The sequence below is a fragment of the Lonchura striata genome, chromosome 6 (genome assembly GCF_050655825.1).
Source record: "Lonchura striata isolate lonStrDom1 chromosome 6, ASM5065582v1, whole genome shotgun sequence".
Lineage (NCBI taxonomy): Eukaryota > Metazoa > Chordata > Aves > Passeriformes > Estrildidae > Lonchura > Lonchura striata.
In genome coordinates, this window is record NC_140708.1 from 34,902,792 (window position 1) to 34,974,880 (window position 72,089).

General features: G+C 38.1%; 1 protein-coding gene across 2 annotated transcripts; it reads right to left on the reverse strand.

The window, feature by feature from the left end:
* Nucleotides 1-23,536: 23,536 nt before the first annotated feature.
* Nucleotides 23,537-55,591, reverse strand: RAB11FIP2 (RAB11 family interacting protein 2). 2 transcript variants are annotated; one of them, XM_077784715.2, is made up of 5 exons: nucleotides 55,043-55,591; nucleotides 43,801-44,243; nucleotides 42,647-43,106; nucleotides 31,732-31,777; nucleotides 23,537-28,092 (listed from the first exon to the last, which is right to left on the reverse strand). In XM_077784715.2, exons 1-5 carry the CDS (start codon nucleotides 55,393-55,395, stop codon nucleotides 27,865-27,867), a joined length of 1,530 nt encoding a protein of 509 aa, XP_077640841.1. In that variant the 5' UTR covers nucleotides 55,396-55,591; the 3' UTR covers nucleotides 23,537-27,864. The 2 variants fall into 2 exon arrangements, with proteins under 2 accessions (XP_077640841.1, XP_085439027.1); XM_085582901.1 differs by lacking the exon at nucleotides 23,537-28,092 and adding an exon at nucleotides 30,201-30,272.
* Nucleotides 55,592-72,089: the final 16,498 nt, after the last annotated feature.

Sequence of the window (72,089 nt, forward strand, 5' to 3'; positions counted from 1 at the left end):
TGACAAGGCTTCAGATTTTGTGCTCATCAAACTAATTAAAGAGAAACACATCCAAAGCCTAGTGAATTATTTTACTTTTTAAAAATGCTGCCCATTCATCTTGTTTAAAGATTTACCTGGCTCAGTGGGTTTGATTAATGAAAAGGACAATGGGGCTCTTGTCAGTGTAACCTGCAGTCACTTGGTTCAGGGTCAGCAGGTTGAGGGAGAGGCCTCCATGTCTATATTTAGTCTCTCTGTACTTTAAAAATCCAAAGAATTGAAACGTTACTGATTTTATCATTATGCCACAGTTTGGAGGAAAAGACTGCCTGTATCTCAAAATTCATTCAACTCTTTTTGTTTGTTTCAGTTAAATAGCACACAGAAGATTGTTTGGTTGTGGATAGGTACTATGACAACACCAAAACCAAGTGTAAAAGTGGGGTATGGGCTTCAAATGAACTTAAAAGATAAATTATTTTAAATTGCTACTGGGAAAAATTTACATTAATATATGTTTGTATAAACTCTGAAGGGACAAAGGAAAAACAAACCAAAAAGGAGGAGGTATGGTACATATTTAAGTGCCAGTGAGATTATAAAATAATCATAAATGCCTTGATCCTGTGAACATTTTGGCATACAACAAGCAATAGTATCACAAATACTCCTATTAATAGACAGGGGCTTTGATTCTGCCATAAATTGGAAACCAGATAAAAAGCCACATCCTTATACCTCCAGAAACAGCAATAAAGAAGATTTCTGCTGAAAAGAGTGGTTCCTTTTGTTTCAAGAGAAGGATGCAGCCCCCACCTGCCCTGCTGGCCTCTGGCTGTGCGTCCCTGTCCCCCTGTCTGCTGATGTGCTGGGAAGGGCTGAGCGTTTGTCCCTCTGCTCCCCACCTGCTGCTGGCAGCTGCTGCCTCCCTGTGCCACAGGCACAGCAGGGAAGGACCCAGCAGGGATTATAATCTGCCCTCTAGTGATTCATACAGCTCACATTTGGCAACATTTAATGTTATTTATGCATTACATAATTACACAATCATTACATAATGGTTTCATTATGCAACAGTGACTGTGCTCCTGCTTTACACCTTTCCAAGAGGTTCTTGAAGGCAATCAATGGACTGAGCATCCAGCAGATTGCTGATAATGATGGCTTGTGATCATTAATAACTCCTTCTGCTGATAGGTTTATGGGCATATCAAACACAAATCATGCCTATCGTCCTGGGACAGCTCCTGTTGCACAAAGCCATCTGCAAGCACAGGCCAAGGCTGTGCAAAACAACATCCAGTTGCTTCACTTCAGTGCCTGGGGCCAGTGTTTTCAGTCCTGCTATTGAGCAATAGTGCCCAGATCCTCTCCTGAGAGGCTGAGTGGGATTTTTCTGACCAATTTAATGAAGCAGGGCTCAAGCACACCTTGGCATCTTTGGCCACAGAGATGTTTGTGGTTTGGAGGAAAGAGCATGGTCCCCAAGATTTAGTCTTGCAAGTGCTCTTTGACAAGAAAAAGGCCTTGTTACATATTACTGTACCTTGATTTTGAGAAAGTCTTTGAGGTTCTTTGTCAGGAATTAATTGCTCCATGCCAGAAAAACCCAACAGTGCATCCTGGCAGAGATCTACTGCCCCATGAGCAGCTCTGCCTCAGGAGTCATGGAGAGCTTCCACTGTGATCCTGCCAATTCAGCTGGGCAGAAACAGCAGGAAAGGCTCAGAGGGCCTCGGTCCTGAGTTCTGCCTGTGATGTACACAGGTCCCTGAGTAAAAATAAGAAACAAATCCTCCAGGAACACAACCAACAGGAACATTTTCCACTCCCACCTGCACCCAGAGGAGCTGTGTGTGCTTTGGCCCTGGGCTCCATCTCCGACTGCAGTCTCTCCCAGTACAGCTTTGCAAACCCACCCTCATTCAAAAGTCACTTTATTCTTGCAAATAAAATCCTTCTGGGCTGGCTTGATCATTTTATCATCCCTATCATCTGAGAAATGCATTTGGATGAAGGGACATTTATTGAACTGTCTTTTATCACACAAGTATTTCTACCAAAGAAAGATTTCCGAGATTCAACTCTGTGTATTTAAAATGCAAAATTCAAAGAAGTTTTATTGCCAGACTTTCACTTCTCAGTAATTATGTCTTAATTGTTCTGCAAGTTTGCATTACAATTGGTCATACGTTCCATGAATTAGCATTAAAAATCCACCTTCCTTCTGCTTAATAAATCAAGAAGTTGCATTTTAAATGCTGCTTTTTAAATGCAGCCATGCTCTAGCATTCTCCCTAGGTTTTTAAATAGGTAAATATTACACTGGGCTGTTTGCAAGGGAAAAAAAGAAAAAAATATTAAAGAGAGATGCAATTGTTGGGGGAAAGAAAAGTGTCATCTTTTCCACATAGCAAGTCAGATAGCAAATATAGTCAGCTAAGTAAAAGGAGATCAGACACTGAACTCAATTTTTATTGTATTATATTTGAAATACCACTTCATTCCCATGAGAGAATTTTATGCAATCTTTCACACTGTACTTCTGCCAGAGCCATTTGCAACCATCCTGCCTATGGCTTTTCAAGACCTAAATTTCCAGCATAGGGAGGTAAACTTTTCCAGTATGTCATTAGTCAGAGTGCATCCACCCACTGAATCCTGAACATTTCCTGCAGCAGCTTTGAGGTAAAGATTTCCTGATACCTGCAAGCCCTGCAAGAATAATATTGTTTACAAATTACAAATTCTGGTGCCTGATGTTCCAGGCAATGCAAAGTATTTGATGTTCCTTCTCAACATAGTTCCATGTTTCCAGGTGTTAGGCTTTTCATTATTTAAAAGCAGGTAGAAAAGCAAGATAATAAATATTCACAAAATGTCAGATATTCTCCAAAGGGCTGTTTGAGTTAACACAGGCCAAAAAGCTCTCCCTTTTATTAGGTTTGAAAATGATAGTTATTTGCAGGAAATTATGTCACCACTTAAAATGTTTTACCAGAAGAAACTGTTTCTCACCATATCTTTAAACAACCAAGAAAGAGATTCCAGAGAGTTTCCACTTCTCCACAGTCTCCTGAAAGCTCTTGTTTGTGTTGCAAAGCAATGCAGGTATAATAAGGAGTAATATTTTCATTCTGGGTCAAGAAAACCAAGGCCATCAACACTGTTTTTGCTCAGGACCTTCTCCAGATGGTGTGTTCCAAAGCTGCTTGCTGATTACCCGTATCACTGCTGGCCCTCTTCGGGAAGTCCTTGCAACCCTTCATCTGCATCCTGAGCTCTTTGGAGTGCACGAGGAAACCCAGGGTCAGCTGGAGGCCAGCTCAGTTCCAAAACACAGCCAAGGTGGGGAGACAGTGCCTGTGACAGGTGACTCGAGATGAAACAAAGAGCAAGGATCAGGAAGCAGAAATCACATTTAAAGTGTTCCTGCTCTTGTTAAGATGTGGGTGTAAACCAGAATCGATCTCCCTAGTTTGGATGCAGAATGGGCTCCAGCTCCTGCTAGAATTTTGGGTCTGTGACAAACACTTGCAGAGTGTATTTGTTTGAAGTCTGCAGATCAAAGTCAGTGCTGTCACCTATACCTTCACAAAATTCCCAAGCTACTGAAGAACCCACATGGCTGGTACAAGAAGAAAAAGAATTCTCTGAAACAGCTGAAAACTATGTCTACTTCAGGATTTCACACTGGCATAAATAGATGTAACTTACTGTATGTCTTTACAACACCAGCAAGGACTGCTCACCTCTTGGTGAAGGATTCTTGCTCTTTGTACATGTGCATTTTAAAATAGGATGAACAAATAAATGACACCAAAATGTACTGCTATCCATGTTTCTGACCTCTCAGGATAGGGTCAGGAATCAGCTACACTGCATAGACATTAGCTAATTAAGAGGTGGAAATGGACTTTCATTCTGTGTGGTATATTATAATGTAGGATTTCTGAGCAGAGGCAGTCTAACAGAACCTCTTTATCTGTTATTATAAAATACTCTGAATTAGCAAATAAATTCTGCAGCAGAGAATATTTGTCTGTTGAAGTATGCCATCAAAATTGTTGGTGACACGCTGGTTGTGGTAGAGCTGATGGTTTGCCTTTCTGACTTTTGCAGGTTCCTGCAACACAGTCGTTCTGAAGGCCCCAGATGTTCAGTCTAACAACTCACAGGCCTTATTTGTGTTGCAAGCCCCTCACTCTTCAGGACGGCTGTGCTTATTCCTGTAACGACAAAGTAGGTATTTCTTTCAATAACATTCACTTGCCATTAGAAAAATACCCTAATTATGAATTCAGAAGTGACAGATTGTGAGATCCAGTTTGCAAAGATGATGTCACTGGTGGGGAATTGGTGGGTAACCTCCAATTACCTCCTTGAATAAAGACATCAGTGTTGTATCTCAAGAAATAATGGCTAATGATATGTCTTCCAAAAGGAAATAGTGTTATTAATTACCTTACTGTGAACACACCACTTATTGACAGCTTTGAAGGCCATTCATCCAATTAAGTATAATGACTAAAAGCTTCATTTGGCCTTCATGGTTATACAGATGGGCTAAGAACAGAGAGCAAGATTCTGATTTCATTTATAACCTTCATAAATATTCAGAGAAAGTCACAAACACCCATGGAGCTCCCCTGGTTTCTATTGCTGTGATTAGAGTCAGACTGTGGCAGGTAATGATGGCATAGAAAGCGCTGTAAATTGATACCTCTAATACCTTGAAGACTTATTGTTGTGCAATAATACAATCTGTCATCTCTTCTGATTGTTACTAAGCACTTTGCTTCCAAGTACTTTCCTATCAACATTTAGAGGGTTTTGCTTTCCCCAGCTATCGTCCTGGCCTGCTTGCATTTCAGTGACAGATGATTTAGGTGCAAACACTTCCCTGTATAAGTCACTTCTTACTGACTGTGATTTCCACATTTTTTCCCCTCCCTCAGATAAATCTAACAATAATTCTAAAAAATCCTTCATTCACATTATACTTTCCCTCAGTTCTACAGATCTGCTTCAGACTGTGTTCACACGCTGTTGTTAAGAGTAACGCAACTGGAGCCAACAGAATTTCTTTGGAGAACAGAATCTGGCCTCATGTATAAAGGATCATTTTCACGGACCCATCTAGGCCTCTCTGAAGTCCTCATTAACGTGGCACTTTGCTGATTAATTATTTTAATGGGTGGCAGGACAAATCCTTGTGCACAGCAGAGCTCAGGTAACGTGTCTAGGACAGCAGCATGGCTGTTCACATTGCTTCTGCCACCACTGGCTTTTATCTTGGAGCAGCAACAGGTTGCTAATGACACGTGGTTATCATTTTCACATTTTGGAACATCAAAAATGCTGCCAGACTAAGGTGGCAACAGTTTGCAAGCACTCAGGTAGAACATCAAAGACCTTACTAAAGGTTTAATACACACCAGCACCAGCACCAGCAACAGTTTTAGATCTACCTGTACCACGGGTCTAATCGCTCAGAAATCTGATACTGATGCTCACATGACATCCAAGAATTGCTTTTTTTGTTAAGTGGAGAGCAACATTACAGCCAAATGGCAAAGTGTCTGCAAGTGCTTTGTTTCTATGCAACACTGAGGAGCCAAGAAAGTCACAACCTTGTAACAGCTGACATTGAAGAAAAACTTAATGCTGCCAACAGGTCTCGAGAGAATGCAGAATTATATGTAAATATATCAAGTAAATGTTTTTAAGCTATAGGTCTTCACCTTGTGCAAACAAGTTGCAACATCAGTATTTATCAAAAGGGTGCCTGATGCAAAGAAGTCAAATTAATTGTTTATGCAGAGAAGCATTCAGTCTGCATTGCAATGAGTATCAACACAGAAATGTTTCTAGAAACCACCTCCTTCACAGGAACAACTGTGAATGAAGTAAACACAGTGGCAGCAATTTTAAACATGATTTTAATACCTTCTGCCACTTTGTATCAGCTGTGTTCATATGTATTGGGAATACTTAGAGCTGACATGAAAGAATACCTACTACTAAGCAGGTCAGAAATGTGACCACTTTGTAGATAAGCCTCACACAAGAAGGTACCAAATTGTGGAAAAACACACCCTTGCCTGAGTAGGTCTGGAAACCCATCAACTCAGGGACAAAATTCTTGTTTTGAGCTTGAAGCCAGTAGATATTAATCTATTTCTGCTGTGTTAACTTATTTCTATTACTAATGTCTCATCCTACTAATGCTACCTGCAAGATGGGCAAAGGATCCCAAGCATTGGCCCACTTTGCTGTTTCTGGCTATTCTTCAGGAGCTGAATCTGGCTCCAAAATTTCCAAGGCAGGGCAACCATTTCTGCTAGTAAGAAAATGGGATGTGGGGATGGAGAATCAAAATACAAATAAACCACAAAGGAAGCAGATGGAGCCAAGTGAGAGTCTGGATGCTGGAACCTTGCAGTGCTGCAGGGTTGGTTCCACAGCAGGGCTTTGCAACCTGGCCAGCCTGGATGGAGATTCACACTCAGCTGTGGTGCCAGAATTCAGGGCTTATTTGTCTGCGACATCTTCGTTTATGAAAGCAGGAGAGAAGGTTTCAGTCTGCCATGAAACCTTCTCTGAGATTTGAAACTAATAAAGGCACAGGCCTGTCAAGTGACTTCACTGCCACCACACCTTGTGCCAAACATCAGCAAAGTACAACAGTGGTGGGGCATCTTCCAGCCCTGTGTGCAGCTCCACGATGGATCTCAGACACCAAAACCAGGCAGGGACAAGTGGGACATTGCCTTACCTCTGCTGGCTGACACTGCAAGCTGAAAACCAAATCTGATCAGCCTGGCTGGTTCCTGGGGCAACCAGAAATGTCCTGACCTCTCCAAGGGTTATCCTGCTGCCCCAGCTCTTCCCACTCAGGGACATCAGAGGAAACTGAGGAAAGCACCAATGACATCATTTTATCAACAATTTGCCACCTTCAGCATTTCCTTCTCTGATTCTCTGTTTAACCCAGAGTAAAACAAAACACCATTCCTCATCTTAAATATGGCAAAGCTCACAACTGAACTGCCATAAGTTGGGAGATGCCAATTTTAATCATCCTAGAGGAAAACTTGAAAAGGACAAGGTCACTGTGCTCTGTTACTTGTGCCCTAAACAAAGCTGTCTCTTGATCCTGAAATTGCTTACATGTCAGTAGCTACACATAATGAGGAAAAAAGACCCATAAAATCACCAGGGAAAATGCTTTAAATGGGTCATAAAAAGAAAATAAAAACTTGTTCACAAAATGTAAACATAAAATAATTTACAACAAGGTCTCTAATTATGGCAGCTATCATGATGAGTAAAAGAAAATTACGAATTAAAATGTAATTTTTCTATAGTATCTTAATACAAGGCCTCATTTTACAAACCTTCTTAATATTGAAATAGTAGTGCCAATTTCATGTTTTCTTTTTTTTTTATTAAAAGTAATCATAAATACAAGCTTTTTTCAAGAGTAGAATTTAAAGTTAGCAAATACATGATAAAATTTAGGGCTCAAAGAGAAGAGTGTAATAACTGTTTACCTTCCACAGTCCACAATATTAAGGCAAGCTTTATGTAGGCTTTCAATTTCTCAAACCAACTCACTATCAAAGTGCCTTTGTAGCAAAAAGGGATGGATTTGAAGAAAATATTTTAAGTGCCAATGTGCATGAAGAAGAAATCATTGATAACAGCAGTGTTGCAAACCAAAAATTACTCAACTCAGTCTCTGTGCACAAAGACACCCATCTAAAAATAAAGTTAGAAGCAAAGCATAGGAGAATCACATTTCATGTTATACCAGCATATTTATCATCCGTGGCAGGTGTTAAAGCGTGGCTGAGACAATAGTGTTGAAAATATATTCCAATAAATTATCCCTACTGCATCACTGAGGCAGAAATTAAAATGAAAAAAGAGAGGCAAAATTAAAAAATTTGTCAGAAACACATTAAAAATAAAATAAAATCAGTGTTCTGTTTAATGTTTTTGCCCTGAGAAAATCTCCCAGTGGAGTCAATGAGACTTTATCTTGAAGGGAGTACTGAGCTGGCCTTAACACATTAAAAGATAAATCATATATAGCTGATGCAAGTCTGGGTGGGGGGGAAATGTTATGGGAAATGTTTATCTTTTCCAAATCTTTCTTGAGGGCAGTGTTAAAAAAAGTTGTTGTGATTGAAGCGTAATGTCATCACTTGCCAGAGGAAATACAGGATGTTAAGAGGCTGATTAACCTGCCTTCACAGCACAAGCATGTGGTTCTAAATTTCATATCCACTTTTTGTCTTCTGAAGTTCTCCAAGTGCAAACACACGGGAAAACTCAAAAGGTGCAGCCACTGCAGGTAGAGGGTGAGGTGGGACCTGTGGGACACATTAAAACCAGACTCAGCTGAACTTTTTGCAAAGACAAGAAGGGTCAGCTCCAGGAATTTCATTTAGATCCATGCTTAGCTAAAGGTAACTGAGAGCAAATTATGGCCCCTTCAGTCAGACTTCAGAGCAATATTGCTTTTGTCAGCATTGCTTGGGCTTGCACTGAACTTCTTGATGTGAACAACAGAAGCTGATCTAAAACATTCACATTTATAATCTGCTCTCTATGAACTCTGTGTATAATTTTTTTATGCTCCAGGATAGACCTACTGCTAAATAATTCTTTTTCTGCTTTGTAACTAACACTTTGGTTTACAAAACAAAGCTCTCACCCTTGGTTGTCAGTCTTCTCTTTCAGGCTGGGGCAGCACTCCTGGAATGCAGCAGAGCACGACTGGGTGCTGCACCTTTGCTCCATGCAGGGAAGATTTTCCCAGGAGCAGCACTCAAAGGTTTGAGGAGAGCCCAACTGCTCCAGCACAAAGCACCAGAGGCAAATACATGCTTGCCAGCTCATGTCTCTTAAAACTGTAAGAACAGGCTGTTCCAGACATATATCATGAGATTCCCAACCTTGCTGACACCTCAATGCCTGTTGAAACATCAATGAACAGCATCATTACTCTTAAATTCATTAATAAGGTCACTTACTCTTGGGTGACTCTGAAAAGGTGTGAGCTTCCCCACCTCCATTAGAGAGAGTCCATGACTTCTCCCAGTGCCAGAAGAAAAGAGCATTATGGCACAATTATACCAAATTTTTGAAGAATAAATGTTAAGAATAGAAGTTTATAAAGTCAAATGCTCCAAAGCTGAGAAATAACAGAATTAGTGTTGCTTTATTATTCACATTTGATTTTTTCCACAGGATGTACTGTGGAATTAAGAGCTGAAGTTACACTACTTATCCATTTCTCTCAGCTGGCAGGAGGAGATGAGCTTTTAAGACTTCTTAGAGACATTTACAGGCTCTGAGCTGTTTCAGTGTTTCATACCTCTTAACTCACTATGTTACAACATCCACGAGTTGAATTGGTGCCTTTGCCTCAGCAGTGGATGTGGAAACTCAAAGCCCACAATCTGGATGGATGGATGGATGGATGGATGGATGGATGGATGGATGGATGGATGGATGGATAAACAGGTTTTGCAGGGAAAGGAAAAATGTGTGACACATATTTGAAGACTATCACACTGGGAGAGCCAGGCTCTTGAGCCAGGTGACACACACTGCAGAGCACATTTGAATTTTATTTTACTTCTCCCAGTCCCCATGGCTATAACCTCTCCAAGACAGCTGGCAGTGTCCCTACAGGTTTCTCTGCCCTTTGCACCTGCAGATTCTTATCACTCCCATTTTTAAACACCTGCTTGGGCACACCAGTGGGTCCTAATTAAGCCTTTTAAAGTTCTCCATTGCAGAGTCCCTGAGATCTGTCATGGAGAGGATAACTTACAAACAAACCTGATCCTCTTCATAGAGACCATCCAGAACAGCAGGGCCAGAGGATGATTTGCTAATTATGTCCCCAGCCTGAAAGATGGTGGCTTTGACTCAGTTTTCCTTCTTCATTACAGTTTTCTGCATAATTTGTGGCAAATCCCCAAAGCCATCACCTGCCAAAGGATGCAAGTGCAAGAAGCAAGAGAAGAATAAAATGCAGGCTCTGGGGCACAGAAATGTGACTCCTCAGGTCACACATGCACCCACGTTTTCAACAGTGAGAAATCCTTGATGTTTTTAGCCCAGCACCACCATCACCCTCTGGGGGCTCAGTGCCCAGCTCTAATGCTATGCCAAAAAGGAGTGGCATTGCCTTTAACACAGAATATTCAATCTCTTGCAGCTTGAAGGCATCAAAGATGATCATCACTGCAGGAGAGAACTGAGACCCTGCCTTTATCAGCTCTGCACTTTGTGTGCTTTCAGAAGTGCTGGAAAAGCTTTAGCTACAAAGTGGAGTGTCCTTGTGCTCGGGACTACAACAGCCAGGGGAAAAAGCCTCTTCCTGGGAAACAGATGGTTTGGACCCCAGTACAATCAAGCAGAGCAGGACAGAAAACCTGTATTTCTTACAGCTTGGCCAAGACCTCTAATCAGTAATGTGGTTTTTATCCTTCCCACATTCCCCTTTCCCTTCATTAAAATTAAATTTTTAAAAGGCCATTATAACTTCCATTTTAAAAAGGAACTAGAGAATCATCTTAATTAGAGAAAGAAGTCTAGCTGCATTATTAATGTTTGTGTTTATGTAATTATACACAGAATATTAATACACACACACATTATTTTGCCAAATCAATCAAAATACCAGCTTTAACATCTCATCCTGTCTTTAGATCCATTTGCACCAATAAACAGTCTGCAGTGTATTGCAAAAGCACTTTTTCACATACGCCAGTGGATGTACGAAAACTCAATAACCATAAAGTGTGCGGTGCCAATTAAATATTTTTAAAGTGAATCTAGAGAAACAGAAGTGGTGTAATTTTCGAGCTACAGGGCACATTTCTGTTACTTGATTATCAAACCCTTTATTCCATTTGCTGTAACAAAGGTTCCAAAATTGGAGTGCACCCATGGGAGCACCATTTACAAGATTAATTCAGAGATGTATCAACAGTTCAAGTCCACGAGGTACAGGAGAACATTGTAGGACATTCACAGTTCATAAACCCTAATGTAACAACTGCCAAGCCCTATAATATCTTGCTTTCAGAAGAACAATCCACCCCTTTATACATCAAACAGCAATTTTCCTAACTGCAGTAATTTTATATGCAATGATAAATTTGTGTGGAAATTAGCCCGATAGTTTCTCAGGAAATGTAATGCAAAGAAACTCCCTAAACTTACTGCACCTTTTTCAATATGCATGTATTATTTAAATACTTAACTATAATTGCATTTCTTTGGAAAAACTGGGTACCTGTGCTCTTGACACCAGCACAGGTCTTTTTCTCCCAGGATTAGTCTCAGTGTGGTTTGCAGGATTTACCATGACTACTTATAATCACTGGTTGAAAAATTGACAGGCAAAGTATTTTTCCAAGAAAAGTACTTTGTAGGGCTTAAGAAATAGATATCTTGGTAATCGAATTCAGAAAGGGAATGCTCATACCTGTAAAGAAAGGTCATTGTTGGCTGAAGTGTGACAGACCTAGTCTGTGTTAATTTATACTGACTTGATGAAAATCCATGACTTCCCTGAATTTTGGACTGACTCCTGACAATTGCAGACCCCAGCCAAATATAACAAGTTTTACTATGGTGACTTTCAGGTTGACCCATTTGGGATAACAAGCTTCACAAAAAGGGAGAGTGTAAAACTTAGGAATTATTGCTGACTTAAACAGCTCCAAGGAATAGGACCGGTAGCAATTTGAACTCTGATTTGCATCAGACTTTGTGATAGCTTGCAGCATCAAAATAAATCCTCAATTTTTTAATTACTGTAACTCTAAGTGCCCTAAGTCTTCCTTAGGAGAAAAAAATAGTCCATGAAACTCAAGTGAGACAGTCCATTTCAGAAAGAGCCAATTTTTACTGGACTTTAAGGAATGCTCCAAAAGCTGAATTAGATCTCTTAAATTTCATATTCCTTTTTTGTATAAATTGGGATGAGTAACAGAAGTAATTTAAAAATGCTAGATTTTTAAGAAGTCTTTCAAAAATGGTAATGTTTACTAAATTAATAATATTTTTAAAATTTAAAATTAGGAAATAGTCACACAAGTTTTCTTTAAACTTTGAAAAAAGTTAAGCTAAGTTATTTGAAGTCCTGGTTAAATATCTGTATCAGTTAGTCAAAGTCTAATCCACATTTTGACAACACTATCCTTTTCTAGTGTATAAAAATGCCTTCTTTTTACCTCAGTTCATTTTACTAGTTCTGATTAGTAATTAGCTTAGCTCGTCCACAGCTAAGAAAAAAATCAAACAGGAATTGCAAAATGGAAGAGATATTATTTTCTTCTTTCTGTCTGTGTATAACAATACAGTGTAAGAGGGAGAGATTTATCATCTCTAAAATTATGACAGATAAGGATGAATGTAAGTAAATGGATTCAATTTTCTAATTAAATACAATATTCACTTTGTTTAATAATTGAATTTAGATGAATTTATATTGTTTTCTTAAATATCTAGTCTACCCAGGATAATTGATTTCAGTAGCATTAAGATTAATTCCTAGATTTTATATCCACTGGAATTATAATTTATACATAAATGAGGATATAAACACAATCCAGCCCATAATAAATACAAATAGAAACAAATCTATACAAGAGCCTAAATAATAAATACAAGATAAAATGTGGCCTATATATAAGCAAGTTATTGCAGCCTTAAAGGTGTTCTGCTTGTTTATCAATATTATTTAAATTACATTTTATTATTTTGGTTTAAATCTACTCAACATGGCTTGCACTTTGCAGGCTGCACTGCAAGCCTCTACCAGCACATCTCCTCTCCTACCAGCAGCTCGGGCTGGAGGAGCCTTGGTGCTCCCAGTGTGCTGAACTCCCCATTTTGCTTCTGTTCCTGTTGCAGAATTTTCCATTTTTTCCTCCTTACCTCGTTATCTATCATTAACAATGCCATTCACACTTTGTTACAAGCATTTGTTCATCAAATTTGGGGATTGGTTCAAAAGAGTTCACTAATGATATTCCCATATAAATTTTACATGTCTATGATTTTTCTAGTCCAAGGAATGCATTGCTTATCTCACACTACACCCAGAGCTTTAGGGAATACCAGAATATGACTGTCCAGTTTGTCTCCTGAATTTCCTCATTCACTTGTGCTCAAATAGATTTTAGTTCAGTCAGCCCAGCTCCCTTTGCATCCTCTGACTCTTGGGTAAACACCAATTAAATGCTAACCTCACAACATTTTCATTATTTCCCAAACTCCAGATTATTACAACTTTTATCTCTCTAGTATCAGTAGTTCAATCAATAAATTGAATATTCCATGTTGCATTCTACAACTAAATCTATTTATAGGCCCCAGGTGACTTTTAATTTTTTTCTCCTTTATTGTTAATGAGAATGTTACTTGACAGTATACTTAAATAAAGTTTTATCCTTTTTACAAGTTTCTCTTTCCAACCTGAACCTTGAAGAACAAAGAATCATACAGGATTGTATTATTTTTCATAAACTTATAGTTGTCTTTATTGCTACAGTAATAATTTTGCTGCTTACACTGCTTGACTATTTTTCATCAGAATAAAACCAGAAAACTCAATATTACCTGTTTTTAGAGTCCATATTAGCTTTTATTAAAGTTTACTCTTAGATTTCTGGAAGTAGTCACTTTTAACCTCAGCACAGAGACAATACCTACTTTTACACATCTCTGGGAAGTTCTACAAAGTTTGATTAGAGTTCATTACTGAGTTCATTATTACCAGCTGACTAGAAGACGATCTAATTCCATTCCCATTCCTGACAAACAGAACCCTGTTAACAAAAATAGGTCATTATAAAAGTATAATGGATTGCAATGGGGTTTTTTTGTTGTTGTTTGTTTGTTTTTACATCTTTAAAGTTGTTACCCTGTGCAATTCTGCATTTTGAGATTAAAAAAACCAAACATGAGAGATGGTTATGTTCCTGTGAAGAAATGATTTAATTAGCATAGATTTCCTGGAAAGGTGATGTTGCCTGAGGGTATGGGAAGCTGGACTAGAAGATCCAGTCTGAGGTCCCTTCCAGCCTGAATTATTCTATGGTAGACATCCCATCCTAGTGAGTCACCAGATATTTTTAAAACCGACTGGGAATTTCTTTCCCTCGAGTGCTTTGGTCATGAAGAAATTATTCAGCTCTCTTTGTTAGACTTGCTAACGGCCTTCTTGCACAAACTGTCTCTGCTACAGTGGACATGAGGAAGAGAGATGCTTAAATTCAACTTTTTCTCCTCTCCAGGACTGTGTCCTTGTCTTCCCAGGGGCAGCTCTCCCTAATGCCTCTCCAGACTGACTCCACACGAGGCACAGGGAGCAGAGGGAAGGGCTTTGGATGTGGCAGATCCTGAAGGGGAAGGAAAAGCTGCTGATACAGGAACAGCTTAAAGCAGAGTCCCCCTGCAAGCTGTGGAAGTCAGAGGAGATGTCTCGGGGGCTAAACAACATTCAAAGACAAGAGAAGATCCCAGAAGGTGTCAGGGTTTGATCCCAGAAGGAGTCAGGGTTTGAATTTACTTCCTGTGTCAGTGATTCAAAGGAATTTATGCAATATTGATAAATACACCTTCCTTGCATAAGAAAAGGTAAGTGTTTGGTGCAGTAGAACTCTTGCAGAATGAACTGGACAGCAAATTCCCAGGCACTCAGCTGATTACACAGATGCACAAGACTTTCCTTCCAGGTGCCTCAGCCCTGCTTGATAGGAAGCATCACTGTCAAAAGCACTTGAACAACTCCTGTAGCAAATTTGTCAGTTTTGAATCTCAGTTTCTGGCTTTTTTGAAAGAGATATGCTTTGAAAAAGCAAAACATCAGGTTTTTTATCACATCCTTAAGATATTTACAATAACTTACTATTTGTTCAAATGGCAAAAATCCTTTATAATTACATATATTTTCTGAACAACTTCAGAGCTACACTAGTTTTATGAATCATTTGTTAGAAAAGACTGAGGTTTTTAAGAGGATCCAGCTGTAACTTGCCCTGAGCACTGTATAAATTCTTCAGTAAGTACTTGTGTCTGAGTGATTGAAAAAAATACCCAGTAGTTTTGTTTATCAATGCAAAAACTTGTTTAAACATATTCAGAACTGTGTTTCTGCTTTTATTGAACATAATCTCTCTGTTTCTCTTATTAAGGATGCTTTCATACAAATGATCCTAATTATGAAACCATACACCTCAGATTCACAGAGAACTGGAGAAATGTAATGGTGGTAAGTTTTGATGTTTTCTGAAGTAGGAAGACTACAACATCTCTAGAGTGTTTTGCTTGGGGATAAGTTCTTTAAAAGCATAGCACATTATGTTCTTTCACACCCCGCCCCCCCTGGCAAAAAAAAAAAAAAAAAAAAAAGACTTTTTTTGGCAAAATAATAACCATCCTAACTTCCATACAAATCATCCAAGTAAACTGAGTCTGATCTCTTCATTCCCAGCCTTTCTGGGATCACCATTTGGCACCACTGTGTGCTTGTGGTTTCCAGTTATTGGAAGGAAAAAATAAATTAAAAATGAGGGAAAGTTAAGATCTTCTTTGAAGATCTTCTAAAGAAACACCTAGCTGTGATGGTGCTTGGTTTAACTATTAAGAACACAAGCAGTAAAATCTGCTCTGCTTTAGTGGGTCACTTGATGTGCCTCAACTGATTTATTTCTGGATTCAGAGGTGTAGTCCCAATGTTCTGCCTGTGCAAACCAATAAAATGCAACAAGGTGCCAAATGTCTCCCAAGTCCCCTGCTACCTTCACTGAAATGCACTCACTAAACATTCCAGGGGTAAGTTTTCCTTTGCAGTCACTAAGGAAAGCTGTTATTCCAGATTGCATTGTGCTCTCTCCAGATAAGGGAGAAACAAAAGAGAAACCCCCTGAAACTCTTCTGACATTTTTACCCAGGTAACCTCCCACGTCCCACTGGAGGCTCAAGGCTGTAACTCAACACATGATTTTGCATAATTGGACCCATCTTAAATTGCTGTCTCCTCGTGTTGCTAACCCTGGGTCTGACCTTGGCTTTAATTTTTAACAGTTTACTTTGCTGAGGCTTCTCCTTCTCAGCTTCAGTGATTCTCAAAACAACGACAGCAGCTAATAACTACAAAGTGGGCAAACAACAGAACAATCATCAAACTTTTTTGTTCTCAGATACCATTTTAGACACCAGTGATATTAGGAAGAGAGACGGATTTAAATGTGCTTTGACATGGGAGATGATACAGGGGAAGATAAATGTTTTAAATCAAACTCTGTTTAAGATAAGCACAGCATACAAAGTAGCTACTTGACTCTTGATTTAAAAGAGCAGTTATTCTGATACATACTTAAATATACAGAACTGTCTCTGGAAAATAATTCCAATGAGCTATTATATGAGTAATGAAAACACAACTCACTTGGGCTGAATGCCATTTTATTTATTATTATTCTTCAGCTAATTTTTACCACTTGCCAAAGTTCATGCTCTGTACTGTTTTGAAGCCAAATACAAGTACAGGTGCACCAACATGCGAAAGTCTTATCAAACAGCTGATGGAAAAGCTTATATTCACAACTGAAGCTGTGGCAAATCAACATCTTTGCCTGCTTAGCTCTGTGCCAGAAGAGGAAAAAGACTCAGAAAGCAACAGGCTGATGCTATTGCCAACTCACAGAAACCCTGGGCTACAAACACATTGTATTTTGTGCAACTTTAATATCAGACAAGCCAAAATATTTCATTCCCAAGGACCGGGATTTATGTTTTTCCCTAAATTTTCCTCTTTGTCAGCAAAGCCAATTGCTACTTTGAAAACAGGTGGGATAAGGGTCTTCTCCCCTGGATCTAATATAGCTATTAAAACGGGCAAACTGGGAATAAATCTTAATGTTGGGATTTAGTAGCTCTTTTAAGCTCTTTTTGACCTGGTATAATGCCAAGGTTTGAAAAAAATAATTATATTTATTAAGGATTCCACAATTTTATACTTAGTAAGGGTCAGGAAACAAAACAAAACAAAACAAAACAAAATTACAAAAAAAAAAGAAAATAAAGTTTTGCATAGAACTGAGCCTCCTGAGTTTTGCTGCTCAGGAGCAGTGGTCTGATAAAAAGAGATTCATGTTTTTCAGCAGATATGCTGCCAGCTTTTCTCACAGGAAGCAACAGGCATTGCAACCTCCAGGGGCACATCAAAATAAACACATTTTATACCTGTGGGAAGCAGGGCGGTTCACTGTTCCAATAGTCTAAATAATTAATATCCAGTAGTTGAGGGAGTAGGCAGATTAGGTTTTAGGAAGAAATTGTTCCGTGAGGGTGGTGGTGGCACAGGCTGCCCAGAGCTGTGGCTGCCCCATCCCTGGAGGTGGCCAAGGCCAGGTTGGTCCAGTGGAAGGTTGGAAGATGATGATCTTGGAGATCCCTTCCAACCCCAACCATTCTGTATTTCTGTAATACAAGCTGATATCATGCACAAATAACAATAATCCAAGTGTAGTGCTGAGATCCTCTCCTGTGCAAAGTGCAAGGGCTACAAATTACATAAAGGGTTTTAGACACTGACTGTGATGTCCAAGTATCAGTCCTAGGCCAGTAATGAAAAAAAGATGAAGTCCTGCATATTTTAGAACATGATGATCTTATCCCTCAGTAATTCTCAATGTGCTTTAATGAGAAAACATTGCCTTCTAAAATACTTCAGAGAAAACATCACTTTATACCTGGGACTGATGTGAGTGGTTATTCCAGCTGGCCAGCATCATGTTAGTAACTCTTCCCAAGCTAAAATGTCAGCTACTTTGCATGAGGATTTATTGAATGGATTTATTTGTATGGAAGGACAGTCCCAGGACATAACAAGTACTCCTGGCAGAAGACCACCATTGCACTGAAAGATTTTAATAAAAATAGTAGTAATAACAACTCTGCTAACCTGCCATCTCCCCTTTGTAACTGTATTACTCTTTGTGTATATGTCAGTCTTTGAACAACTCCATTAGACTTTAGTCAGACTAAAATCCACAATTTTTCTTTCCAAGACAAGTCAAAGGTAGAATCAAATAAAGAAGATTTTTTTTTGTTTGTTTTAATCTGCTATTGTCCAAAGGCTTGTACTTGAAACAATTTACTGTGGAAGATGATTTGTGTGATTTTTTCCCAGGCACTAGGAAAATCTGAGAAACCTGTTACTGTTTGTGTTCACAGCATCCATCGCTCTCCTGAAGGGCGATGCTTTACTGCAGCCAGCCACTTATTGCCTCCTGGAAGGAAGCAGTTATTGCTTCTCATCCCCTGCCCCTGGAAAACTCAACAAGCTCATTCTCCACCTTTTATATTCTGAGAGAGCTGCTGTTCCCTTCTACAGCTGCCTTATATATTAGCATCACCAATCTTCATCACAGCGACTACCCAAACCCCTCCTCTCCCCATAAAATTAACATTTCTCTTTCCAGCTCCCAATTGCTACAGACCACCATTGCTGAATGGTTTTCTCCAGCTATTTCTAAACATCTTAAAGTCTTGTGACTTTGAGAGATGCCATGATTGTGAGAAAGGCTTAGGTTTCTCACAGAACTCTCTTTTTTCCAATGCCAGCTTTTTAAAACATGCATTCAACCACAAAGCACAGCCTTCTACTCAGTTACAGCAGCTGTTTTTTGCAAGTCTACATGTTTCTGTGAAGGATTCAGGGAAATCCTCCTTATTCAGGTCCCCTCTTTATTCACATGAACTGCCTAAAGCTAATGAATCAGAGCTGAATGTTCTCATAGCTCTAAGTCAGATGAAGAAGACACTGTGCAAATTTAACAGAACATGCCTTCAGATGTGGCAACTTTTCAAACAAGTCAGTGATGTCCCACACGACATGACCAGCAAATATTACATTTCACTTTGAATGCTCTCTGGCTAACACACTCCTGTACGGTAAACCCAGCCAGGAATTGCAAAGATTTGTGGGCTTGCAGACAAAGAACATCCTGAGCAACCCATTCTGACTGATATTTTAAATTCATCTGTTGATTTGCTTCCTTTCTCCTAGCACCAAAGTGACTTTCTGGTCTTAGGGGGACACATACCTTATTCAAGAAATCTGTTCTCACCTTGCCACTTATTTCACTGTGGTTTGCTCTGTTTAGAATGTGGCTTTGAGCCATCTTCCAAAGTTCAGGATAGTTTTCCAGTGAGCTCCTCAGAAACTCGCTTTGATGCCGGTTTTGGCAGTCAGCTCTTGTCACATATTTCATTTGTTACTTTAGACGTAAGTCCCCGTCCAAACCAGCCCAAGAGCAAAGAAGAGGAACAGCCTCCAAATACGGTCAGAGCTCAGGCAGTTTCTGGAGTAGTTTAACACATGGGCGTGCGTAAGAATGAAGAGAACTGGAACAAGTTTTAAATAATGCTCTAAATAGACTGTGGTGAAATGTTCGGCACTTAAAACTAAACTGAAAGTCCTGAAACAGATAAAAGAATAACCATGAGCCTGTCAGCAAATAGAACTGTGCTGATCAACTCCAGCAAGAAAATTCTGCTTAAACCCTCTGAAATCATAGCCAATGAAACAAAGGTTAAGCAAAAGACCCTTATTGAATATTTGGTTTATAAAGAGCTAATAAAGTTTATACCATTAAGCACAACAGAGGAGCTTTTTCCCAAAGCAATTATACTGGACAGTTATAATAAAAATACTTACCAGAAAAACTACTCTTCAGTATCCACCAACTGAATCTCAACTCAGATCACAAAATTCTTTTGCTTTTAATTAGGATTAGTTCATTTCTCCCCACTATTGATGGATGTTCCTTTCATCAGTCTCTCAACTTCAAATTCACACTATTTCACAGTACTCTGTGCGTGGATTATGAGGCCAATTACAAGAGGGTCTCAAACAGCAGTCACATTAATCAAGTGAAATGTTACATGCATTGTAGCCAAATATAATCTCCTCACTAAGAAAAAAAAACATAAAAGTTTTTAAATCTGAAAGTATCAGAAAATAGGAAGTTTTCTATCTGATCTTGGGAACATAAACAAGCCTGGTATTCACATGCCATCTACTTCACAAACACCAAAAAACCAAAACCACATCTCATACAGCATTCACATTTTGTAACTTGTAACCAGAACCTGCTGCAGACAGAATCCTACTCTCTTGTCCTTGAGTTATTAAGGAAAAAAAAGCAAATTTGATGTTATCCTCTTGGATAAAGGAGTGCCTAAAGCTACATACCCAAATTGAGCTGCCACTGCAGTTCAACACAAAGGTTTGTACAATTTTTTAGTAAAACCTTACTTTTCCCAGAGCTCACTTTTAACTTTTCCAAAACACAAAAGAGTCTATCAGGTACTTTGGCTTTGTGTGCTGTGGAAAAGAATAATTTGAAGTCTCACAATATATCCTTACAATTTAAAATAGGTAACTGTGGTAGCTTTTGAATCATAACTATAAAATATTGGAGCACATATCTATAAAGGAATTATAACTATAAATTGCATGAACACTTCAAATTGTTTCTTGTTATAGAAGTTTAATTATTTAGCTTAAAATAGCATGTAAAAACTCCTTAAAAATAGCATATTTAAAATGCTTATGCAAATGCAATTGCTATGCACAAGGCAAGACTTTTCTTTATAAAAAACCCTGACATTTTGTATTTTGTGCTTCAGTGTTCCTTAAAAATAAGAACTAAGTAATCTACAATTAGCAAAATATAAGCATATTTAAGCTATGAATTAGAAGTTAATGAAATAAGCTGCTTTAATGGGAAAACATTTTATTAGGAAATGGAAAATACTCATAGCTGGAGAGTCAGCAGTTGCTTTTAAAGGATGCAATTAAGCTGCCATTATTTTGGCAAAGCTCTGGTCTCAAAGAGGCAGATTTTCCTAATGCATTGTAGAAGTCCTTGGCAAATTACACAGTATTCATTAAATTTAAATGGAGACCCTTGATGGCTCCTGTAAAGATGTCCCAGGGAGTCAATTTTCAAGGAATTCATAATGTGAGCAGCAAGTTATCGGAGAAGGAGACATTCAGCACCTCGGAAGGGCCCAGATGAATGATTTAGAGGAGGTGATATGACACATTTTGGCCACTCCACAAGACCCTGAGCCAGACACCCACTTCAAGTAACAGCAGAGGAAACCTGGCCAGCCACGTGCTGCATACCCCAAATTTCCTCAGACACTTCCCAGCTTTCCTAGGAATGTGGTTTGCTCAATCCCTGAATTTAATACCAAGTGTCAGCAGGGCTGAAAAAGCAGAAGTGACAGTGCTGCTTCTGCCCAACACCTGTCCCACACCTAAAACCTTGAGAATTCATCCCTCTGATAAACTCCCACTTTTTGGGGGTTTTCACCTTGCCAATAATCTTTTTAGTAAGGGATGCTGTTACCTCTTCCTATTATCAACATAACCTGCCTCATGCTAGGCAAATAGATCCCTTAAAATGACACTCCTAGCCCTACTAACCTTGTCTTGTTGGGTTTTTTGGATCCCAGCAATGGCATCTCCCCAGTGTTGCTCCTACTCATTCCCTGCATGTCACACAGCAGGTACTGTTTTGGCTGAAACAAATAAAATACATCCCACAAAGTTTCTCCCCTTTTTAGTATTCAGCTTTATTTAAACGTTGCATGGCCCTAAAACCTTTTTAAGCTGCTTACTTTTAAAGTATAAACATGTCAGTGTTTAGCCATGGAGGGTACTTTTCTGTCCTAAATCATCATCCATTTATCAAAGACTGATCTACATTACTAAATGCTGTAAAAACACATTATAAATACATTGCAATAATCCCCATGTAATAGCCACTGGCTTCCAGCACTGAATATACTGATATTTATATAAACATTACACAATCAATGCCACAGTTTCCAGGCTGGGCTGCACTCAGTGTAGTAGCCTTCTCTCATAATTACTCAATAAGTAGTACAGAAAAAACTACTTCCTTTAGCAGATAGTCTTATTCCTATGTCTTATAAAATGGCACTATTACAAAACAATCCAAAAAATAATCCAATTTCTAATTAATTATTCCAAAAAGAGATGCATTTTTAAATCATCATTATTTATAACTTTACAAACATGCCCAGCATTACACAAAAGGGCAACATATCCCAAGTGAGCTGCAGCCAGAACTTGCACAACACTCCCATAAAAACAAATCAAAAGAGGGAAATGAAATCCTGATTTTTATTCTGTGGTTCCATAAAAAAAAATAACTTCAATAAGTGCAACTGGAGAGAGAATTGTCCTTAATGATACTTCTAGTTTACATGTAATTTCAATAATTCTTTAACTGCTAAACTATAATTAAAATATCATTGAAAACCTTTATTAGGGGATTGAGATGGTTAGCAATGACAACTCCAAAGATAACTACATGCTGGGGAAACTGGAAGCTGCTTAATCCAGTTGGGCTCTCATATCATCAACAGGATTGTGGCTGGTATCAGCTAACAAACATTATGCCTCTGAGGGAGGGAAATTGTGTGGCTCCCTTTTCAAATGGGCACAGGAGCTGAGATTAGTTACCAGATGTGAATTACAGATGGAAACTGGTGTCTAACAGGCAGTGCTTTCCCCTCCTGTCCCATTCCTCAGCTGTCACACACCAGGAAGCTGCAAAACCTGTGAGCCAAGGGGAGACACAGCTGATGGGATCTGCATAACAACACCTCTGGAAGCTGAAGGACAGCTCACAACCTGGCTGTGATTTCCCACAACCACATTTCATGGGCACCTCTAAGAGAAGAACCCTTTCTAAACTTTTTAAGTCCATAATGTATTGACAAAGGACCTGCTCACAGAGCAAACTAACAGTGAGGGAAGGAATCACATCCCTGTGGAATTCAAAGCTCCAAGAAACTGGGTGGAAGATTCACAATGTTCCTCTCCCAAACCAGGACTTTCTCCACACCTCTTCACCATCCAGAAAACCTGCTGTTGTCAGGGGATAGACTTTGCTGTTTTGCATGGAAAAGGACAAAAATTTGTGGGAGAATTGAAAACAAATCTTCTGGGTGATGGGGGAGGATGCTCCAGTTTTCTGTCATTTTGGCTGAGTTTTTATTCTGTCAAGTTTTAAGAGAAATATGTGTCATGTCCTCCATATCAGAATTTGCACAGTGCTTGCTCTCATGCTAAATGCTGCTCTGGCCTGCAGTGCCAAAGATCTCCTGGTAACATTTACACAGCCATGGCATCAGAGGAACAGTGCATTTGAAGGGATTGCAGACACCACACTAAAAAAGACATACAGACTAGGACATTTAAGAATACACCACTTTTTGCACTAATTCAAAGTTCTGGACACTACTGAAGCCATTTCCCTTAATGGCTACCCTGCAAACATCTGGGATATTCATTTAGAGCTGTCCCTAAGGAAATACCCCTCTCTGTGGTCTGAGAGCCTTAACACTAAGTTTAGGAACCACATGCTTTGCATAACAGAGATTAATGTCACAATTCAATAAATACTGCAGTAGTGCATTGTGGTGCTTTATTAGTGTTAGACATGCAATATTTATTTAATGAACAGAAATTAAAATATTAAGATAACATTTTCATCAAATTAAAGGATCTGAAGTTGCAATAATGGAACAAAAATAATGTTTTTCATGCATTCTAAGTTTATAGTTCTCACAAGTGCATATAGTTATGATTCTGTACCATTATTAAATGTAGACAAACTACCATTGATTGCACAAGACAAAATAAAACCCTTAAGTTATAAGTAGTGTTCCTATCTTTTACAGACTTCCTATATAACCTGGATCTTCAGCTTTTTATAATACATTGTAACACATCTGGAAGCTTCTAAAATGAATAGGAATGGCTCGACCACTTGTAACATACAGTGGCTTCCTCAACGTAGAAATTATAAAAGATAAAGCAAATGCCCACCATGCTTTAGGAGACTGTGACCTTTTCAACAGAAACAAATCTCAAACCCCTTCATAAACAGATTAAAGTGCTACCTATTGCATATTAAATACTTCCAGCGACTGTATTGAAATTTTTAAGTTACAAGTCCCTGAAAATAGGGTTTCCTACCAAAAGTGCTGACAGACTCTTAAATCATGAACACAGCAGAGCTATAATCCTTCAGCAAGTACTTCAGAGAAGGGGAAGTTAGTCAACATGCTCTAAATTCACCATTGTAACAGCCCAGCTAATGCCTCTATCATATCTACAACAGCAATGGTACAAAGAGGAGAAAAGCATCAGCTCACTTTACATACTTGATGTAGGACAATAATCTTTCTTTAAAGCTAGAAGCATAAATAAACCTCCAGTGCAGCAGTAAACACATTAAGACAGCAGTTCTGCTTGTTTTAAGATGCATCCAAGAAAGGGCATCCTGTACAGAAACAAATGCAGGCTAGTATCTAATGAGCATAATTTTCATCAGGTCCCCAAATCATGAAACCTTTCGAAATACAAGGCAGCATTTCCACAGCTGGAAAATTACAAATAGTTCTTGACACAGAGCCAACAGCAATAAATGCAGTTATAATCTAGGGAGAATGCTACATTCATTAGGAGGTGGAAAACCAAGCTAAACTTAAAATACAGCAGCAAGAGGTAACATACATAAATATTAAACATCCTTCTTGAATGGCAGAAAGTTTACATTTCTGACTTACAACATAAAAATACGGCCTTCATATTTGTCCTTTTAAGTAAGCACAATACAAGTCAGAGCTGTTTCAAAGGATAATTTCAAAATATAGTGCATGCATGGATGAATGCTTATGCTAATTTAGGAGAGAAAATATCAAAATAATATGGAGATGTTAAAAATTTTCATCCGTGTATTTTAAAGGGCAAGAAAGACTGACCAAAAGTGGCAAGTTTTTATAGGTTTAAAATTATCTGCAAGAAAGTCTACAATTTTATCCTATGGGAAAGACAGAACTTCCTTTGTTTTCAACATACAAATTACTCTGTATGAGAAGTTTTCATTTGAAAGCTGCATGGTTCAAAAAATACATGTGGGGCAAAGATGCTTTTTAAAAATAATTTCAGAATACAGGAAAATGCTAAGATTTTCTTTTTAAGCAGAAAATGAAAATATGTGTATGCAATCTTTCAAGAATTGCTCCAAAAGTAGCCTGTTTTTTTACCTATAAACTCTATAAAAATATTTTCATAACTGCTAATGTCCCATTCTACCTCTCAATAACTTTACCTTTTCCTACATGGCATTTGTTGTTCTCCCCTCTTTCTTGACAAATTGTTAGAAACAAAAGGTGCTTTTATTCACTTAGAGATCAGATAAACACTAGATAGCACATTCAAAGCTTCACTAAATTTCTTCACTAATGCACAAAAATTGATCTTTTCGCTACCTTTAATCTGCTTATCGTTCTTGGTATGCAAATATGTCAAATGATCTGCTTTTAGTCAATTATGCAGTTTGATATTCTACATTTACATTCTAAAAGAAGTGATTTCAGAGGTGCTAAATATAGTAGAGTTACATTTTAATAATTATAAGTTGGCTTGCATGTGAGAAGTCACTGGAGCACATTCTCTGGTTGGTGCAGTTGTTAATCCTCAGTAGTGTGGATACTAGAGATGGTCTCATACCAGTTAGCTGAAAATTAGTGTGGAATTCAAAACTATTGCAGAACATTTCCCCATCAGCAATATGAGAAAACCACTGGCTTCAGCCAAGCATTTGAAAATGTTTAAGAACTTTTATGGAAATACTGAGTAACTGAAATACATCCTGGCGTAATTAGAAAATGAAAACCTAATTGAGTGTAAACCCCAACTTCTAACAGCAAACATACCATGAACTAGTACATAACCTTTGGCACTTTGAATATATTACAACAAATTTACAGTCATCGAGATCTTAAGTGGGTCAAAAGAACATTCACATGGTTTCTGAGGTACCAAACTTGATACATGCTCAGGCTGACAAAGGAGAGACTGCCTGGTGTGGGATGGATTTCTGCACTACAAAATACAAATGCAGAGCTCTGCAGCTGGGCAGGGCTGGGACCTCTCAGGATCCATCCAGGCACAGGGATCCACACAAAGGATTGGGAACTCTGGCTGCACACATTTTAGGGACAGTGCTAAATGGGGACTGGGAGGTTGCTGTTAAATAAAAGAAGAAAATAAAGGAGAAAAAGCCAAAAATAAGTAAATGAAATCTGAGAATATTTGTACGAAGAAGTTTTTTTTTGTAACTAGAATACTTCTGTTCTACAACACTAATGATGTCAAAAGCAGTGAGACAGAACTTTCTCAACCCTTCCATATATAATTATTCAAGATATTACTGATTTCTGCAGTTTTAAAAATGAAAATGTATTAAAATGTTTTACAATACCAACAACAAAAAAACCTGGAATTTAATTTCAAGCTTTTTTGGTCACCTCAGTAGCAGCCGTGCCACAATGCTGTAAAAAAACCCAACAGATCAGGTGCAGAAAAAGAGGAAAAGACAATTATCTTAAATCCAAATTTAAAATATTCTCTGTACATGTTTTAAATAACATTTTACTGTTTCACAGCAAGAGAAAATCCAGGACTATTTTAAAGGAAACTAAAATTAAAATCCATTCATCTTAATGTTTTGAGGGTTCTCTTATAGTATTTTCCCATTATACCTTCATCACTATATTTTTCCAATTCATTGAATAACAGACACCTTTTTCATACATCATTTTACAAACAATTATTAAATGATGAGGAAGATATTTACTACATTCTTCTTTCATTTGCCTCAATGAGAACTGACTTTTAGAACTATTTACATGGAATACAGACGTTTTTAATGGAAAGCTTAAGTACCCTATATTGTTTAAGCAACATGGCCTATTTCTAAAGGCATATACTTCATTGTCATAAGATTTAAAAAGTTAAAACACATATACCATGTAAAACTCAAGCTTAAATTGATTTATCATGTCTATTTAAGTCAGCCTCTCAATTTCTGCTACATTTTCATTGCAGCAGACTTTGAACAGAACAATTAATTTCTTTATTCCATACTTGAGTTCTCCAGTTGTACCTCTGGCTCTGTGAATACTGTTCAAAGTACTTCTAACACATAAAAAGACATGCAGTAACTTCATACAAAAAGATCCTCAAAACACCTTTATGTCATGAGCTCACTACCAAAGTTCACTCATTATACATAAAATTCAGCATTTAAGTGTAAAATAACTGGTTCCAGCATGTGCCATGACAGAAATGGCACAGGGGTTTTTATACATTGTTATATAAAAAGCACATTGTATAGAATACAGCATTTATTTTGCAAGGATTGTGCATCACTGTTTTCCTCTAACATGTGCAGGATTACATTCCATTGCAACAAACCACACTTAGGTTTAGTAGAGTACTACACTGGATTGAAAACAGTGGTCTCGATGACATGCTGTAAAAAAAAAGAATCAGTATATTTGCCTAATACCAATAAACATTCAAGAAAACATTCATAACAGCACAGGCTTCTCTGTTGAAACTGCCACATGGTGAACACTAAGCTATGATATAAACTACATGGACATATTTTTTATGTATCATTAACTCTATTTTAAGTATTCTGTACCTAAATGTATTTTCCAAAAAAAAAAAAAAAGTTACCTAAGTTATCTAACATAAAACAACTTTTGGCAGCCTCTGCTTGTATTTGGATTAAAAAATAAAAAGGAAAAGACCCACGCCATTGTCTCTCCTCCCTATTTTGCTGGAATTTCTTAGGAGAAAAGTAATGAAGAGAAAACAAAATATTAAAGTGTGATCTCCTTCCACTAATGTATTCAGCAGAAAGTACCACTATCTCAGCTTTTGGAAAATTTGCCAGCTTTCCGAGAGGGTTCATATGGCACTCTGAGAATACTGGGGGTTTCCTCCATCACTCGTACCAGGAGATTGTCAATGTAATCCTCGAGCTCACGAATGTGGCTGTCCTTCTTCTTCAGCTGCTCCTTGTGTTTCACCAGCTCCTGCAGAACCTCCTCGTAAGTGAGGTTTCGGTATCCTGCAGTGGCATCAAAAGGATTTCCTTCCTGCAGGTGAGTGTAGAAAAACACCAGATTTTATTAAGCAGTTCAGTGTCTCCAGAAAATTAATTGGTTATTGCTTTTTGTCTTTCTCATGTGCATCTCCTGATATGAAAAGCAATGTTTTTTCAGCAGCACCTCTGTTTGCAGCAGTGCTTTTCCCTCCTGCACCTGCACTGGAGCAGACAACTGGAGATGGGCTGCCCAGTTTCATTAACATTTCCCACTCTGACATCTCAGAAAAATATCTTCTCAGTGAGGTGGACATACAGTCAGTGTGTCAGAGTTAGTGACCATATGAGCAGTGACCACAGTAACAGCTGGCAGGTCCATTTTGGGAAACCAACCCTCTTAATTATGGAATAACACGAGAAGAGCCCTGAGAATTTAACTCCTACTGTAACTTCTTTGAGTCTTTGCCTCTGGAGAGAATCACAGCAAAGCATTTACTCAGCTCTAAATGACATCAGCCCTCACCTGTCTTCCACATTCATATTTGTAGTCACCAATGGCTCTCCAGGCTTTGGCTTCTGAATCACATAATAAAAGTTTCCATTTTAAATTGCAGGTGAAGGTAAAAGGTTACATCTTACTTGCACCAGAGCACTTAAGGCAGAAAAAAAAAGTGTATTTATAAAAGACCTTGCTTGCTTTAAAGCAGGAGAGGCACAGAATTAAGCAGTAGGGAAAGCAGAATTGTTTCTGTAATGATTTCTGATGACTCAGTAAGTGAAGGTATTAGCAGAAATGGACAAATTAGTCATCTTAAAAAGGACAACGTGATCCAAAGACTGTAAACTTGAATGTCTTCTTTTGTGTTGGTTTATAGAAGTATCAGCACTGTTAGACATGTTAAGCAGTATGCTTCATCTCATTCAGAAATGAAAAAAATTAGAAGATATGGAACCTACGAAGTCCTGCACTTCTAACAGGGCAGACGAGACAGCTTTTGTTTACAGTAGAAGCATGTCATTAAAAATTATAAAGCTTGCACAGCTAAGAAGCACATCACATAATAGTCATGCTCATTCCTTTTCCATGCCCCATTCTTTTCTTTCCATACAGCTCCATATTTGCACATTGGCACATGTCGACCCATTAAAATATGCAGCTGGCCAAAGTTTTCAAAGGAACCTAATTAAAAGTGATGGTGCCCTGCAAATAGGCTGAAGTGTGACAGATCAGCCTCTCTCCATCAATTATACTCTAACAGTAGCTCTCAAAAACATGTAATTTTAAGGGTTTCTCTCTGCACTTGAGACATTAAAAGTCATATATATGGATGTAAATTCAGTATTTCAAACATACCAAGTTAAGGGATTGTAAGCAATCAGTAACTGTCACTTTATTAAAATGGCTAATCTGATGAAATTTATAAATTGGTTAGTAATCCATTTTCAACAAGGAGAGAAGAGAAAGTAACTTCACATTGTGGTCATATTCGTAGCACATTTTCTTCTACAAGAAAGAAATAAAACTTTCTCTTTTTATGAAATTTTATTCTCTTTACTAAATTTTTGTACACACTGGAGAAAATATCATTAACACTTTTATGCCTGAAATACAGGGTTTGCCTAATGTTCTGATTTGGCAAAGGAACAGGTATTAAGGTGCAATGATGACTTTAATTATGCAATCAAGTTTACTGGAAAATTGTGTGTAATATATAAGCTTTAAAGATGTTTTATCATGCACATGCCCCATACACATCTTAATTATGCAAGAAAATTCTAGCAGAAGTATGCTAGCATTTAGAAATTAATGTTGATAAAATTAAGAATATTTGGTATGTTCAGCTTGAGCCAGCAGGTAATATTAAAATGTATATAGAAGATTTATTTCTTTACAAAAATAGATACCACAGTTTTAATGCATAAGAATAATCTTAGAATGAATGATTAAGAGAAAACAAAATATTCTAAAAGAGCCATGCAAAGAATTATTGTCTCAGCTACAAAACCCTGTTGGGGTACACACTGCCAGCCAGAGGAAACGACAGATAAAATGAAGGCCAGGCAATCCCTGATCATCTCCTCATTGTTCTAATGAGGAATTCTGCTCTGGGAATGTCATCTAAGCTACTTTCACATCTTTTGTCCTACTTACTTCATCTTCCTTTCAGTTCTTAATTAGGCCTTAAAGAGCTCATACTGCCCTTTCAACTGGCTACTGCTCCCATTTAAACGCTGCTTGCAGAGACAGGTGTTGGCATCAGAGGAGGAGACATACAAACATAATTACTAAATAGTAAGCACAAGGAAGAAATGTAATAACTTGGTGAGGGCTAATATTACAGAATCTAATAATAAATTACTTCAAACACCTTAGAAAGCAATCCTGAATATTTAAAAAGAAATTCAAATGGTTTCATTCAAAACTATGGTTGTGATAGAGTCTCTTCCCCACCTAATTTGTATTTTGCATTAAATGAGCATCACCTCATAATCCTATAACAGACATTTAGAATGGCTGGCATTCCAAAAGAAAAATCATCAAGGATTTCTTTTATCACCTTTAAATCCTTTAAATAAAACAATTCACATCTTATTTCTTAAAAGAATTAAACTGATGCTTTTACCAGCAATAAATTACATGATTTGCAGTAGTACATTTGCAAGCACATAGAAACTGTAATTATGGTTACTTTACAGAACAATGGCTGCTAAGTTAAATCAATTTTTTGATGTCTTTTTTTTGTCAGAGATTAAGTAACTGCCTGGTAGAATTCAGTTTACTATCTGATCAAAGGCAGCATTCAAATACTCTGACATCTCCCACCAGCTACTTACATTATAAAAACTCGGGCATTTACAATAACATCAAATGCTATTACAAATCATTTACATAAACCAGCAGAAAACAAACAGTACAAAGTCATATTTGCTTGTGAAACTTGTTTTCTATATATTTTAGAGATTGAAAATAAACCCACTTTTAATGATGTCATCTATTCACAGAACAAATTCTAGTAAGACCACAATTTCCTTCAAACAAAGACACCGTCCAGGCAAGCTTTGGATTATTTTTTGTCTTTTCTGAGTACACAATTTATTCACAGTACTTTTAGAAACAAGAGCATTTTGAATAATACCTTCTAGTATTTCTATTTTTTAGTGTTTTCATATGTTCATTTATTATGTGTATTATTAATCCTACCATATATCAGGTCATAATTTCAATTTTGATTTGCCTTCTAAAGACTATTCTCAAGTCTCTGATTATAGTGATGGTAAACTCCTGTCTGGTCAATTAATAAATCCCTGACTAATGCAGAATTCCTCAACTGACCATTACTTCTCTAGAGTCATCTAAACCACTCCTAAATTCAGGTTATGGTTTTTTTTTTACTTTTTGTGCAAAGAACTAAGTATTTCCTTCTTCATCATAACACAGCTAAACTCCATAGTGAGTGCAAAACTCTTCCTTATTTCCAAATTTACATTAAGCCTGTGCTTTTCTATTTAGGTTTTCTGGATATGTTAAAAAAAAAAAAAAAAAAGGAAAAGAAAAAAACCACCATTTCCATATAAGAAAGAGGTTAAGTTAAAAAAGAACAAAAAAAAGAACAAAAGCTTATAAGCTTATTATACAAGTACCAATAAGTTGGCATTTACTGATAGCTTTCCATAACATTTCATAACTCACCGTTTTTTTCCTGAGATCCTCAATGCCAGAAGGATTCACATTAAAACTGTGGGGGAAAAAAAACACACCAAACAAATATTAGCAGTTCATGCTTATCTGACCAAAATAATCTGCTAGAATACAGTACTGAAGTAGACAGACAGCTACAAAGTCTTTAATATGGTTTATTTTCTTGATTTTTTAAACTTAAGAAAAGAAAATATTAGAAATTAAAGGAAATTTTTGTCATAAAATTTGAATAGCTAATTAAAAAATGCAAGAAAGGTATTATGGATTTGGCTTCCTGATCTCTCCTCTTATCTCTAGACTTAGCTTGAGCTTGTAAGCACTTTAAATGAAATAACCTAGAAACAGGTCCCTGGGATGAGACTGATAAAAACCAACAACCAAACCCTACAGACTAACACATATTCCCAGCTTTCATGGCTGCTCCTAGAGAACAAAGTTCCTACAGAAATTCCACTGAGATCACCAGCTTAGGGCTAGAAAGACATATTTTGTCAGGTACATTTATTTTATACTTAAAATTGAGTAAAAAATCTATTATGTTATAAACCTAGTGATTATTGTGCATATCCAGAAAGGAAAGCTCTTTTATAATTTTCTTGATACTGATAAAACTAGCCACTGCCTAAATGTCAGGCTTAAGAAACTGTCCACACAGACTGGTGTAATTATTGCATGCATCTTTAAAAATCGGTGATGCTGTGTTCTTTTGTACTTGCTACAGCAGGTTTGGAGAGAAGACAATCTCTTAAAATATGTTCAGAACCTGGATATGGCTCACAAATATTATTTACTTGGTAGCACCACAGCAGGCACATTCTTTCACAGCACAGAATCCGTTTTGTTAGACTGCACGTACTGGCTTTGAGGGTGATGTGTAACTGAGAGGTGCATTTTTTTTTTTTTTAATTTTGAAGATTTTTTGGTATTAGGGAACATGTATTTTGTGACAGTTCACCATTCTGTTATCTGAATTTGTACGCCACATATCTCATGGTGTAAAAGTGGAAGGGAAAAAAAATTACAAATTAAAAAGATGTAAAATATAAATGATTGTATTTTTCTGTAAATATTTTTTTTTATTTTAAAATATGTGGGTTTTTTTACATTTTTTTAGTCTGTACACGATTTTTAATTTCCAAAGCAGGCAAACTTTTGCTCACACAAAAGTCCTGTAAACCATCGGAGGGTATTTGACAGAGACTGGATTAGAGGCACAGCCACAACCAGAAAGGCAGAGGTGTCATTAAGTGTGGCTAATTCCCATTTTACCTGTCTGTAACAGTGATCCCAGCAGCCTGCCCCAGTGCTGGAGACCCCTTCTGAATGGGGGCCCTTTTTCCTGGGGTATTGTCTGCCCAGGCAAAGCAGGGTCCCTCCCTGCCAGCCTCCTTTCAGCCCTGCTCTGATGTGTCAAACTCATGATGAACTCGCTCCATTCACGGCTGCCTTCTGTGATCCCAGCACAAAAAAAATGAGTGAACTGAACTGCATCGAATTAGCTGGGTGAAAACCAAGAATGTCTCTATTTAACGAAGTGTGGCATTAATTTGGGATATCTTTCTTTTGGGACTGTTTCCTCATGTTAGACAAGATATAGAATAATACAGCCTGACTGCTCAACTGGGTGACTTTCTGAAAGGTTAAAAAAGCAGGATCATTCACTGCCTCCAATGACTTTATAGTTTCTGGGAAATAAGTTCTGGGACTCTTTTTTGTAGAGGCAGCTTAAAATGAAAGCAGCAGTTCTGACTATGAGAAGCTGTGTTTCAAAATTAGAAGTATAAATCACTGGCAATATGGACTAGTTGTTTGGGGTTTTTTTTTAAGCAGTAAAAAACCTTCAATAGTTTCTGCAAAATTGTGGACATCATAACTGCAATTTCAAAAGAGAACATCTGTGTATTTTGTAAGAAGAAATTTGAATACACTTACCAAAAAAAAATGAAAAGCTATTAAAATATTCCCCAATAAAAATCCAAATGCTATGAGTGCTCTTACTCATACTTTAAGGAGATTTGTAGAAAATATACTGCTTCTCAAGGAAGAAACAGGTGCTGAGATTGCATATAATAACATTTTTCTAAATCAAAGTGTCTGCTAAGTAAGGTGGGAGCTCATCAGCCTTGCTGAGCCCTGCAAGATTTCCTGGCAGTGCCCCAGCCCGAGGTGAGAGCGAGCAGATGCAGACTCCCACCACTGCACCCCTATTTCACTGTCTGAGGGGCAGGTAACACCTCAAAAGAAAATCCTATAAAATTATGAATGCAAACAGTTGGTGGGGTTGTCTATTTGCTGTGTTGAAATTCACAAGAGCATTTATTTTTTAATTCAAATTTCATCACAATAATAGACTCCTAAAGTTGCCACCTCACTAAATTTCTGGCAACAATTGTACAAAACAGGCCTCTAGGACTGCAGCCCATGGTGTACAAGCATCACAAGCTTCCTTTGAGCAGCCATTGTCTTGACTTCCTAACAGCATTCTGAAATCATTGATCTGAACAATTACTGAAAATAACATTGTTCTCTCCTGTGTTGCAGTCAGAGTTCATAGTGATAGTATTAGTTGTAAACCAGTCTCTGGGGTTTCTTCCCAGAGTTCAATAAACTGGCAGGGAACTCCTGCTATGGAAGAAGTTCCCATGTTTGCAGCTTAGGGGAAAAGTATCATTTTGGATTTTTGCAGGGTTTTTTTTGAGTGAGACTTACTGTGCACAGTGATTGTGAAAAACTGGCACTGTGGGATTCTATAATTATTGTTTGTCAACTATGCCCAAACTAAACTTGCTCAGTTTACAAGTACAAATGATATTTCTTTTCTAACAAATAGACTTTCCATGTGCCTTATGTGCCTCCAGGTGATGTCTCATACTGATTTTTAAGTTTGTCTCTTACAAATAATAAATTTTCATTCCGTCAGATCACCTTCAAGACAGGAGCTACAAAAGGGAGGTAAATCCTACCAGCACAGGTTAAAAATCAGCTGCAGTAGGATGATGGAAGTGACACTGAGCCCCCAACTTGCACATCACCCCTACCCTTCTCTAGGTAGAACAGACTTGTCCAATCCAGCACAGTTAGTCCTGTCCCCCCTTCACTCATCTGGGAATTCAATTAGTGTCCTTGGCAGTTACTTTATGTAACAGACATTTGTACCAGATTAAATCATATCCATTATTTTATTGTTCCATATTATTTTACAGCTTTGGATATAACTTTCTTTTTACCTTTTTTTTAATAGTAAAGTTTATTTCAATTTCTGGGATTTTATTAGCTTAGATTTCAGTTTTAGTTTATCTGAGATGAGAACTCTTTTCTATTGTCTTACTCCTGAGGGGAGAAAGTCATAAGAAATAAAAATAATATAAACTAATAATGGAGACAGATATAATGCAGGGCTGATTCTATAGAGTGGTTTGGGTTACTATTTCATAATCATCGCAAGCATATTATTTTGTACTTTATTGTTATTTTCTCTATTTAAAAACATTTCATTAGAACAGACTGAAACTTTTTTTTTTTTTGATAACACTTTTTATGGTAATTAAATACTTCCATTGCATGTTGATAATTTACAGTTTGCATAGGAAGACTACAGTGGACTTGAATTCAGGATGTGTCCCAAGCTCAAGTTTATGAATGCATCTTACAATTCTGTCTATTGAAATTTAATGGTAGTTAAAAATTCAAACATCAGGTCTAGTGGCTGCATAAATATTTAGCTTCTGAATGGCTAGAGATTAAAACAATCTTTATCAAACCTTTCCTATAACTGATTTAAACATTTTAGTGCCATTTAGTCTGACTACATAATGCATGGGAATCAGACTCCTAAATTTGCTCCATGAAAAGAGTATTTTCTTAAGGACCAAAAGCTTTTTACCTCTCTTTTGCTATTCCTATTAGTTACATGATAGTAGTAACTAATCTAATAGTAGTGTCTACTATTAGAAATTAAAATAAGGATATTCAAATTAATCATTAGTATTCAACGTATTAAAATTAATGTTAACTTAACATTCTGTAAAATATCTATTATACCAATGAGCTAAGTGTGAGCTTTCAGTTTCTTTCCTTTAATATGGAATGTCTGCATACAGGTAATTAACAAAGCTCTGCCATATTCATTTTTCACTAGAGTTGAAATTCTTATTCCTATCCTACTTCTTGGTCTTTGAACTGATTCTGACTACAGTGCTTATTCACTTTTCTTTGGATTCTCACAATGTATTTCAAAATCTTGAACTACTAGGATGCCATTTAGGTGATTACTATTGCACAAGGTAAAAAGAAGAAAACCAAAAACAAAAGAAATGTATAAAATCAGATACAGTTAATGAAATTCAGAAACTTAGCCTTCCATAGAATGTCAGCCTGCTGTGCCTGGCAATGCAGAGCTCACTTGTAATTCTGAGAAGGAATGACTGTCTTGTCTGGCAGCTAAACAAGTACAGAATAAGCATATTACCATCTATTTTGCAATTAGATTCTGGGGAGCATCACTTAAGACACTTCACTGTATAAACTGCTCTGCTGTCAAACCATGTTCTGTCGACTTTTGGAGCTTGGGTAAACCCAGGAGGACACAAAAAGAGAATAAGGTTTTGTGGCTATCACTACTTATCATTGACTAGTTAGAATTCTAAGTATATAAATATTTCTCCTTTTACTAGGAGTTGTGCTATAGAAAATAAGTTTTTTTCTCAAGAGAACACTAAAGAACTGTTAGACATTGTGCCAGGATCTCCACTGGAAGACCCTATTATTAGAGATCTCTAAGTCAACAGCAAACAAACAAATCAAACAATCATAAAATTACATTTTACACTGAAACTTACAGACCCATTTTTAAATCATTAAAAGAGTAGAACTAATCCTTAGTTCTTATAATAAAACAGAAAAAAAAAGCATTGCTTTTACATAGTTTCTGCATTTATTAATAAAGAAACAATAGAACAAATTATTCTTTTAAAAAACGAAATAGAACAGGCAGTGCATTTTCCCTTGGGAAAGATAATATGCTTCATGCATCCTCTCAAAAAAGATTTCACATGGCTTAATGTGCACCAAGAGACAGTGAAAGCTTGAAAAAATCTTGTCATGCAGCCAGCAGGATGAACTTTCCTAACAGTATTCCTAGAACAGTCAACTAATTAGGAGTGACTGATTGCTGGTGAGGAGTTTGCAAAAGTCAAGATAAATACTAAGTATTTCTATAATATCCCTCAAAGCCCACCTTAGTCATGTCCCAAATTCTGTGACCACTGCTGTGTAGGAGCTTTGCAAAAGATTTCATTATTCTCTTATCACATGCAGTGATCTTTTAAATCAGATGATAACAGTCCTGGCAGGACAGACTAAGAATCTCTGCATGACTCCTGCTTGTTTTGTAATTTCTCTTTACCTCTCATGCACCATCAATGTATTTCTCTTGTTGAAATAATGTTCCACTGACAGCTTTACCACACTGAATTAGTCTAGAGTACAATTAAAGCACTGTCATAGTCCATCAATATTCTACCTAGACTGGAGATCACATTTGACTAAAGTCTAGTCAAATTTCAGTAGAGAACTGAAAAAATTATTAATTTCAAGAAAAGAAATGCAGAAGTACACTATTCTTAAAATAAAACATGCTAACACTGACAAAGGAAACAAACATAGTTCACCTGATGTCTTTTTTTTATGAACCTAAATCTTCTAAAATGTCTTAACAGACCTTATTGCTTTAGCAAGCACAGCAATATCTAGAGAGCAACATTTCTGAAAAAGGCATGTGAAAAGAAGAAAAAATGAATTGCATTGTACACTGGATTTCCTATTTGGCAGAGAAATACACAGCCACTACAATCCTTTGCTCTCATCAGGCAACTTTTGGGGTTCATTCCAATGGAGATGTTGCCAGTAACTCTGCAAGACTGAAACCATTTAACAGTGACTTTGATTATGCTGAAGTTATTGCACTAATAACTCACCCTCAGTGTGGTTTGGGATAACAGGTTTTACTTTAGAACTTCAGCTCACTCGAGATTGGCACGGGCTCTGCTGTCACAGCTCAAGTGAGAAGCAGGAACCCAGAGGAACACCAGGATGGTGCAAAAGCTTCTTTAACCACCTGACCATCACACATTCAAAACGTTGATGTTGCTGACATCAACTGTTCTTCAGACTTAACAATTTAATATGATCTAAACACATCACTGTTATCAAAAGCCTCCTGTTTTCATAGCACTTCTCTTTTTTTTAACAAATCTAAAAATGACCATATCAAAATGCAGAGATATTGCTTATTTCAAAACTTTCCTCCATTGGGAAAAACAAAACTGCAGTCCTTGATTTATTTGAACATGTGACATTGAGAAGACAGACAGCTCTAACAGCCACATTGATGAAGGTGGGAGAGAGGCTGAAGAAAAACACCACATTCAGAAACCACAAGCAGAAGGATGCGAAAGAGTTGAAGGATTCAGTTGGTGTTTTTTTTCTTTTTGAGTTGCAAATTCAAAAAACTGAAGCAGTGAGAAAAGACAGAAAAAAAATAAGTAATATGTTAATAATTTATGTTCCAATTCACCAGTGATTAATATTATAAATAAGAGCATTATTTTTAATTGTTACAGTGAATCCTAGTAAGACACAAGCTTCTTTCTCCTCCACTATTCCACCTTCCACATTGCTAAAAATGTAACATATTTATTGTAACAACTTGAGATAAAGTGTAATCTGTATATAGACACAAGCTTTATCTTCTTTTCTATGAAGTGTAACAATAGTTAGGTCAAGGAAATGCTATGTTAGAAGGTTTTTTTTAATGCATCTATTTGTGTACAGATACAGACATTATCTGGGTATGTGTATATATTATATATATATATATAATGCTTAGTAGAAAGCTCCCAAACACTCACCAATGCAGATCTGGAATTTGATCTGACTAGTAACAACCTGTCAGCTTTAAATATTGGACTATTTGTCTCCCTATGTCCAGTGCCTGAGATCTTGTTAATTACCTAAACTCCCTTTCTGTAGGTCTTGTTAATTACCCGTCTCCTGTCTCAGAGGACCTTGTTAATAACTTGTACAATCTCTCTAAAAAGGTCCTAATAACACATTAAAATTAAAGATGCTTTTCTTTTAGCACTTGTCAAGTGGTGTAAATTGAGAAATTTTCACATCAGTTTATTAGCCTGTAGTGTAGTGTCATGTATTTTCCTAAACAAAAACAATTTCAGAAAAATGATGCACGAGCTTTGGTTATGGCACAAAACAATCTTTGTTTTCCAGGAGCACCCTCAGTTTCTTTCACTGTGTACAACACAAAAGCCACGTGGCTTCTGACTGCAAATCAACCTCCTGAGAGCCACAACAATAGCAGTAATTGTAGGAATGAGTGCAATTTAAAGCAATATTGGGTAAAACTTTCAAAACAGTGCATTAAGAAGTACAAAAGCAAAATTATTATTGGTAGATGCTGGCTAAGAGCATTAGACATTGTTTGCTTATAAATTTTTCATTGGCTGTATGATACAAAACCTCTGGAACTAACAGATTTTGTAGTATTTGCAAACCAGCATTTTTTGTTTCGGCATTTTTTAATTGTCAAGAAATCAGCTCACAAGTATCTCTATGCCTACAACAGACAATGGAGCCCCCAATCTTAACACTTACGTAACACTGCGATATCATATCAATAAAAACACTTTAAAAATACTCATTTATCCACTCAGCATTTGCAGGAGGCAAAGTATCATCCCTATTTTACAGATTTAGCCAAAACCAGTGAACAACTTTGCCAGATCAGAGATTTGCAGAAATTAGGGATCCATATTTTGTGATTTCCTGCCAATAAGTATTATAGACAAATCAAATAGGCTTTTTTTTTTGCTTTTCCAAAGTACTTCTAAAATTTCCTTGAAACAACAATAATTAATAATAGCAATAAAAAAAATCCAAATAATCCTGGCAAACTTGCTTTTGGAAAAAAAAAAATCCTACAACTGTTGCTGAACCACTTCTATAATTCTTGGATCAGCAGCTGAGCAATATGTGGAAGATGTATTTATCTTCATTTGTTTAATTAGTAAGCAGGAATAATTAGTGCCAGAGCATGCAGCCAGCCAGCTAAGCACTGCAGGATGGGCTGGTGAAGGGCTACTCAGCAGCACACCCAGCTGATGTCATGAGCTGCTGCTCACTCAACATTAGCAACCACAATTAATTAGGATGGACTTAAGCCTGACCCAAAGTGCACCCAAGTCACTGAAAAACTTCCCACTGAGGTTACAGATGTGGCTTCACCAGCGCTGAGAACGTGACACTCACACCCCAAACACGAAGGAGCTGGGTTTGGTGGATTTTTTTTTGAGGGTTGGGAAGGAGGGATTCTATGGGTTGGGAGTTTTTCCTCCCATTTTTCTCTATGCCCAGTCTGGTCCCAGACTGGATGTTTTATGGTTACAGTGTGCTCCTGGAATACATCCTCCAGAGGGTGTCATCAGCCAGGAACCCAGCTCAGGGTGCTCCATCACCCAAACCAAGGCTTAGCTAAGTGGGGTTAAATGGGAGATCCACCTGCAAAGCAAACCTGGTCCACAACAGAACACTAATTTTGGACACACCTTAATAAAAATAAACTGCCTGGTTTACTTGCAGAAATGAGATTCATCCAAAAGAGCTTAATAGCATGTTGAGTAAATAAGAAAAAACCCAAAGACTAAATTCTCTGTCTACGCTTTCTGCATACTGAATTTGTTACCCAGCCTCATTTATTTTGTACCCACATATTCATACAAATTCTTTCTTCAGTATTACTAGTTCAAAAAATTAAAAATGGATTCCATCCTAGAAATCCTCCACAGATAAAAGGTAAACTTGCACTGTAAACTTATTAAATATGCACATTTTTTATTAGTTTCTACTTCAAAAGAAAATAATTCTACAAGATACATTTGGAAGAAGTAAACAAAGTCTAAAAGGTTCTCACAGAACATCATAATGGAACATATAAAAATCAAGAGCTTCTATCTTAACTTATTGCATGCTAGATATTATGCCATAATAGCTGTTTCACAAAAAAGGTCAGAATGTTTACTATTTTTGGCTTTTTGAAAATAAAATAATATCTATTTGTCTTATCAAAACTTTATGTTTACATAAAAGCCAAAAACTAGCAAAAGGGACTCTCATACAAAGACAGAAACAAATGACTAGAGTCCTTCAGAATGGGCACTGTGATGAGCTTTTAATTACAAAACAAATAAAAAAAGTCCATCATGATTACCATTAAGTTTTATATTTATCAAGATCTGCTGCATTCAAGTACTTCAGAAGATTCACTACTTAGATCTAGCATCTGCCTGAATACAGTGTTGCATTTAAAAAAATTAAATGTTATGCAATTTTGACTGTTATTTAAATTATTTCTCATTAAAGGAATTTACTAAAATGGAAGTTTAACTCCTGACAAACCAAGCTACAACCTAACCTTATGCTAATCCAGAGAAATACTTCATTAAATAAAAAATATTCTAAGGTTGTCTGTAGAATGCACTAAGAAGATAATTTGTTGAGGTCAGATGAGCTTCTAGCAACAAATTCTTTTCTAAGGCAGTTCCATTTCTGTTTATTTCCCTAATACACATCCATGATTAGTTTTGTTAAGAAAATGATTCTAAGTTTAAACCAGGAGTGCATGCATTCTAACCCATAGAGAAAACTGAGCTGGGACACAGTAAGATCCCTCTCTTCTAAGAGAACAAGGTAATAAAAACCTTTTTTTAAAGAAACAACTCATGTCATTTATTAAGGAATTAATACACAGGAAAAGGTGAATTTTTTAGAACTATGTTTTCCATTTAAAACAGTAATTGACTTTACAGCCTTTAGATTCCAGTTTGAAGCATTTTCATTTCAAATGCATTTTCTACCAAATTTAAGTCACTACATAGAAATGAATTATTACCTTGAAAAAGCAAGGACTGCTAATTTCTGGCATTTATATATATAAAAAAAAATAATTCAAAGGAATGAAAGTTAATTAACTTCTTAAACATTTATCTATTGTGAATAGTATATGTGGGTGGCAGTGTACATAAATATACATATATATTTATACATGTATAAAGAGAGACAGACAGGCAAGATTATCTTTCTCACTAGCATACAAAACCCAGGAAGGAAACAAACTGTGGATTACACTTTTTCTTAAGGAAAACAAGTGAAGCATTGATAGACAAACAAAGATTAAAATGGATTATTTAAATCAAAGTTCCTAATCAGCCCTGTAACTTAATTCATTCTGCTCAAGACATAAACTACTGCCTCGTGCAACAATTTCAATACACAGAACCCAGCAAAGCTGCAGCGAGCCAAATGAATTCAAGTGAGATAAGAGTTCATGTGGGTGCTCCCATTTAGAAACAGAATGTTCCTTAATGCTTGTACTCCAACATATAGAACCTAAATACTCCTTTTTTTTCCCCCCAGATAGTGACATCCATAGGATTTCTTTTCACCACTCCTATTTACACCTCTCTTTTAGTTATTCAGTTTCCTCTTCCTCTTACACTTGAAACCTTTCCCTCTCAAAACCTGACTTGGGGCAATGTAATAAATTAGCAATGAATGTTCAGTTAAAGCAGAAGACTTCAGGGAGAGCACAAACAAGGTCTTCCACAAACACAAGCACCCAAGAACCTTCACAGCACATATTAGTAATAAAAAACTCACTTCAAAACAAAGTAGGAAATTATCAAATTATATAAAATGTATGCTGTTTCTATAGTTAGAAACAGAAAAGCACTGATATAAACATCTATAAAGCACAAAGATTGTGTTCCTCAATACTTCACATTTTCATTTATATAACATGTACAAGATAGCAGATTGAAATACAGCAAAAACCTACCTTGAAGATGGCAACATGCTTGTAGGCTTGAAGTTTGCCATAAACGGATTAGTCGATTCATAATCAAAACTCTCCTGATGAGCTTCCCCAAATGCACTCGGTGATTTCAAGTCACTAGAACTCTCTGATCCCCCATTGCTAAGTTTATCTGACCTCTTGCTATCTTTTTTTCCAGTCACTCTTTCAAAAAGACTAACTTTCTCTTTTTTCTCTTTTTTAATTTCTTTTCTGATGTCGACAGGTTTGGAAAACAGACTTATGTTTTGATCCCACGTTGCTGGGCTTTCTTCAAATGGATTCTTCTGTCTTGGCAGTGTAGCAAATTTTTGGGGTAATGAAGCACTCACATTAAATGGGTCATTCTGTGCTTCAAGTGCAGTTTCATCAACTGTGCTGTCAAGTTGGCTCATTTTAGAAGTATCAACACTTAATGTCCTTCTGTGTGGAGATTTTAGACTCCCTGCAAACAATCTGTCATTAGTATATTATCAATGAGACACTATATCACAGTTTATGACATGCAGAAAACCCATTTTAGCTTAGATCTAGAAGCTTTGCAATTGAGCCCTAGTTCAGAACATTGGTGATTAACTAAGCTATTAAAAAAACCCAAACAGCTGTGGCCTTTTTTCATGTTTCAGAAATATTTATGGATAGGCACCACGGGAAATTTTTGTTTCCTGCATGAAAATGAAGTTCTACAGAGAAGACAGCTATGACTGGGTGCCATTCCAGAAAGAGACAATAGTATGTTGCTGCACAATAACTTTGAGCAATTCCATTCAAAGTATTTTCAGTTCTTTGTACAAATCAGGTTTAAAATTTGGTGATAGTTTTTGACTTTTTAATTAGACTTTTTAATTTCTCACAAGATGCCATTTTGCCTAGAGTCCCCTCTGGAATGCAACATACACTCAGATGAGGACATAACAAGAGAAAATGCTAAACTATCATACATCATGAGCAATGTAAGTTATTTCTTATGCCCAGAAACAGCAATTATGAGTTAACAGCAATTAAAGAAAGCATAAAAAATAGGCCAGCAATATTTCTTAACATTTTGGCCTTGTAAGTGCTTCATAAAATGAAGTAACAGATTCTGAATAGTCTAACAGCTGTGAGCTGTAATTGTAATGGTCATGAGTTTTACTTACCCCCTTCATCAACAGAACCAAAGGACTCCAGCTGACGCCTGAAAAGATGGGTGTAGCCAACAGAGCTGGATTTCATCTTCTCTGAGGAGACATGTGCTCCTGTCAGGTCTGACATGGAGTGAGCTGAGGACAGCCGCTGAGGTCCCAAGAGGAAAGGTTTTTTTGGTTTGGATTTCATTTGCACTTCCCCACTACACACCTCTAGATTTGCATCAGGGATGTGAGTGCTTGGGATGATTGCAGAGGATGTATCTGAAAACGTCCCGTCATTTTTCCGACCCTTCATTTTGTCTTTTAGTTTAGCAAACGGGGATTTGGTTTTGTCCTTCATTGACAAATCAAACATACTTGCTGTCATGTTATTCCTCATAAACTGAATATTGACATTTATTTCTCCTCTGTCCTTAGTTCTCTTCCCTTGTCTGGATTCTAGGGGAAACCACCTTAAAGGAGAAAGAGAGAAAATTAATTTGTGTTTTCTGAAGGCTATCATTACACTCCTGTTAGTTGGTTAATGCATCTGGTTAGAACAATTTAAAGTATGAAAACCCAAATTCTATATGAAAATTTAACCATTCCTGCACTAAAAATCTTTGTTTATATTTCTTTTCAAAGGCAACTTCTTTGTTTATATTTGTTTCAAAATTAAATAACTAAGCAAGAGGAAGCTCTTTTGTGTTCACCTGTTTCAAAATCAAATTCAACTCTGGAAGCTGACCAAACATCAACAAAGTTAAGGGCTTCCATCTGCTTATGTACTTAATTATAAATACAGATATATTTTCTTTTTTATATAGTTTTCAAGTGTCCTTTATTTAGTAGTGATGTATATTAATGTATTCTATGTGGCAACTACTTGATCTAGTAACCTTTTCTCCTTGGATTTTGCTCAGGTTTACACACTAGTAAACATTTTCCCCCCTTTCCTTCCTTCTAAGCACTGGTTAAGATTTATGACAACTGCAGCAACGCTGGCTAAGAAATATCTAAGAGCCCTGAACAATCAGCTACCATTTCAACTCTGCAACTGCCTCCCCTCTGGATGCTGACAGTAACCCCACAGGCACAACTGAGCACGTAGGTGTATCCAACAGCATCCTCTCTTTTGCAGGTCACCAGCAGGATTCACTTCAGAAATATTTCCTTTGGAACCATGACATAAATCCCCACTCCTTGAAAAGAGATCAAAAGTGTGATCATCCGTTTCAAAAAGCCAAGTGTGCTTCTTTGCCAGGTCCAGCAAAAGCTTTATCATTATCCAAGTGTCTTATTCATTCCCTATTGTGCTCTACTGTCCCATGGAAGCATCTGCAGAATTATGGCTCAGTCTTCCCTCCACAGCTTCAACTAAATGAATGACCAACACACAATCCCTTTTCCACAACCATCACCAAGAGCCTTTCCCTATTTCAAAAGGTCACAAGGGCATATTTCAGATCCACCAGCTCCAAAGAATTGCTCTAAACCCATTGTCAGGAGAAATCCATGCACACAGACTCCCCAACAATGCCTTACCACCATTAACTTTTGAACTAGAGAGACTAAGAAATTAAATTGCCTATTAACACAGATACAAAATGGATTATACACTTATACATACATTATTCAATTCTGCAAAATATAGGAAAAAAGGTCAGGAAAGGAGAAAAATAGCCCACAATTTATTTTCCAATTTTATAAATATATTTTAAGGGTGACAGGTGTAATCAAATTGTCAGGCAGATGTTGCATGTTTTGAGTTGAGAAAATACTTCCAAAAGTGACACACTAAACACTTAATAAAAGGATAAAGAATACTGCCTCTTTTTTTTTTTTTGATGTTGCTTTGTGATGTTCACAAGATTTTATATTTCATACTAAAACGAAATAATTAAGAAATATCAAACCTCCTCTATTCTCACAATGAACAACACAAATCCAGACCAGTAGACTCAGAAGCTCAAACCAGGTGAAGAATAATTAAATCTTTAGGAAAATTGGTTTTCTTCTGTTGTGAGGTAACTTCATTTATATATTTTAAGTGAAATACAAAACCTGGAATATGTGTCTGAAGAAGATGGATTGTTTTTCCTTTTAGTTAATAATGCTTCAATTCTTTGGTAACTGATTCCAGAAACACTTTAAGTCATATATAGAGTTGTTACAGAAAACGAAAACAGAACCAAAAGTCAATTGCCTTTGTGCTACATAATATTGCAAAAACTGGAAGATAAGATAGCCTACTTTCATTAAAGCTCTTCTCTAAATGAAAATATGTTCATATATTCCCTTAAAAAAAATACAAACAGTACCCAGCCATAATGAGCAAGCCTGGCTCAGACAGCTCCTGGGCAGATAAAAAACCCCAAAGAAAAACCATCCTGGACCTGAGGAAGTCCTGCCAGGGCTCCTCAGCCACACACTAAACATATACACCAGCACAAATAAGGCTCGTGAGTGGTTTAAGAAATGCAGGAGGGAGAAAGGACTTCACTTTGCGACATTCAAATTTAATAGCTCAGCCCACACTGTAACACAACATTCCCTTTCTCCTTCTCCTCAAAGGGTTCAAATATTAATACTCTCTCTCTGATAAAAATGGTGAATTTTCTGTTTCTCCTTCTGAATGATCAAAACCTTAAATTTATCCATGACACTTAACTTGTTTTAGAACAAATATAAGACATACATTCTTAAGCTTCTGCTATGGGGAAGAACTTATTTTATTAAAAAAAATTACTCAACAATTTATTGGCATTCTTATCACCCATCAACAATGCTGTGTCATTACCAGCACTCACCTGCTAAGGGCAAATGCCATTAACTACTTTGACTTTTACCTCTTCTTAAAGAGAAGCCCACAGCTAATACCTTGCCTTCATAGCTTCTACATTTCTTTTCAAAGTCTGTTGTAAAGATCTTGACATTAAAAATAAGTTCAGGTGGGAAAACAAAGAAACTCTACTTTCCCTAGGAAGACAACAGGAGGTCCCGCTGGAACCAGGTTCAACACTGCTACTGATTCCAGCAGAATTTAATCATAAACTCTTTTACTCCAGCAAAATTCCTCTGGTCTTCAATGGAATTTCTATTTGAATAATGATGGCTGGATCAAATCTTTGTATGAAAGACAGATATTTAATTTTCATAGGCATTTCAAGGAGGTTTCTTTGTTACCTTGGAGAGTTTATCTTGTTTTACTTATAATGAAGGTTCCATATGCTTCAGTTCATAACGAGACAATATGAGAAGCAGACTCAAATCATGATTTTCTTCAAAATTCAAAGGCAACTAATTACTTTTTTAAACAGATGAGAACAAATACAGGCAATGCATTTATGTGGAGCTGCACGTGAATGAGGAACTAAGACTATAAATGTTTCTTATTAGAATCTGTTTCGACAACACATGGGCGTGAGCAGCAAATAGAAAAAACAGTTCTATATAGGAGAGAAAAAAGAATCGGGAAATGAAGTCCGCTGTTTTCAGATAACAACATTTGGGTCCTAAAACACTAAATTCCACTATACTACTGCCAATTTAAAAAATTGAAATGTATTATAAAAGCCAATAAAACTTGCTATTTTGGTTTTGTTTACAGTACTTTTAGCCACAATAAATGCTCCATTTGTCAGACTGCCATAAGCTTATTCTATAGAAAGCCTGTACAAAGTAGGAAAATAGCCAATAATATACATGAACAAAACAGGGTGGCTTTTATGAGAGCAGATGCCCTTTTACTTAATAACCAAATATTACATCCAGTCTTGCAGACAGTCTTTATTTAAACAGACCTTGTACAAAGTCTGGCAAATTTTCCCAACTTCAAAGGAAGCCCTATTGCCTTTGGAATCACATTCATTCTTCTTGCTCTCACCTTCAAATGTTCTGTAGGGCAATGTCCTCCATACACCCTCTAATTTCAACTTTTTCCCGATGGCTTCCATCAGAACAACCCTTGCTTCTTTCTCATCTGTTTTTTCAGTGTGCTAATGGGTTTTGCCTGTCTTGCAGAGGTTTCTGTTAATTTTACTTTTAAGTATTCTATAAACTGCCCCTCTGCATGCTGACAATTTTCTTGAATGTGCAAAGAGAAGCTCAATGTGCAAGGCTAAATAGGAAAAATCCTGCTGACCAGGCAGCCCAGTAAAGCTAAACCCTTATGTGAAGAGCATGGCTACTTTCTACCCACTACAAGATTAGTTTATTTTGGCCACATCTACAACTAGGGGTGCAAAAAGCCAGCTCTCCTAACTTGAACAGCCTTACCAGTAATGAACCCTCACCTTGGGGAAGACAGACAGGAAGGTGAAGGAGAAAACGGCAATAAGCTACTACAAATGAGCAAGTTAAAAAACCCTGGCCTGTCTATTTCATTTAAATAGCTAGTGCTCTACAGACTTTCAGCTGGTTTTTTCCTCCCCTTTTCTGATTCTATTTGTCCTCCAAATCTGCCTCAGAATCTGACAGTTCCAAGTCTTATCCCTCTCCCTCTTTTGAAGAAGCATCACTCAGCCTGTTCTGCTCACCGTGTAACAGTGAGCTAGATGGGCTGACAGCATGGGTAAGAAAAAGCACTACCTAATTCCAATTACACTTTAATTACATATTTTGACAGCTTCCAAAAACACTGAGTAACTTATCTACCAATTTCAACAGGAATTAAGTGTTCCAGCTAGCACATTCATCCTGTGCATGACAGATGATCTCCCAACTCTGTCTTCTGGACAGTGCCAAAGATGGAAAGCATTGAAGGAATTTTCCCATCTTTCTGCTTCTCAGATACACCACTCTGCCTTCATTCTACCAGTAATTATCCGTTGAGCTGATCTAGTTTTGCTTTGCTGAAAAACCCAAAGAATTCTGCAAAATCTTTATTTCAATTCACAAATTACTGAAGAAATTTTGCAAAAAGCCACATAATCATCACAGCATCTGCCAAGGCTTCTAACCTTGATTTTACAGGCAAAAATCAGCACCGTGATCTGCTACACATTTAACGAGAATTTTCTATACAGGCAGATTCTTCCAAACCTACCCCTATAAAAGACCATCAGAATCTCAATGATAGAACATATCCATCAGCTCTCAGAGATGAAGCTGATGACTACTGTTAAGCTAGATACATTGAAGAAACTTGCTTCACAAAAGCCTACTAATATAAATGCCCACAGTTAATTGATAAAAACAAAAACATGCAAAGCCCAGAACTGTCTGACATTTTCATTTAGCAGCGTATGCACTTTGAAAAATGCAGAAGTATGTTTTGTGATAAATCATTCTGATACCATACTGAGAGGCTGCCCCAAAAGTCAGCAAGTAGGAAAATTAAGAGGCAAGGGGTTGAGCACAGACTACATCGTGTATGAAGGCAAATTAAGAAGAAAAGAAATTATTTATTTAAATAAGTGATGACACTCACAAAGATGAATACTCTTACTTTCTGGAAGCCAACTGAAATGAGATATTGAAAGCAGTTTAAAATAAATACTACAGAGTGACACTGTAACACCACAAAACATATGGGAACTGACAGCTATCACAACACCCTCACTATGGGGTTTGCTAACATCAACTGGAATCAGTCATTAAAGTGGTCTTAGTTTACTTATTATTTTGGCTAAAGACTATGTGTGAATACTTCTGTGTTAGAAACAAACTAACTGAAGGTATGAGAATTAAGGCCAGTTGAGTTGAGTATGTGTGCACAGAAAATGGAGAAGCATTTCAATACAGATGACACTTAAGACACTGACTCAGAGTTATGACTTATTGAGAGGATGTGCATGGATTTGTTGTCAAAATGTAAATGCTGAGACTATTACTAAATAATGTGGAAACATCACTATAAGTCCATAAAGCTAAAGCTACCATCCTTCTCTTTTGTTCTTCACTACTCACGTTCCTTTTTTTTTTTTTTGTTTCCCATTTAATGAGTGGTACAAGAAGACAACCTGTACGGAATCTCCAGACTGCTCTTTATTTCTATGTCTTTAACAAATGTCTATGTTACAACTTTTCCCACTTCTGACTTGAACGGAACAAGATTTTTCTCTTGCTTTAGCCACAATAAAGACATTTTCTGTTACATCCTGCCATTTTCACTATTACTGGAGCTCATCTCTCATTTTTCCTGTTTAAATTAAAGACTAAAAATTACTATATAATAGTGTGTTATGTTTTGTAAAAATATTAAAATGGTTCCCACTCATTAACAAGCACTGAGCCCATATATTATCTATTTACTAGTTGTTTGCTTGTTCATAATTCCAGATGTATTTGAAGCCTCCCTCTCGTTATGTTGCTACAGATGAGAGAGAGGACAGAGCAGAGGCAGTTAAAGAGGGAGTTTATATCCAAGACAAAAGCTGCAAAGAAAGAATTCACATTAATTTGGAAACAGTCACACCATTTGCATATCTTCCAGGAAGCTCAGCAGCACTAAAGTCAGTACCTACCACACAGGGGTACTGATCATGGTCAACCATGAGTTCTTTTCCTTTGCTTGCTGAAAAGCAGGTTTTGACCCTTTTTTTAATAATCAGTAGAAGTTGAGAAGTATCTTTAAAAATGGATAAGATTCCTTCACTGTATTATGCTCAAGCAAACATTTCTTTAACAACTGCTGCAATTTGTGTGCATGTGTGTGGAGGGGAGTGATGTTGAGGTATTATAGACCCCAGGGAGAAGAGAAACTAAATCACAAATAAAAGATGCCTCCTTCACCATTTCCATAAGAAATAATAACTCTACATCACCTGCTTTCTCAAATTTATAGCATTCCAAACAAGTGTTACATCTTAAATCAGCCAAACATACAATAAAATGAGACATCCAGGAAAGGACAATAACCAGAGTGGAATTAGAGAGTAACAAGGATGAAGCAAAAGCAGAGAAAATAAATAACACTGGGAAAGTTAAGAGTCATTGTAAAAAACAACTTAAAAATGCTTCAGTAAATTAAGACATGTCAGAAAATGAGTATTTTTTTTATTTCATGGTAACTTAAAAATTTGTTTTGATGCTATGCAATCAGATTATGAGCAGCATTAAGGCAACTGTGAATTATAACTGAATTGAAATTACTACAAAAAAGCATATATGCTTTAAAACAATATGTTCATTGATCATAATTTACATTTCAAATGGAGAGTGAGTAGAAGAGGTATATTTGTTTTGCAAGAGCAGACGGAAACAATTGCCATGTACTTCTTAGCATGAATTAAAAAACCCACGCGATGTTATTGCAAAAATAAAAGCCATGTCAGAAATGCAACATTTGAAAACTTACACTAAATACACTTCCATTAAAGCATTTTTTCCAAAGCTTTTTGAAGTGTTAAAAATCCTCAGTAAAATCTTTCAGCATCTGGAGCCTAGTTTTCAGCTCTGGAAAAAGAGCAGAAGTAAGAAGTCCATGTCCATTTCCAACTAGAGAAAGATGTCAGAGACAAATTTACAAACTTTCACAGTATGACGGGCATTTCTACACTAGGAAAGAAAGAAAATGAACTGGGATGCTGCAGATGCTTGGATGAGGTCTCTGGAAGAGATCTAGTGAGGGACCATCTGAGCTGCATCTGGATCTAACTGTTCCAGCAATTTTTACTTTTAAGAATTTGAAAAATCATCAGTTTCAGAAAGGAAAAGGACATCGTATGATGCTGCATACAAAATTTTCCCTATCAAGTTATAGTAAAGAGCCTACATTGTTTCATTAAGTCTTGAGCCAGAGCAAGTTGCTTAGAACACAAGACAAATCCCATCATGAGGCCTCTGCCTAAAAACTTTACTGCAGGGAGTATTTATCTTAAGATGTGACAAGCAACAAAAAAAGCTCCACAGAAAAAAAAAAATCCCTAACATAATGTTCCTGAGTTTGAAATTATTTTTGAAATTTATTTCTTCCAAATTATAAAACATTAAATTAAAAAAATATGTAAAAAGCCAAATGTCACACACCCCATGGTCTTCCTAGGGATTCAGAATCAGCTGGTAGCCTTCACTTCTCATACCTCCTTACTAAAAAAGCACTAGGGAATTGCTGACAGGGTTCAGCATTGTGCAGAATATTAAATATCTTTTTTGCAATACCCTGGTGACTCTTGAGTCTGTCTCTTACAGCACCATATGTACAGCTGTGTTGGAAAGAGGAAGCTATTAAATATATTAAAAAGTAGAAATATTACCAATAGACACTTCATCAAATAACTGGATCTCATTCATCCCCAAACAAAGCAAGAAATGTTAAGGTTACATCAACATAAGAAAATAACTCTGGATTTAATAACAGCACAAGCCTGTTGAACATATTTGAAAGTAAAAACATTGCTTAATAAAACAGATTAGTGTTTCTGAAACAATGAATATAGCTTTCAACCATCAAAATGCTTTGGTAACAAAGACATTGGACTTGGTTTTGAAAGGTGCTGGGTGTCTCAGTTCCCACACCACACTCACAGTTAGAAAGTCTTCAGGTCCAAATATATTACCCTTAGTTTACTGCCAACACAGGAATAGGAAGATATTCTATCAAAAAGGATTTAATAAAGAGGGAGGGAAAAAAGAGCATTTTGTTTGAGATTGCATTCGTAAATCTATTCTTGAAAGTTTGCCTTCATCCCACACACACGAACAAATATTGCATCCACGTCTCCAACGAATGCTTAAAGGAGACAGCCACGACACACCCGCATGGCACGAGGGCACACAGCCACAAAAACAACTCAAAAACATCTAAACTGAAGAACTCAGAGTTACTTTTTTTTTGAAAATGAGTTTTAGAAAGGACATTTTTGAGGTTTCCAAGCACCTAAAGACACCAAGGGGAAAACTGGACTTTCAGTGGCTCCTTCCTCGTAAGAATTTAAATCAGTATTAAGCGAGAACGCGCTGCCAAAAATCCCACTTGCCGCCCAGCGCACTTTTACACTTACATAAGACTTTTACAAGTACGGCTGCTCGGCCTTAGAGGCCTAACACCCATCAACTTTTAATAAGATTTGCAATCTTAAATGCTCAAGTAACTTCTGAAGAAAGGACTTAGGCTGTTTGTAAAACTTTCCCCATAGGCCCCCATCTCGTGCAGCAGAGCTCGCAGGCAGTGCGCGGCGTTCCCGGGGAGCCAGGGGATTTCAGCGGTGCTCTGGGAGGAACTGCGCCACAGCTACATAGCAGGAGTTCCTTTCTCACACTTCAGAGAAAGAAATGAGAAAATAAAAACACCTATGGAGCCCTGCTAAGCATAACTTCCTATAAAAATACTGCAGATCTGAATGTTTGTTTAACTATCACAAGGACTGTGTTACTTACCTCACTTAAAAATTTCTGGAATACTTTTGCAAGACTGACTCCAGTACTACTTTTGCTAAACCTGGTGCAGGGGCCTATGTTTATTCTTCAAGGGAAAAGAAATTTTGTTACTCACATTAATAATGGAATAATTTACATATTTTACTCCAGCTTCTGAACACATATTTCTATCTAGATTTAGTCTTACTTTTAGTAGCGTTCCTCCCTCATTCATTCACCTTGTTTTTCACCTTGTTGCTAGGTGTTGCAACTAAGGCAGTTACTACTGACTTGCAAGATAATTACAGCTAATGAATCAAGAATTTTTAAGATCTATTTCTAAAGAGCAGTGAAACTTCTTGAAGCAAGTGTTAACAGAAATTAAGACCCTAAGGCTACAAGCATTACCATGTATTGCATCAAGATAACTGGTTTGTCCCTAAAAGGGTAAGAAATTAAAAAGCATAATACTCCAGGCAGCATACCCACAAGAGATTCCACACAGACTTCTTCTTTCCTATCATATGGCTTGCGAACATACTGTTTTGCAAAAAGTTCAGTTTACAAAAACAAACACCAAGGCAAAGAGAGCTTGGACTTGTCTTTGGTGCTCTTCAACCTCAGCCACACATTTATGTGGACCAGGTTTTGAGGTGGTTTCTGCAGAACAGTTGTCTGACCAAGAAGCCCTGCCTGGTGTTAACCATATGGATTTCCATCTCCAGCTGCCAATGCTGCTGGAGGTCCAACCCTGGCACAGTCAGAGACAGACAAGCAACACCAGTCTTTTAGTGGCTTGGATGCAAAGTCCAGCACCTCACCACAGACCCACCATCACTATGGATACCAGACTTTAATTTTAACAGCTGAGATTTAGGCACAGGAGCCTTTGTATTCTTCTGAAGAGACACTAGAGGAGGAAAGACACCTGGGCAGGAACTTCTTAACCGCTGCAGACAGATCTGCTCACTTGGAGCTCTCCATGCTGTTCTGATTCAATTTCTGTGGGACAAGCACATCTACGCCAAACCCAAAGCATGGAGTCAAAGGCATGCCTGAAGTACTCTCATACCTACAGTCTGAGTTACACACACGGAGGATAAATTACACTGGTACCAAACACCTTTGGGCAACCATGTTTTGTCTAGGAATTATAACAACTTTACTCATTTAGTTGAAAAACTCAGAGAATTATATAAGTACAGTTCAACTTAATAAACTACTATGATGCCTTTAAAGAAAAAAAAAATCCTTTTTTTGCATTCCAGTGCCTGAACTTCCTGGCAAACACTATTTTATTTGACAAAAGCTTAAGTCATGTGATGGAAGCTCATGTCAAGTGATGGAAGCTATGACAAGAGCTGAATTCTCTCTTCAGTCTTCTCAGCAGCGGCCTCCTGCAAAGTGTAGCCTTTGGGATCATGGCCTAAGATTAATCAGGACCAGCAAAGCACTGTGCTCTTGTGGTAAGCCTCCATTAAGTCACAGTTCATTGACCACTAAAACATAAATATAAAATATTTAAAGACGCGTGGTTGAAACGACTGAAGGAAAACAATTTTAAAGAGAACCACACCAGGTTTCAGGGCATCCGAATTTCATGCATGGTTCAAACTGAGGTAGGAAATGAATGGGGGCATGGTCCTGCGCAGAATAAAGAAAAATGCTTAGATAAACAGACTGTAATGAGTTCATGTGACACACAAGAGTTTGTCAGAAATGTTAATGTTATTGACAATTCTTCCCTGTGCAGAATAAGCACTTTGATTACAGTAAACGTCTCTGGAAGAGGTCAGGCCACAATGATATAACTGTATAGGTTAAGAGATTTGAACACAAAATCAATGACAGGAATGTACTAATTTAATTTCAAAGTACGTACGTTGATAGTAAGGCTACTATTTCCCACCCTCCCCAAGTGCAACTCTCCAAGGAATACAAATTATAATTTAAAAAACCAACCATCACTTACTCTGTCTTCCGCCTTTGCTTGTCTTCAAATATATCATTGAGACTTATGGCTACCTGTCCCAAAAACCTGTCCAGCCCCACCAGCGACCTGTGCATGACAATCAGGTACAGGATGTATTTTTCTGGATTCTCCTGCATGAGTAGTCCAGGCAGCTCGAAGGAGGCCTCTTCTTTCCAGACGGGATCCAGCGTCTTCTCGGCCACCGAGGTGGAGTACTTCTCCTTGCCCAGCTGGATGATGGTGTAGGCATCGTTGCTGCCATTTTTACCTTTTGGCTTCAGACCTTTGGCTTGAAGGACCGTAACTTGCACGTGAGTTGGGAACCACTTTTGGGCTTGCTCCGCCAACATCATCTTTGAAGACCGCAGCAGCAGCAGCAGCAATAGCAAACGCAAAGTCCGTCAGCCCTCGAGGGACTGCGTAAGGGCACTTACGGCGGAGACACCTGTCAGGGGCACGGCCGCTCCTTCCCCTAGCGCTGCCGGCCGCGGGTGGCCCTCACCAGCCCGCGGGTCCCGCCCGTGCCCGGCAGCCGCGGCCGCGGCTCCATGGCCGGGGCCCGCAGGCCCGGGGGCAGCCGCGGCCCCGCCGCCCTCCCGCGCCCGGCGCGGCCCTGCCCGCCGCCGCTGGCCCGGCCCCGCGCCGCCCCCGGGGCATCCCCCGGGCAGCGCCGCTCCGCCGCGGGGCCCCGCAGGCCGGCGGCGGCCTCCCGCTGCCCGTCCCGGCTCGGTGCCGCCGCGGGGCTCGCTGCCGGCTCCGTCAGCCCGCCCGTCCCCGCCGCCGCCGCCTCAGCCTCTCGCCGCGCTGCCCCCCCGCCGCCGCCCGGCCTGACGGGCCGGCTCCGCCGCTTCCGCCTTCCCCATGCTGCGGGCGGCGGGCAGAGGGCAGAGGGCAGGGTTCGCTCCCTCCCTCGCTCCCCTCCGCCGCCGCTCCCCGGCCGCCCGGGCTGCGCTGCCCAGCGCCCCGAGCACCCGCGGGCAGCGCCGGAGAGGCCGCGGTGCCCCGGGCGTGACGGAGCGCCGGGCTCCCGGGGCCGCCTCCCGCCTGGGAGACCCGTCCCGGTAATTAATTCGTCGCTATTTTTGTTCCTAGATCGAGCAGAGAGCCCTGGAGAAGAGAGTGCTCGGCTAAAGGCGCCTGTTTTTGTTATTTTTGTTCAATATTAGCGGCTCGGGGGTGGCCACGGAGCCAGCCGGGAGTGGTGCTGCTCTGGAGCCCATCGTGCTGCCAAACCGCTTCGGGAACGTCTTTATTTTTTCAGCCCAGTCCATCCGCCCTGGCAAATCTGTTGCATTTAAATGAGAGAGTGAAAATTACAAAATATAAAAATATTAATAAAAATATTATACAAGATGTTTTGAGGACATGCTTATGGTACACACGGACACTCGCACACTGCACGTGTTTACATGTGCACCTGTAAGTGAAGTCACAGGTATTAATGTCGTTTCTATAAAAAAAAAGAAAAATAATAGAGCTACAAGTTGTATCCCATCCCTGCAAACCATAAAAAGCAGGAAAACCAGCAGCCAGGTCAGATAATATTTCACCCACCATCCCTCACTCATGAGTCCCTGGTCCATAGCTTACAAGTTAGTGAGCAAAGAAACCTTGGGAGACCTTCTCATATACTGAGACCTACAGGAAATTAAAAATTTAAAGCTGAAGACCATTAGGGAGAGTAAAGTATGATGCTACTCAAAATACCTAATGCCAAACAAGTTATTGTCCGGGGTCCCAAAAAGGAGGGATCCCCAATCTACGCACAGTCATTAGCCTGTGCCCAGCTCATGTCATCTCTGTGCACAATTTTAATAAATACTTAATTGATGCTCAATTTTTGGCTGGCAATGACAGCTGTCTGCATGCTGTGATAGTTAACACAGAGCTGGCACTTCTTTCCTCTTCCACATTGTATCTGACTGGTCTTGATAAGGAAAATAGATGGTCCAGTTGGAAATGGTAACTTCAATATGTTTCCTGGAATCATATTTAGGCAAAAATGTGTAAATTTAGGATCATTTAGGATAGTCGTTTCTGAAAGCATTACAAGTGCTATGGTTGTCTGCTTTGCTTTGTGATGCTGAGATACTAATGGTCAATTAAGGCTGCAGGTCAACTCTTTGGGATAAATCACCATCCCCTCACCTGAAAACCCCTTCCCCTGCTCTGCATTCTTCCACATCCTCAGGTATCTCTCCCAGATGTTTCACAGTGAAGCTCCCAGAAGGAGCTGCTGTGCTTGGGGAAAGAGTATTTTGGGCTGGAAGAGCCAGAGGAGATTATGGTGCCAGTGTTCTGCAGGAGACAGGCCATGGGGGGAAGCCACGGGGTTCTTCTTGGAAACCGAAGATACTTATGTACATCAGAATATTTCTGAAATTAATTTTCCCACATACATATTCTGTTTTAGTAGAATAATCTTCATTGAACTAAGTAGAAACCAAGCATGATGAACTCATCAAATCAGAACAAGAAATTAATTTTAGGTAGGCAGAATGTATTTATTTAATAGAAATTTAAGTCAAACATCATGTCCTGCATGCTGCATCTTAGGAAAACTTTAATGAGTTTTATAAGAGGCAGGTTTTGTGCTTTTTCCTTGCCTTTTATTGGTATTCTCTAATTTCTTGTTGTTGTCTCTTTCTAAACAGAAGCTGACTGGGATACATGGGCACACAGCTGAACAGGGGAGGGTGGAAGAACTTTTGTACTGCTGCAGACCACATATCAATGCAATACCCAATCTGCCTTTCCTGCTTTCAAAAATAAACAGATTATTAGTCCTCTACCCCTTATGTGCAATCTGGCATGTGAGAAGAGGAGTGTGGAACCTTTCCCCTTTCTCATGTTTCTCCTCTCTGCTCAGCTGGTGGAGCAGGCACTGGGGACATGCCCCCTCAACTCCTCCACCCCTGTGCTTGAAGAGAATCCTGCTCAAAGGTGCACCAGATATATTTTATTCCCTCTTACACGCCTCTAGGGTCAAGCTGAAAGCTGGCCTTTTGATTTTGTCCTCTTTGGAATAGGGTAATTGTCATCTTCTGGAATGTAGCGTGGGATATAAATGACAAAATATCTCAGAGAAATAATGATATCTCCAGCAACACAGTGTCCCCTGGCACTGTGTTAGAGCATTAATCCAGAAATTACTCAGATTTTCATTCACTGAGCCACCACGACTGCTCAGTGCCTGTACGCACTGTAGCTTTTGCTCATCACTGTCCATGACTTAGTGAATATTACATTAGTAAATCCATTTTATTTCCTATGCACCATTTTGGTTACAGGACTGTACCATTCCTTCAGTGCACCATAGATATCCACTGTTGTTCAGTAATAATAATCTTTTAAACTCACTGTCACTGCTGTATCATGTTTTCTGTCCAAACCCACTCCCTCTGAGGATGTCTCATAATCAATTTTCTAGTCCTTCATTTCTTTTAGAGGATTTTGAGCTCTAAACATTATATTTGGAGCTTGCAGTCAAATGTAGCTCCTTTGTATGCCACACTGTGATAAAAAGGATTTCTCCCTGTGGATGGTAGGTAGTTCCTGCAGTATTCTGTGTCCTGTCCCTTTTCCCTGTTCTGCCACCCCTGTGTAGTGTTGGAGAAGGCTGAGCAAAGCAAGCCCAGAATTCTTGCTGATGAAGAAAAAACCATGAAATCTGGAATATGTGGCCTCAGAAAAGTGTTTCTGCATTTCTAATTTGCAATAGCTGTCCTGTGTTCCTGGTGGCTCCTCCAACACCCCATCTCCTTGCAGATAGTGATGAGAGCAAGTTTAAAAAAGAATTGTTAATCACAGAACAATGTGATATGTATGGTATATTTAATACAGACCCCTAAAGATCATGTGTGCCATCTATCTCCATCCTTCCAGTCATTTCTGACCCAGGAGGTAACACTGGCTTGTTTGTTTTGTTTTGTTTTGTTTTTAAGAGGGAATTCCAAGAAGTATGGTGGACTTTTTTCAATTTCAGTATTTTGTAATTCCCTCTCATTTCTCCCTCCTGAGCCTACAGTACATCTGATTAAACATGAGCCTTGATATTCTGGCTGAAAATGCAAGAAAATCTTTTTGCCTGTGCCACTGAGACAGTTCCACATTCTGCTTCTCATTCCCAGTTGTGTACTTGCTAAAGAGGGTCAGAGCATTTGTGTTTACACTGGTAAACTGTAGCAGCTAATTTGTGACTTGATTTCTCTCTGATTTCTGTTTATGAAGTAGGAAACATTTTGTTGTTTTTTCTTATGAAAATGCTATCTCCTCTTTGAAATTATTTGCTGAATAATTCTTAGTTGGCAGATTGCAGGCGTTGTGTTTGCTTTGAATGTTACATTGCTGTGAGGAACAGGCTGCTTTTGTCTCAACATGTGACAAGCTTCTGCTTCCTGCCTTGCTGAACAACTTTCAGTAGCTGTTGCAACTGTCCAGAATGTTTTCTGGAAAGACTGAGCAATTTTTGAGACTGAATACTGTTGCCTTTTAGCTTTATCTTAGCTATCATTATTTTTTCAATTAGTGACTTCTTCAGGAATTCACTAGAATTAATTGACTGCAGAAATCAAATAGCTGGGCTCAAACTGCTGTGAATTGGAAAGTTTTTCTCAAGGTACTGGTTTTGTCTGCTCTCTTGGTTTAAGAAGAATTCATTATGCTGGAAGTATTTTGATGCAATTATTAAAAGCTAGAAGAATATTCGTGAAATTTCTGTTCTCACCCCAGATTTTGCAACCCAAAATGTTCAAGGTTTGCTGAGGCTGGGTCAGTTAGGCACACTGCTCTGTGTGCTTTCTTTTACCTTTCACATTCACTCTTGTGGCACATCTGCTCAGAAGGAGATCTTTGGCCTCAACACTAGGGCTGAATTTTCTCTGGTAGGTCTTGAAAACCCTCAATGGTCCTGAGCTCTCAGGTACTGCCACTGTCATTTCTTCTGTGCTGTTCTCTCCAGCCAGCTGTGGATTTATCTGCTTAGGATGCAGTTTGTCTCTGCCCTGCCTCACTCTTCACCTGTGTTCTTGCCTTCATGCAAGGAACTGGATCATACAAGAAACAGCAAAGGAAATGTGCCTCTGAAAAGGGGTGTGGGGGCTTGAAATCAGGCAAATGCCATAGGATTGTCCATTGTTCTGATAGAAATCCAGTACTTTCAACCAGATATGGAAGTCCTGTGTGCAATATCAGACTTCAAATAAATGCCAGGTACCACTAAGAGTGTTGGAAGCATCATCTTTTTCGTTCATTTTTAGCTGAGCATGTTTCACAGCCTTTCAACACTCTCATCCATTGTGAAGTTCAAAGAGGCTTAAATGCTGTAAAACAGTCATCAAATACTATAATTAAACTTGCCAGTCACCCAGGTTTGACCCAAATTGCCTGTGTCTCAAGATGTTAGTCAGCTGTCTGTGTTAGATTTCACTTCAGCCTTTTAAAAACATGAAAACACCTCGTTCTCAGCAGCTTCTGCACAAACCATTGTTCTCTTCTGTCAAAGCCTCCCCATCATGCAAATTCCAGCTCCTCCAACCTGACATAGCCATGAGGTACATCCTGCCCCACGCCTGATAGAATTCAGACTGTCATCAGCAATACCTCCACAGGGGACAGCACCAGTGACACGAAACTCTTTCAAAACTAACCTCTAAGAGCTAAATTCAGATTTACCCGTGGCTCACCTAAACTTCATGGAAACCTCCAAACTGACCATTGGAGAAGTACCTGTTCAAAAAATCACAGAAACACAAAATGAAGCTTAAAATGAAGCATTAAATTAGAAATAGAAATTGGCTATATAGCATCTATTCTTAGTTTTAAATATAAACTTTTTTTCCTGGTTTTGGTATCTGTCCAGTGACTAAACATCTTAAAGAACTTTTATGCATTGGAATTGGAAATAAGTAATACAGGGATAATCAAGGATAATTTTGTCATCTTTGCAGAGAATAATATTTATTTTTGTGCTTGACTTGAACTTAAGAAACATTAACAGTAGAAAAAAACAACTTCAAAATGATGACCCTTCTGGTTTCTTAATGAACCAGAAGAAGAAAAAATAAGAAATATTTTTATCATTGTTTGAATATGAGGCTTCTTCATAGGTACTTTTCTTGTATTTAAATAACTCCTGCATTTATTCTCTAGGTCATTTATTCTTTATGGGTCTCCAACAATCTCAGAGACCATTACCTCACAAATTCTCCAAACTTATCAACTCCCTTAAGGAGAATCTTGGCAAATACCAGAAAATTATGTTCTAAAAAGAGTCCTTTGTGAGGTAAGTTCTGAACTTCTCTAATTGTTTTTCCCTCTCTTGGACCTCAAATGGCTTTATAGGACCCACACATTCAACATCATTAGGTTCCCATGTGAGGACGGAATAAATTGAATTATTTGTATGAAGATTAAATTGTTATATTTGCCTTGTTTGTTTGTGCACCGAGGTGGCAGTGGGTAAAACACCTACTCCCTTCAAGCATGGTGTGCTCCTTTAAATGAGTGACTAAATGAGTCCTCATTGAAGTCTAGTCCTAACTAAACACACTTGAACTTCCTGCTCATTTCAAGAGTTTTTCCCAGGCTTAGCTGCCCCCAAAACTTCTTCCCAGGGATTTTCTACCAGAGAACTATTCTGTGTCTCTTCTGTTGTTGAAGGGTCTAATGGAATCCGCCTGCAGCACTGAGGCAGCCGTGATTAATCTGCATTTAACTGCAGGGTCTCAACACTCTCCTGCTTGTTCATAACAGGAGAGTTCTCCCCTGATGATACAAAAAACCCACACCCCAACCAACCAGCCAAAAAGGTAAATAAATTAACAAGAAAGAAGGAAGGAAGGAAGGAAGGAAGGAAGGAAGGAAGGAAGGAAGGAAGGAAGGAAGGAAGGAAGGAAGGAAGGAAGGAAGGAAGGAAGGAAGGAAGGAAGGAAGGAAAGGTTGATGTATTTGTTACACTTGGGCTAAACACATCTCCTCTGAAGTCCAAGGTACAGCAGGACATGGATTTTCTAACTCTTCACACACCACATTGCAACGCTCATTTAAAGCCCAGAACAACACTTGGTATTTTGGCAGAATTTTTTTCTCTTGCCAAGCTGGTGAATAATTCAGATTTTTATATCATCTTTCCTCCTACAAATATCAATTTCAATTTGGCCTCAGTGAGGTCTTAACATAAATATGTGATTAGAGAAGGAATCTAACTCAAATTGCTGAAGTTAATTTTTATGTATGTTAAATGTATATACTCCAAGCACTCTTCTCCAATGTTACTTAAAACCCTCATATCTTTCAAATGTGGTTTATTCTTAGAAAACTCAAGCTGCTCCTAGAATTCTGCTCCCAGTAAGAGACAAATTAGATAAAAACAACTTCTTGAGAGGAGGGAGCTTGCAGAGCTCTTGCAAGTAGACATGGAGTGCTGCTTAACAACCTTCTATGCCCTTTTGGTAAGAATTATCCAATAACTAGTATATAGCAGATAGAATTTCACTTTTCCAAAATGTGTGTAGTGCATCTTCTTTCCAACCCCAGAAGTTGGAAGGATTGTAAGGGCTCTGGGAATACTGCAGATTTATTTTGGCACTGCCTAGTGCTTTAAGCATCCAGGAAATCAGCACTGGATATGTTCTCATAGTCTGGATGTAAATTAGCCATATGTGCATTAGAGGCATTATTTACAGATTGAATTGTGCAACTAACTATACTTAGGGCCTTAGATAAATTATTTCTATATTGGGTCCAATTTTTGCTGTCATTTACAGTAATATAAATCTAGGATCACTACACTGAAGTCAGTGGGGTAATTACTTTGAATATTCCCCAGAATGACAGAGAGCAGAATTTAGACTCTGGATATTATTTGCAGCTCTGAAGGCCTTTCCCCTACACTAGGAATATGCTGAGGCTCTTCTGTCGCTTTGTCCACTCTCACTTTAGAATTATGCTCAGAAAGTGTACCTGCCTGGGAAAACAAAGTGACACAGGCAGAGTTAGTTGGTTTTGGAGTCTAAGTAAATAAAAATGAGAAAAATGAGAACAGTTGCCTGGTGTTAAAATCTCTTGTTGCTTTGCTCTTTATATTCCTTTGTCTTTGCTTCTGAAAGTATGCAACCAGAGTTCTTTCTGGTTAAACCTCACTAAAAAAGTCACCACTAACTATGTTGGGACATTGACATCACCCTCTGAGCCTCTTCACCACCACTTTAAAAGGTGCTTTAGCAAAAGTGATTTGTCATTACCTCAGAGTTTTCACTGTATCTTCACAGTTTGAACCAATGTTGCATCCTCATTTTCTGTTGATGTTTGACAGCATTGCCTATCAATCACTGAAAAAGCAGTGAGTGACAGTAAAAGCTCTCTACAGCAGTTCTTTTGAAATTCCCATCAGCTAGAAAATTATGAAGTCAAAGATGGAGCATAAAATATTTCAATAAAGATAGAAACCATGCTAACACATCAGGAATTGTTCTCTAGAAACACTATTGCTGATGCTAGGGTAATATGATTGTCCATATAAGAACACAGATGTCTCATCATGCAGCAACATATGATATTAAGGCATACCAATGTTGGATGCAACTTCGTAGCTGTGGTTCAAAAGCTCATGTTAGGGGAACACACTGGGATACTGGTTATATCTTTTTCAACTCAGTGTTTCTAATGAGAAGAAGATGTCTGAATGTATTTTCTGTAAGTCATAATCATTTGAAAAAATGCATTAGCAGGCACAGGTCTCATAAGTGATTTTAAATCATCTCCATATTTTGTTTTCCTTCAGCTTCTCCTTTGTTTCTTTGCTGCTGCTGCTCAATCTCATTTTTACTCTCCCCATATTACTGTAACAGCATGTCTGCCTTCATTTCCAGTGATAGAAAAGCCTATGTGATTAAATGCTTCACTTTGGCAACCAGATATTCTTGCTATTTATTTATTGAAGGGTCTTTTGTGCAGCATCCTGCCACTGCCTGGATCCTTCCATCATTAGTGACAGTATCAAGATGTCACAGAAGCTGATAATTGCACAGGTGCTGAGTTTGAGCAGCATGGTAATGGCTGGACAGTGCTGAGTAAAGAGGAACAAGACTAATATTACTGTGCAAATAACCTTTACTCAGCAAAACTCACAGGCAGTTGTAAATACTAACTTAAATATCATCCCAGCCAAGATATGACTTCACAGGGTCATCCCTGGAATGACTTAAATTGCAGAAACAGAGATTTGCTTCAACATTTAAGTATCCAGCATATGTTCCCAAAGCGAACTTTTATCTAGTGGCAAGACTGAAATTTTAAGTGTGTAAAAAAGAAAAAAGAGGTAAAAAAGAGGTTAGAGGAGTTAGTTTGTGCATGGCACTGGGGGGATTGCACAAAGCAGATTACCTGGGTCCCTTGTTATGTTTTCTGCTGGAAAGCACAGACAGGGAGTGAGTCAGGATGGCAAGAGGGGGCAGTTCACCCAGCCAGGCACAGGTGACATGGTTTCCCAGAGCATCAGCGTTGCTTTTCAGGCAGGTTTTGCCTTGGTTCATTTACTGATGTTGGCTTTGCCAGCTAGTTCAGCTGAAGAGGGCTGACCTGCCCCAGTGCATCCTTGGTCATTGGGACCATCATGGTGAACACATTTGCCCTGCCCAGATGCCTCACCTGGGAAACCTGCACCCAGCCTACTTCCCAGCTCTCCTTGGTCAAAAAGCCATCCAGTTTTGACTGAAAATCTTCTGGAGTGAAGAACCCACAATCCCTTCGTAAAAGTTTACCTGAGAACTAACTAACCTCACTATTAATAATCCTCTATGTTTTATCTGTAATCAGAATTTGATGATTTCCAGCTTCTAGGTCTTGCTTAATTTTTATATTTTAAATTATGGATCTATTACAAATTTTCTCCACGTGTAGGTATTAATAAATTGATCAAGGTTTTTAACCTTTTCTCTGATATACTAAACAGATTGAGCTGCAAACATCTATCCCTACAAGGCAGCTATTCCAGATCTTGAAATCATTCTTTTCTGATCTATTTTCAATTTTCCATGGCTTCTTTGAAGTGTGAGCACCAAGACTAGTCATGATATTCCAGTAGTTTTCCCACCAGCTCACACACAGCTGTACTTCTTGTGCCAGAATCCCTGGCCCAGTAATTCTGCTGCTAGCTTAGGTTTAGGAAATTCAATCTAGGGTATTAAAACACTTGCTATATATTTTCCCTGCATAATTGGAAAGCAGTAAGAGATCAAGCAATGGATCAAATCTGCAGGGGGAGAAAAAAAAATTCCAATTCTCAAGTTAATTGTCCTGAAAAGTTTGGAGAAATTTACTGCAGAGATACTCTCCCATAGAGCAATCAAGTGCTGACTGTAAGTCTGTTTATGCTTTGGACACATCTGTATGGCAGCAGCATAAAGAGTGTGGCATGCTGTTTAATATCTGTCAGGCTTCTTTTTTTAAACCACTTAATAAGCATGTATGTAAATTCTACGCAATAAAAAAGTTCTTACAACTAGAACAAGAATAACCTTTTATGTGGTGGCTCCCACCCTTAATCCCAGCTTCTACATGCCAGTTCCTCCCCCCACTTTCACATCCCCATTTCTTGACAGGTGCCAGAACGTTTCAGAATTTTCCTGCAGCTTCACCATGGGAACTGCCATTTCACCAGGAATGAATTTGACCCGCTGAGCAATAAAGCTGAGGCAAAACACTCACACTCCAGCCAGGATGGGCGAATTGCTTGTTTTTTTGTTGGCATGTTCTCCTCTGGCATTTTTTTTTTTTTTTCACCAAGGAGCATTCCACGTTCATTCAACCTTCCTCTAACTTCACCTTGAGAAAGAAACAGGGCTTTGAAAGTGTCGTTTTCCCAGCAACAGCTGCTGCTTTTAGCATCCAACAGTCTTTAAATCCATAGAAAGCTAGTTTATATGGACAGGGAAGCATTAAATGCTAGGAAATGAGGGTCTTTAGGTAACTATTCCAGATCTGCTATATCTGCAGTTACAGCAATTGGTGGTGTAGGTGGTGTTCTTTTACTGGCTTTTAATGAGACACATTTATTACTGCCTTGCGATAAACCAAAGTACAGCCATAAAAGTGACTTTCATTGAACATTTGTTTGAGTTCTGCCTGGGTCTTATAAAGCTTCATTTGTTCAAGACTTCAGTTTTTGTTTTACATGCCTGCCACCTTTTTGGTAACAGCTGTTATCTCCTTCCCTAGATGAATACAATAGGCTTACCTTCCACGACAAAACAGGAACTTGTTTCATGACCTGTGTGAGACAGAGTTGGGATTTGGTCCTTCAAAATCTGCTAAATCAGCAGAGTATCCCAACCCCTCCATACAACCAGGCAGAATGTGGGCTTGAAACTGCTCATGTTTATTTGTTAAAACTTCACTGCAGTTTAAAACAGTTGCTGTGAAGGTTGGTAACAGAAGTGAAATTTCAGAACAGCATCAAATTCAGCAGTCTTTGTTCAGAGGAATGAAGACCCGTTGGCTTGAGAGATCTTTGATAGACCCAAACCTTCTGCCACAGCATGGTGATAAAAATAAATGTGCTTTTTTTAGGTCCAGCAGTGAATTTAAAGCTTATGCATTTCCTTCATCTGCTGGGCTAGTTCACATTTCACTAAATATATGTTCCAATATTGCAGCTAAACTCTCTGGAAATATTTTGCAAGAAATGTACTTAACAATTCACCTCCGTAAGTTAATACCTATTAAAACCTAAAAATGAATTAGATTTGGAATTTCCTGGATTCTTGTGTTTGTCATGCAAATTTTCAGTGCTGTTCTTTTTATGATAATATGAAATAAAGTAGTTTCTTATAGTAACATTGTAAATCATTTGCTTTCTATTACATGCAGCTGGTTTTGTTACAGTAATGATTTTGTATGGGTGCACACTGCAGTGCATATTAAAGGCAATGAAACATTCTTTTTTCAGGGCTCACATGCAATTGATGTTTGTGCAAATATAACCAGATAATGACAAAACAGTAATTTATTATAATATATTAACGAGGTTGTTTTTTCTCTCTTCTCCCAAAATGCACCTTCTTCTAAGCTGCCCTTCCCCCTGCAGCAAATCCCTTTTTTCCCTCCTTGTTTACAAAAACGACTCCCCACCCTTGCAGATGCAGATTAGAGTTTTTCAGCTCACTAAAAATCCAGAATCAAAATCTAAACCAGCTGGTGCTTTTACGCGGGTGTCTTACTTTAGCTTACTCAAAAGAACACAAGATGAACGGTAAGAATTAAATAAACCACAAATTATTTTGGGGACTGTCTGGTTTATATTAGAAGTAAACTTTTCACTGCTGGCTGTTGTTTCAAAACTATTGCCTCTATTTTTGATATTCATCCTTGGGATCTAACACAAACTATGTCTTACTAGTTTAATCCATTGTTAGGCCATGTTTAAATATCTTTTATTATAGTCATGTGCTATAAAATAGTTCTCACTGGAGTTTGCTGGCTCGTAGCCAAAGGGTAATACAGCTTCAAGTGGTACAGCACAGTATTAAAAGAATTTTTTTCCTTTGGTGTTGGTACTTACCAATTTCACACCTTGAAAAGAGCCTAACTACATCAAAATGTGATGTATCCACTTTGAGTGCAGGGACTAGAAAAATATTATAGCACAACAGGAGAGCAAAGAAAATATTTCAACAGTATCAACAGTATATTCATTTTAGTGCCTGATTAGCAATTTGTGTAATTCCTTGCTGCAGAGCCTAGAAATTATATATACATAGGTTTTATCAAGCTTCTGCTTTTAGAAATAACTTTGTTTTTAACTTCCTGCAGCAGGACTACTTACAGGATTACAATGACCATTATTTAGCTCATAGTTAATATTAAATTAAGTAATTTGTATTTAGAAAGATTTTTTTCCTCCTCTGAAATGATAATTGAACAAAGGGTGTAACATTTCTAGTTCAGTCTCTTGACAGTATTATTTTTTCTCATGGAGAGCCACAGTCATGCAAACACTACCAATAAAGTGAATAAAGAACAATAATAATGCTTAATAATGTGGACCTTCACTTCTGCAAGAATTTTGGCAAGAGCATTTTGCTTCCCTGATGCATTTCAATATATTTCCAGGTATGGACCAGGTTCCACTGACCAAGGATTAGAACAAAAAAACTGCTACCATGATTTCATCACTGTGGTCAGTACCAGCACCTTCATTCTGGGCTATTATGACATTTAGCTGTGTTGTTTCAAATATTCATGGGGAAAACATGCCCAGAAAGGAAGGAAAGAGACTGTTAGGAGCAGTTAACCTCTGCAGCTTCCAGGGAGAGCGCTAACATTCAATATATGCCAAACCCAGACCATTAGGTTGAATAATGAGTGAGTATATCTGAAACTTTGTACCAGACAAGATGAAAACAGATTGGGCAGGCTATTGTACCACACTTTATTACCTAGTGAAATGTAATTTGATCCATTTGCAGGAGGAAGAACCAAGATGCTTGTTGCAGAATTCAATTGTTCCAGAAAGATGTAAGTACCCCGGTGTTGTTATTTTTATATCGATTTTTATGAAACACGTGTAGTTACATTTTTACAAGGCAGGAGGTTCTTTTAATGATGGCAGCAAGACAAGCAGTGCAAATGTTAGGGGGCTGAGTACATTCCTCTGTCAGATGACAGAGGGCAAGAATATATAGTTTAACTTCAGTCTTACAGGAGTAAAACCAGAACCAGACACTCAACACCAGACAAGTTGCAGTCAGGTTGGTTCCTGGAGGGGTGAATTTCTGCTATTGCTTCAACCTCCCACTATCCAGGTGGGATGTTGGATAAAATGAATTCACAGACAAAAATTTGGGCTAGATTCACCACACAGACCCTTTAGTGGTGGAATTTCAGCTTTATTTATGAATTAGGCTATTGATTTTAAGGTGTGGTGCTCTCTGCTATGATTTAGAGATTTTTGCATATTGATTTTATTTTTGAAAATGAGAATAATTTTAAATTTTGATCCTGTGTGCCTGAATTTGCAATAAGCAGGTTAGCTAAAGATTATGCTTGTATATTTAAAAGGGAAATAGAATTTCATTCTTCCTTTCCTTTTTTTTTTCTCCGAGACCTCTTGAGTTGAAATTAAGTAGAAAAAAAAAAAAAAACAAGACAAAGACACTATCAGAGAAAGAAAAAAAACCAAAAGATTAAAAAGAGAAGTGTTCCTGAACTTAGCTATTACATAAATCAGAGTAGAAATGCTGTTGAGCCAGGCATTGTTGTGTTTGGGAAAGTAGCCATTAAGCCAATATCAAATGAGACATATATATTTGGATATAAAACTCAGCTTGTTGCATTCCTTTGGGAAGGAAAAACCCCAAATGTCACACTTCATTATTATTATGGAAGTACTTACTGTGAAACAAAAGACTATAAATAAATTAACCCAGGAAATCACAGAGGTACCCAGGTGTCTTAGGCTATCACTTTATATTGAAGGTGTATGTGCAAATGGACCTTTACATTTTTTGGATATCCAGCCACATCTACTGGTGCTTTTCTTTTGTATTTGTCTTTCAACATCAAAAGACATTCTACTATTTTAGAAAGCCCCTTCTGAGTGTGAGGAAAATATCAGCAACTTCACAGATTGAGGTAATTTTCTGTCTTGGTTTCTTTTTCCTTTGTTTAAAAGCTTTGTCCTTTTTTTTGTTTTGTTTTGTTTTGTTTTGTTTTGTTTTGTTTTGTTCCATACAGACTCTACAGTGACTCCTGAAATCTCTAAATAACTGACACACCTTTTTTTATTTTATTTCTTTTTCAACAGCATGGTATCTGTGCCATATTTTTTAGCTACTCTTCCAAGCACTGCTCCCACATTGTCAAAGCAGCCCTGTCCTTCCAACAGACTCAACCTCTTCTCATTATTTCTGATTTTGTACAGTCCTGTCTTGTCTCTAGAAGAAAAATCCCCATCTGAATTTCTTCACCACAACTTGGATGTTGTTCTGTTTGGTGCTCCTTCCATCACTTTCTCCATTCCCTCCAACAGAACTTCTCCTGCTTCCACCCAGCTCTTTTTACCTTTGTGTTTACAACAGGCAGTGCTTCCCTTTCCCTCTGGTCCCAATCGCTGCAGCAACCTGGGCATGAAAGCCACACACCTCCTGCATTTCTACTCAAGCTTCTTTTGCTGGGTTTTGGCTCAGTACAGACTTCTCAAGCCAAGAGCAATCCCGTTTTGTGGTACATGACAAGCAATGCTGCAGTTTCCACTGGGAGATGCTGGAAATATCATCTGCCCCTGCAGCCCAGTCTCCAAGAACCAGCCTGAAAGCTGCAGCTGAAGGCTGGCAGCCCTTCTTCCCCCTCTGCATCTCTCAGAGGTCACTGATATAATTTTAGCACTTGAAATGGTGCCTTACAAGGGTTACAAGAATATTCAATCCTGGACATAACAGGGAGTGACCTCAGCTGCAAAATTCAGGTGGGGATGCAGAGCCACAGACTGGCAGAGGAATGTCCAGGGCAGAGCTTTGGATCATATCCATTCCCAATGCACAACATTTATATGAAGGAAGGCTCTTCAAAGCTCTTTGAAATGTGTCTGAATCCATGAAGAGATTCCAGTGGTTTAAACATGTTTGAAAATCCCAGATGCAAAGCAATTGTGGTGCATTACACCTATCACTTCCCCACTTCCTTGTTTTTTCAGTCTGCTTTAAATGAAGAAGCATCTGAAATCCATAAATTTTATTTTCTTATCCTCATTTGAACACTACTATAGATGCCATTAAAATACCCATACATTGGAAACCTCAAGAAACATATCTGTATAATATGTTTAAAGATTTGCCATATTGCAGTAGTGGATAGAGGCAGAAAAACCTGAAAATCATTATTTAGAAGCATGTTGTCTTGAATGAAGAACCTTATCTGTGATGAAGTAGTAGTGCAGTTTTTTCTCTCATTTGCACAAATATGCTAGCTAAATGTGTAAATTAAATAAATATTGGTTTGAAACAGAAATATGTCCTTTTTTGGTTACCTTTTTATTTAGAAGATATCAACTGTCTTTGCACAAGTGTTGCTTTACTTCTCCTGTCCCCAGAAGCCGAGTGTTCTTGTGAACTGATCTTTCCAGAATATTTCTGTATATAGGCTCATCATAGCTGCTGAAATCAGGCATAAAAGACACTGTTAACCTAAAAGGAATAGAAAGATCTAAGTCTGATAAATTTTGCTGTCCAAGGAGGAAAAAAAAATATATCAGAGGATGTCCTTCTCCTCCACTTCCTGAGTGGAAATGGATACAGAGACAATAGAGAGGTGATATTACACCCTGGAGCCAGATCTGGGGACACTTATCAAGCTAAATTAATCTTTCACAATCATCTCAGTTTGTTCTGTCCTGAGGGAGACAGCATTCAAAAAAAATAATCACGGGATCTTTATTTGATAATCTGCCTTTTACAGTGATAAAGAATTTTTAGGGCAAGTGATAAATGGCAAAAAAAGTATAAGAAAACAGCAACAATTGAGAGCTTACATAATATCAGACTCTGCAGAAGCTTCATCCTGGGGATGAAGGAGCCTTCCCTGGGAAGCAATCACTGTTGGCCCTCTGGATAGAATACAGCAGAAGGTTCCTGGAAACAGAGGCTGTACCTGTAGATAGTATCTGTGTTTTATCTGAACAGCAGATAGCTTTACAACTCACCTGCAGCAGTCATTGTTAAGGGTCAGATAAGTTCATAGTTCATAGTGGAAAAAAACTCCACCACCCTGCCCAGCCCAGCACAAGATGAACACATCTGATAGACATATGGATGGGAGGGTGATCTGGAAGTTAGCTCTTCACAGCATGGGGATAAAAACAACTTCCAGATGAAATCACAGGTGTTCATCAAATTTTCTTTTAAAACACCCCAAAATCTAAAAAAAGCCCCGAAGGGAGGTTCTTAGTCCTGTCAAAATAAGGAAGAACATCTCATGGTGTCACAGCGCACGGAAGGGAAAGGAGCTGTGAAGTGAGCAAGACTAATGGGTTAATTAACAATTATCCCTATCT

Bases quoted from the DNA above. Each gene is read 5' to 3' on its own strand.
- RAB11FIP2 (XM_077784715.2), bottom strand. From the start codon at position 55,395: ATGATGTTGGCGGAGCAAGCCCAAAAGTGGTTCCCAACTCACGTGCAA. The intron at 43,107-43,800 runs GTAAGTAAAACT...GATTGTTTGCAG, and splicing joins TGGTTCTGTTGATGAAGGGG to GGAGTCTAAAATCTCCACAC. The intron at 28,093-31,731 runs GTGAGTTATGAA...ACTCACCTGCAG, and splicing joins AGGATCTCAGGAAAAAAACG to GAAGGAAATCCTTTTGATGC.